The sequence below is a fragment of the Ammospiza caudacuta genome, chromosome 3 (genome assembly GCF_027887145.1).
Source record: "Ammospiza caudacuta isolate bAmmCau1 chromosome 3, bAmmCau1.pri, whole genome shotgun sequence".
NCBI classification, from domain to species: Eukaryota; Metazoa; Chordata; class Aves; order Passeriformes; family Passerellidae; genus Ammospiza; species Ammospiza caudacuta.
This window is the reverse complement of record NC_080595.1, coordinates 65,260,624-65,321,571: the sequence shown is the minus strand read 5'-3', so window position 1 is coordinate 65,321,571 and position 60,948 is coordinate 65,260,624. Positions and strand designations below refer to the sequence as shown.

The 60,948-nt window shown below is 41.2% G+C and overlaps 2 protein-coding genes across 3 annotated transcripts; both read left to right on the top strand.

Moving 5' to 3' along the window:
• The first annotated feature begins 1,019 nt into the window (after nt 1-1,019).
• Nucleotides 1,020-9,386, top strand: HINT3 (histidine triad nucleotide binding protein 3). Of its 2 annotated transcripts, XR_009274534.1 has the most exons (6): nt 1,020-1,216; nt 1,628-1,745; nt 3,071-3,140; nt 3,943-4,069; nt 6,261-6,721; nt 7,385-9,386. XR_009274534.1 is itself a non-coding variant. In XM_058801307.1 (5 exons), exons 1-5 carry the CDS (start codon nt 1,067-1,069, stop codon nt 6,306-6,308), a joined length of 513 nt encoding a protein of 170 aa, XP_058657290.1. In that variant the 5' UTR covers nt 1,020-1,066; the 3' UTR covers nt 6,309-9,386. The 2 variants fall into 2 exon arrangements, 1 of the variants encoding a protein (XP_058657290.1); XM_058801307.1 differs by having other exon boundaries at nt 6,261-9,386.
• A 6,781-nt stretch (nt 9,387-16,167) lies between these two features.
• On the top strand, nt 16,168-39,351 carry TRMT11 (tRNA methyltransferase 11 homolog). Its single transcript, XM_058802251.1, has 13 exons — nt 16,168-16,244; nt 17,639-17,704; nt 18,466-18,539; nt 19,755-19,836; nt 19,935-20,027; nt 21,054-21,188; nt 22,795-22,951; nt 27,499-27,579; nt 28,204-28,368; nt 29,706-29,778; nt 30,491-30,622; nt 33,804-33,924; nt 39,184-39,351. The coding sequence occupies exons 1-13, from the start codon at nt 16,170-16,172 to the stop codon at nt 39,313-39,315; spliced, it is 1,386 nt and encodes a 461-aa protein (XP_058658234.1). The 5' UTR covers nt 16,168-16,169; the 3' UTR covers nt 39,316-39,351.
• Nucleotides 39,352-60,948: the final 21,597 nt, after the last annotated feature.

The following is a 60,948-nucleotide window of genomic DNA, read 5'->3' as shown; positions in this document are numbered from 1 at the left end:
AGTCTTAATTTTTAATCTCATTACCTTTTAAAACGCTCTTTTCATCTGCGGGACAAGCACTTTGTGCCTTTTGAGCTGCATGAAGAATACATTTAAGTTGCAGGGTCAGTGATTCTGCAGCTCTAGTCTAATGAACAGTGCAAATGATTTAAAATGCAAACTATTAAGAAAACATTTTTAGAACTTGAAGGGTAACTACCAGTTACCCTTTATTAGCTTCAGAAGTAGTTGATAGTAGGAGGGTGGTGAGGCACTGGAATGGATTGCCCAGAGAAGCTGTGGATGCCCCATTCCAGGAAGTGTTCAAGGCCAGGCTGGATGGAGCCTTGAGCACCCTGGTCTAGTGGAAGGTGTTGCTGGAACAGGATGATCTTCAAGATCCTTTCCAACCCAAACCATTCTGTGATTTTATGAAATATCTTTGGCTGTCAATTAGCAAAGCTGTCATGCACAGGCAACAATTTCCGGGCTGTCAGCTTATGCAGTTAGAACTAACATCAGATTTTAGCCCTCACTGCTGGGAGTGTCAAAGAAAAAATGTAGACTCATTTGGAAAAATCTCTGGAATTCTATTAGTGACAAACTGCAACAGTGCTGAAATGGTGTTTTAAGATTATTTGTGCACATATAAAAATCCTAGTAACTTGAACTATAGGGGCAAAATGTCTAAATTTTTCTTGGATTGACCAATGAATTGCGGAACATAACTTTCTGGTGAGGAACGAGAAAGATCCAGCATCATAAGCACTTATTATCCTTTTTTCCGCCCTCTTTACTGCGTGCTTGATATTTTTTTTTTCCCCTGCGGCAATTTGACTTTTAAGAGTGCATTCACAGGGCTTTATTTCCCTAATTTTTTGTTGTTGTTGTTGGTTGGCTGGTTTGGTTTTTGGTTTCGTTTTCTTGTGAAAACCTCACGGGCAGCCCCAGTTCCGCTCGGCGTGTGTCCGGCGGGCGGAGCCGGGCGGTGCCAGCGGGGCTCCCGGGCCCGGGCGCTCCTCCTTCGGCGGGCGGAGCGCCGGCACCGGCAGCGGGAGGGGCCGGCAGCGGGACCGGGAGCGCGGCCATGGCCGGGCCTGAGGCCGCGGGTGCCGCCGCCGCCGCCGCTGAGGGTAGCGAAGCCGGGAATGGCGGCGGCGATGGCTACGACGGGAAGTGCGTGTTCTGCAGGATCGCCCGCCGGGAGGAGCCGGGCACGGCGCTGCTCCCTTGCGAGGTGCGTGAGGCGCCTCCTTCCCCGCCCTCCTTCCGCGCTCCCTCACGGGCCGGCCCCGGGATCGCGGCTGGGGCTGGGCGGGGGCGCGGCGGCTCTGAGGGCCCTCGGCGCCGGCATGGGCAATGCGGGGAAACATCGCTGGCACGGAAAGCACCTTAAAGCCTTCCGAAAGTGCTGGCCCAGCAGCCGGCAGCCTGAAAGCTGGCGCAGAGGAAGGCTGATTGCCGAAGGTCAGCAGCGGACGCGCACCGTGCCTGGAGGCTGCCTCCGAAACACCCTCAGCTTTCCTTGCTGGTCGCGTCAAATATGACATTTGATATCGCATCCATATGGGGGATGTAGACATTGTTACCTACTCTGTGCCAGTATCCTCGTCCTAATCAATTTTAAAACGTTTGCATCCTTTTCTAGGATGAAGACCTTGTTTGCTTTAGAGATATAAAACCTGGTGCTCCCCACCACTACCTGGTGGTGCCCGTGAAGCACATGGGAAACTGCAAAACACTGAAGACAGAGCACATACCTCTAGGTAAGGCTGCAAGTGTGTGCTTAACCTCAAGGAAAATCGTTTTTCACAGCCTGAAACAGGGGGTTGTCAAGTAAATTACAACTTCGGACACCATTTGTAAACGTGGAAATAGCTGATGTGAGTGAGTGTAGATAGGGACTTTCTGGGAACTTCTATGTGCTGGTCTAGAATGGCACTTTTTTTGTGCAGTTCTGGAAAAACATTGCAGTTTGCATGGAGTATAGATGCTTCTGCACTTTTTTGGAAGTACAGCTTTATTTTTAAAGCAATTATGTGCTGCTTCATTGCATTTTCTTAGATATGCATATGCAATTCTAAAAGCTTACAGAAGAATTTTATTATGTGTGTTCTGTATTTTACAAACACAGATAAGGAGGTCGGAGATTTTGGTGGGGTTAGGTTCGGGTTATACTTTCAGATAAGTGCTGCATTATTTGTCAGGAAAAAAGGGAATGACAGATGAAAAAGGGAGATGGTGTTTCAATTAGCTTTAAGAAAAAATTGAAAAAACAAAATTCTGAAATGTTGAAGCCATTATTTAATGTTGCTAGGCTTATTTTGTTTTTTTTTTTTTTCTCTTAAGAGGACATTGTCCTGCAGTTTGTTTCACAAGGTATGGCTAGCTAAGTGTGTTGAGTAACAGAAGAAATTGCAGCCATGAAGAAATTCCCCCTTAGGGAATGTATCACCACAGGTGATGCAAGAAAATAGTTTAAATAGCATTTTGCAAAGCTTGCATTGCTGTATTTCCCTTGTAAACATAGGGTGGTTTTCTCCAGAGAAAAAACTTCTGTATGTGTTTGGCTTCAAAGCAATTCCTCTAACTTCTGCTTTGATTTTTTTTATTTGAGTTACTACATTGTTCAGTGATAATGAAACTGTGTACTAGTAATAAGAAATACTGACAATTTAAGTTAAATTTATGTGCTGTCTCTAAAATGTACTCCAGACTTAACAGGTTCTGGAGATCAAAGTCCTGCAGCTGTGCAGAGATACAACACTGGAATTAGTGTAAAGTCATCATTCTGACCAGTCAGTACTTGTTGGGTTTTTTTAATAAGGGTGTGGTGATGGCATGGCTTTGGCCAAAGTCCTTACAAGAATATCCCACTGGAAAGCATTGCAGGTGTGGAAGTTGGTATCAGTGGCAGTTTTCAAGTAAATCATAGCACACACTCCCTTGATTGTCTTTTCTTTGACTAGGAGTACTTACAGTGTTTATATTTTGAAAAACCCATGTCTGTGATCTCAATGTAGGTTAGTCTCTTGAAGTTAATATTCTGAAGAATATATTTTTAAAATGAAATTTATTTGTGTTTTAATAGTGAAGAGAATGATGGAAGTGGGAAAAGCTGTTCTCCAGAACAATAATTTTAGTGACTTGAATGATGTAAGGTATGTAATAAAAACCTTCCATCTTTCTATTGATTGTGTATTTTACTTTTCAGGATGTTACTTTAAAGATGGTGGCAGAACCTGTACTGTGATCTATGGAAGAAGTCAGGTCTACCTTTCACTTACTGCATGAATTCTCAATTAAAATCTGCTGGCATTGAATAGAAACTTTTTTTTCTGATGAAGTTCTGGCACAAATTGGGTTCTGTCTCTGAGGTTCTTTATTGAACACATCTTGGAGTAGGGAGAGGACTTCAAACAACTTACCAAAGAGGCTGCTCTTTCATTATGTGCTGCAAATATGCTGTAAATCCTAGCTGCCAGAAGAGAGGTAAACTTTGGCTATTGAAGCAGGATATGACATTGTGTTTCAGTCATACCAGAATTCACTGGATTTTGGTGCTGGACCCTTCAGTTTAAGGCCCTTGATAGCTGAAATAAACTGTAGCATAATTTGAGCAGGGTAGAGAAACAGGCAGCTGGCTCTTCATGATGAAAATTGATAGTTGGCTTTCCAGCTCATAACTAGGCAGGATACATTTAAGATACTTTTAACTCCTTTTAAAAATGTTTCTTACATACAGAGATGTGAAGGAGAAGATGAATGAACTTTTGAAGAGCTTTTTGTGGTATAATGAAAGGGCATGTTTTTGTTCCTGCTTCTATGTACATCAAAAATGCAATGAGTTGTTAGTTCTGTGGATTATGGTAAATAACCTGCAATGAATTGCAGGTAAATCACTGCAATGAATTTGCTCCTGAATTAACACCACCACTATCTTGTGCTTCTCCTTTTCTGAAGAATGGGTTTTCACTGGCCACCGTTCTGCTCCATAGCCCACTTGCATCTGCACGTCCTGGCCCCAGCCAGCCAGCTGGGCTTCTTATCCAGGATCTACTACAGACTCAATTCCTACTGGTTTATCACGGTAAGTGTAAGGCAGGTGAGCTTTGCCACAGGTTTTCAGTTGGGAGCCATGTCTTTCTAACCTTCTAACAGTGTCCAAAAATTCTCTGACCAATTATTTTTGTGCTTGCTTTAATTCTCAGTTATGTACATTTTATATTAACTGAGAAAAAATAAAGGTTAAAAACTTAATGTTTATGCTTATAAACATTAAGGAATGGAGTGGAGGGGGATAGAATGTAAGAAAAGTAGTGCAGAAGGTAATCTCACCCCTGATGAGTTGCAGCTGTGCTAATCACCAAAGATTAGGAGCAGGCCTGCCCTTAACAGGCCACAGCTGTGTCCAGTGAGGATGAGTGCTATAAAAGAGTGGGTTAGCTGGTCAAGAAGGGAGCTGGAGTTTGTTGGCTGTGCAGTGAAGGAGTCAGTGCTGTGAGGATATGCCCATGAGAAATCAACAAGAAGCTATAGAACTTTTGCAATAAGATGACAACAGTGGAATGCTAATAACTAACAGCAAACAGTACAATGGTTCTGGATCTTGCCTGAGGCTGAGGCTCTGTGATGTGCTTCTGTGGACACTTTGTAAATATTTGGGTTTTAATATAAAGGACTGTATTCAAATGTGATGGATTGTTTTGCATATAACCTGGTTAATCCCATGTAGGTGAAAACAAATCCACCTAATGACTGCATTTATTACTTCATGTGGTTTTTCTCATCTTGTCATTTTTAGACTAAACCTAGTGCCTGCTTTGCAAAAACATTGTTGGTACTGATTTATGTCAGTAGAGATCAGCAATGAGACTGAACTGACACTGACTAAAGCACTTAGAAAATCTCTCTCTAGAGACCTAAACCTCACTCTCATTGCTTTGATGCAGCAAAGCACCTGTCCTTGCAAGGTAACTGTAGCACCCTAGTGTCATTGCACATCCCCACATCAAAGCTGCTAAAAAAGGTCTGTCTCATCTAAAGAGTATAGACAGTTTCTTACTTAAAGAGAAGAAACACAGCTTCTTTACAGTGGCACCTTGCTGGAGTTCACTCCTCGCTCAAAAGAAGCGGATGTGTCTGCTGTGTTATTGAGCATCTCAGAAATATTTGTCCCTGAAGTACATATAGCTGTGTAGTTTTACTGCTTAAGTCTGGTTATCCAGTGTGGCTGCACTTGGGTATTTTGCCCTGCTGTCAGGTTGAAAATGTTCTTGGGTTGGTGGTGGTTCTGGTTTGTTTTTTTTTTTTTCACGTTATAGTGTCCTGAATGTGATACTTGTTTAAGAATGCAAAACAGGATTCAGATAATATAATTTTCATTTGCTGCATACTTTATGTAGCTTTATTTTTAAATTAACTGCAGTAATTACTGAACTCTGTTGAGTTGCTCCTACCTGAAGTATCTGATTGCATTTTTATCATCTGCATTTAAAAAACTTGAGCTTTTCACCTTAATATAGTTCCTTTGGAGATTTTAATAAAGCCTCAAGCACTAGATCAAGTTAAAAGATGAATTCAATAGGACTGGCAAAAAAAGCAAAGACTGACAGTAAACTGATCAGTTTCAGAAGTGCCCCTGTTGGCCTCCACGTGCCCAGTCTGGCCTGCTTGTTGGCAGACTCCCTCCTGCCCTGAGCCTTCCTGCGGCTCTGTGAGCTGGTGCTGTTATGTGTATAAAGTACAGCTGTCCCAGTCCTGCCCATGATGCGTAAATAGCCATGTATGATGACAAAAGTCTCTGTTGGTGCAGTGATGTGACCAAACCATGAGGTAGTAACTCGTGACAGGAGCCACACACTTGAATGCCCTCTGTCCCTCAGCAGTGTTCATGGCTGGTGGTGCAGTGAGAGGTCGCAACACACAGTTCTGGAGTGGCTCACAGAGAATCCCAGCTCCCACCACTGGGTTGCTCCAAGCACTGCTGTCTTCTGAGGTTTCTGCAGTCACAGTGCTTTAACAGATCTGCTGTTCATTTGCTCAAACCTCCTCTGACGTCCACATTATGATCACCTCTTGAGTGTTTGTTGGAAACTGAGTCTGTTGTTGAAAGGAATTGTTGTATTATGCTTCTCCTATAGACTTAATCTGTAAAAGTGAAAAGCAAATTCTCTGTTAGTGTCACTGTTTTTGAAATGGAATTTTCAGTAAAATGAAGGCCCACAGTGGAGTTATGTGGGCCTTCATTTTTGTAATGCATTGCTTTCTCTCTTTCATAGGCTGAACAACTGATCGAGAGACTGCAGACTGAAAATGCTGCCAGCTGAAAGCTTGTGTTGTCAGCCAGTTTGGTCTTTGAGCTCTGATTTAAGGTTGCACAGTTTGATGTTGCCAATAATATCCCAGGATAAAAAAAGCTTTAGTTCCTTATGAGGAAATACACACAGAATTTGTAGCTGCTAACCTAATTCTTCCATTTGGATATGTCAATCTGTATACTTCCCTGGCAATAGCGCGATATATTTTAGTTAAAATTTTAATTTAATTTGTGTAGATCCATACATAATACACACATGCACACAGGCAGAGAACTCTTGCTAGTAAAAGGCAAAGTGTAGCAGCAGAATGTATTGCAACCAAGGCAGTGAGTTACAACTAACAGCATATGAATGGTACCAAACGGAGTATTTGCTGCAGAATCAAGCTTTCATTTTCAAGATGCATTGTTCTGGGACTGCAGGTAACATTTCAAGCATTTGTTCCCACCTGCATTTGTATGATATGTTACTTATGCCTAGTGATGGGAAGGTACATTGCTGAAAGTACAGTACTGACTTTCTGGTGCAAAACTACTTCAATGTTACCTGACTTGTTTGCATCACAGTGACACAGTAAACATGAATACAATATGTGCCCAATAGTTTATGTGTAAATAGACCTAATGATTTTTTCCCCTCTTATGTGCACAATATTTGAAATTACTATATGTTTACAAAGAATGTGAAGAGTTCAAAAGAATGGATTTAATATACTGCTCTTTTACATGGCAGTAGATAGAAAAGTCCAGAATTACTAATCTTATTTTCACTGCAAGTCCCTTGCAGATTACTAATGCCTTGGCCAAATTTGGATTCTAAATGAAGTCATAAGAGAAGCTGGTCTGAAATGCAGTGTGTGTGTGTGGCAGACTTACATAAGAGCAATGTGATTTGACTTTGGGATAGCAGGGACTCAGCCCAAAATTGGAACATGCCAAGTTGCTTAAGGAACCTGTTGAACATTTGCCTTTGCAGCATGACTCTAATCAGGAATGCTAGCACTTGTTTTTCAGTACCATAATAAGGCAGACTGTTTGGCAAGTGAAAACTCCAGAACACATGGAGTGGATTTTCTCTGTTCACAGAGCTTTTCTTGGTGCCGAGCTAACCAAGTGCCCTTGCCTGATGCATTCAGATGCAGCTGAGGTGAGAACATCTGTTGTACCTGCAAACTTCCCTGAACATAATAGTCTGTGTTTTCCATGGATCCAGCACCTGTTGCCTTAGTGATACAATGTGCTGTAATATTCTTACAGTACTTCAGAGTCCACACCCTTCTGAAGAACTGCATTTTTTCCTGGCAGAGTTTACGCATCTCTGTCTGTAAGATCTTCTTCCTAATGTCTTGTTATATGTATTAGTGGGCACTTGCATGTTATTTGCAGCCCTTTAGGGTTTTAATTTATTACATTTGGTAGGAAAAGTTTGACTTAAAGCCACTGAACTTTGACTGTGCAATAGATGAAGAGGTTTGAGCTGGCTCCTGACTTAGTGAAATACCTGTACATTAAGGACTTTTAAGAGTGAATATGTATGTGTTCTGATCTGCAATTGATTTATGTAACTGTACTGAACTGTGACATGTAATATTTAAAATATCAACATGAACTGTTGTCAAAAAGGATTAATAAATGCTAATCTTGGGATGATTTTCCAGTGCAATGGAATAGCTGACTGTGAGGGTTGACCCTAGATAGCTCTTTGCTCGCTCTTCATCCCTTAACCCAGTGGGGTGGCAGAACAGAAAGAACAAAATGAAAAAACTCATGGGTTGAGATAAAGATAGTTTAATATGTGAAAGAAAGAGGAAGAAAAAAGCAAAGGTAATCACTCATGACCTCCCATAGGCCAGCCAATAGCAACAGCCCCCACACCCCAAAAAATAGCCCTCTCTTCAGCTTTTATTCCAGACATTATTTGTCATGGAATATCCCTGCTGGCCAGTCTGTGTCAGGTGTGCAGGTTGTGCTCTCTCTAAGCTTTCTGCCCATTGAGGCAGGGGGCAGAGCAGGAGAAAGAACGCCCTGATACTGTCCATGCATCGCTCATGCACAGCAATCACCAGAACTGCTGTGTTACCAGCACTTCCAGTCACACCCAAACCTGGGATGCTCTGAAGGAAGTTACTCCATCCCAGCCAGAGTCTCTATCTTGCCAAATGTACATGAAACCACAAAGGCCAACTTTGATGTATATGAAATGTATATGAAACCACAAAGGCCAACTTTGATGTCTTAATTTTGGAGAATGACCCCACTAATGGCAAGACTGAAAAGGTAAAAATCTGGGTATAATGTCACTTCCAGAGTTTTGCTGATGAGAAAGATGGGGATATCCTGTGTTCCCTGACAGCAACAGACAGACATCTGAACAGCTGAAACAGCAAAGCGTTAAACAGAGGCACACTAATTACTGAGAGGAATTCTCAGCCTCTTGTTAGTGTTTTTCTGCACAGAGCTGTGTTCTGTTTTCCTTCTGCATTGACAAGCATTCTTCGACTCTGAAGATAATTGTTTTAATTAGGTGAAGAAATACTTTCTGAAAAACCTAATACTTCAATATGCTACTGAATTACTGGCTAGTCCCTGGAAGAGACAGTGGGCAGATCCTATTAACTCTGTCACTGTCTTCTATAGAAGCTTTTAGAAATTTTGAAACTTCCAAAATCATCTGTAGAGCTTTCTAAGGAGCAAAGATCAATAAGGAGCATGAACTCAGCAGCTCTTCCTCTCCAAAGAGCCTGAAGAAGCAAAGTTGTTTAGCCACTGCTGCTGGCTCTGTTCTTTGATCCAGTATTAGCAGTCTTGAGAAAAGCTGCTTTTTTGACCTCATGTTTAGGAATGACAAAGCTTTATTTGTACTGGTTTGCTCAATTGTCTTACATAAACTCCCAACCTAACACGAACCCAGGAAATAATGCTTTTGTGCTGAAAGGATGAAGCAGGTACACATAACATGCTGTTAAAAATAAAAAGAAGTTGTGGTTAAATTGGTAATAACACCTCAGACTATTCCAAAGTCTTTTTAAGTGTGAGTTGTAAATAAAAGTAGGAGAATGAGAGCAAACCAATGAAAATTGTATTTGAAATGTGAGAAACTTGTAAACAATTAAATGCTGCATAAAAACTCTTGTCATTTCAAACTAATGTGCAACATTTATTGAAATGGTGACAGTGCCTTCAGTGTTTAACAAAACGAACCACAGATAGTCTTGTATATGATATACAGTCCAAAACACATGCAGAGTTTACAGACTTCAGGTGGAAGGAGGGCAAAGACCACTGAGGTAATATGTCACAAAGTGAAGTTTAGGAGAGATTTAAACAGCTAAAAGATGCTTATTAGGGCAAGAACACCTTTTAAAAAGGTTGGGGTTTACTTTTAGTATTACTCCAAATCTATAATACTAAAACCCCTTACATGCTACAATTTTTGCAAAAACAATTTAATAAATTCTGTTCCCTTTACTCTAATGGGAGCCTGCTGAAAAAAACCAAGTTGCCATGTTGAAAAGTTTAAATTCCTATTTCATCTGTAGATGTTTATTTAATCACAGATGAAGCATAATTTTGTAGAACTTGTATCTGAACTGAGTCATGTGCATTAGATATAATACATTCATTACTAAACAGGCTTCAGGAGTAATTTTTTATTCTAGAGTGTACCAGTGGGCAAGCTGACCATTTCTATTATCTATCTTTTAGTCTTTTTTTGAAATGCTATTGCTGGAAGCACAAGACTGGATTTGTCAACCTGTGTGCTGAGCCAGTTTGGCAGCTCAGTGTTTATAATCATTGCATGGGCACACAGAAAGATGTCAGTCACGTTTTCCAGAATGCTCATCTAAAGCTGGCAGGTTGGCTCTGTAATTGTTTAAAAAAAAATCCCTCTATAAATAATAGTTTTGTTATATAGTAATCCTTGGTTCTATTAAAAATATAATAATAGAGCAAGCTTTTTTTAGTCGCTTACAAAGTAGGTAAGACCATGTCATTAAGGGTTTGCTCTGCTTCTGTTTTGATCAGAGGTGTACTTTAAAAGTGCTTGTAGATGTGCTCAAGCATCTACCACTTACATGGCAGTGACAGCCTAGACTGCTGATATTTAACTATTTGACCCAGCCTTAATTAAAAAGTAGTAAATTTATGTGAGCTGGACTTGCATCTTACGGTGCTCAGGCTACATACTGCCTCACGTGTGTGTCTTGCAATGAATTATTTGTACAATGTCCAGCAATGTGTTGTTTTTCCTTATCGCATCCCATTAATCAGCTGATGACACTTGAAGTGCCTGATGCTGCTTCCTGCAAGTTGTGAACTAACACTACAGCAGAACTGAGTTGATTTCAGAATTGTTAGAATTAAACAAAACTCATTCCACAGCTGCACTATAAAATGTTTAATTTGCGTTGAAATCTGAATGCATGTAAAGACTTCCTCTAATAGGAGCGGAAAAATGAGGTTGTGCTCATGTCATTTGGCAAGAAATGCTTTTTCAAAAAGAACATTTTAAGTATGTTAAGCTAACAAACTACATCTGCTTCTTTTTCAGCTGCAAGGTATAGATCTGTTTAGAAAGAAGCAGTAGGTTTGAAAGCTAAGGGAGCACACCAACAGTGCCTGGTGCAGCACATATTCCCCCTTTTCCAGTGTGTTAAAATTATGTGGTGGTTAAAATCCATTCTCTACCTGCATCTGACTACCCTGTTCCCCAGATATACTTATTTCAGCACATTAATTTGTTCCCTTTTTTTCCCTTTCTTTTCATTGTCCTTTCACTAGAAAAACAAAAAAGAAGGGAGGAAAATAATGAAATCTTCAGCCAAAGACTTAGTTTGGTGCAAATCCCCACTGGATGAAAACATCAAAACAAAACCCCATTCTTTTAGGCTTTTTGCAACAGAAGTTCTTTTATATAAATAGCATAAAATTACACATCACTTTTATCAAGTTCCTAATTTATATTAAATTTTAATATTCTTTTGAGGCAAGAACAGTATCTTACTTTAAAGACCCATCAAGTAGTGTAGTTACCACCACACAGAAGCTTCTATTTGCACTGCTAAAAAATATAACTTTAGATTTCTAATTATATAGTTTTATTGGTGGTAACTGTTGTAAATACAGCTCCTGATTATTTTTCATAGCACTATTACAACTATGTTATATAACCAATCCTTTATTTTTCTTTCTGAAGAGCTCACAACTGTGCTCTGAAAGCAGTTAAATGAGCTGTGGAACTGCTGCTATACTTTCATTTATGCATTTGGTACTACCGTATCTCTACTCTCCTCTTGTAAAAAACATTGCTACATTTTGGTGAAATAATAGGGTTTTTTTTTTCCTTATGAATGCACAGATGCCCAAATACAGAGTTTCTGCTGACTTTTGCATCTTTACATTGTGGCACCCTACCTTCTCTGAAGGGGTATAGCTGAATTCACCAAAACGGCTGCAGAGCTTTGTGGACTTCTTCTGAAGCATTAGAAGAACAGGAAAAAAATTGTGTGAGATAAAAAACAAAAAGAACAAGAGACACAGAAGGTTTGGAGAAGATATGACTATAAGATTAGACTGTTAAATACCACAACCAGTGCAGCTGTCCAAAATCCAAGCAAGATGCAACTAATTTAAGAACCATCAAGTATCCTTGCTGTGACATTTTTGTAAGCTTGGGAATTTCCATCTACTTCATGAAAATAACTTCCATTTATTCAGCTTAACCATGTGAGATTGAACCTAAAATTTTGCTATATATACCAGGCTCTTTGTTTGAAGAAGTATATGAATTCCCACAAGAGTTTTCAATTCCATGTTTCACAAATCCCATCCTCCCACACAGTATTTCACAACCTGCAGGAATCAGTGGTGTAGGATAGCCAGTTAGTAATCTATACTTTCAGTAACCTAAAAGCAGTAGGCCAGCACAGTCATTTAAAGAACTCTCATATACTTGCTAGTAGATGATAATAAGGACAATCTAATGTCAGCGTGATGGAGTAGCTCATAATCTGCAATTTCCATCCAAATCTCTGCCATTTTTACAAAAATATCCTTCTTGCCTATTTCCTCTCCTGCTTGTGTCCCAGTAGGTAGCTGAGTTGAAATTCTGTAACCAAAACCTGTGAAGATGGTATCTAGTTATGTTTTTCCAAATGGAACCGTGCAGCAAAGTTCATTCCAGGACAAAGCCTTATTGTAGTAAAGTGATGACCACATCATCATCTTTTCCTTGCCAAAGCATTTCACCTTCAAAGTGCACCAGACCGTGTTTTCTGGCTCTTAACAAGATTCCCACTACTTTATTGGAAATAGTCACGTATGTTTCAAACAGCTGCCCGAATGTCACTGTCACGTGTCCATCTTCTCCCACCTTTCCAGTTCTTCTGATGATCGAGCACAGCTCTTCTACTTCCCTACCCACGTGTGAGTGAGCATCTCTCCCTCTCTGCTCTGTCCGAGAGCCTTCCGGGGGTCTCCCGTAGGTGGGATCTCCTCTGTGAGTGTGTGCAGGTCCAGACGCAAGCCTGTCATCGCTGCTGAACGGATTCTTCCTCTGATACTCAATGTGATCCTCTGCCCAGGTCTGCCAACTTTTCCTCAGGTCACCCACTGCACTGGTAGCTTTAGCACTTTGCTCTTTTTCTCCTTCCATTTCTGAAAATGTTTTATGGCCCTTAAGCAGAAAGGGAATCAATGACTGGCTGTAACTGTGGTTCCTGTGTGCACTGTCAGCTGTGAAGGAAAAACAACAAATCAGCCTGATATTTTTTGGAAGAGTTTTGCCTGAGTGAGAGGCAAGGCTGCTGAAAAAGAGGCTAAATATCTGAAGATTTTAAGTCCACTCATAATTCTACAGCAATGAAGAAAGTAAAAGTGATTCAGGTGACATTCAGAAGTAATTTAAGAACACAGGGCAGTAAATTACGTTTACAAGATTACACGGTGCTCCACCGATCCCGCAGTTACCGAACAAACCCCGCAGCCTCCGTGCAACACACAGTGCAGTACTCACTCCTCTTGCAATGACGCCTTTCCAAGAACTTTATCCTGGTACCCGGCAGCCCCGCTGACTTCCCAAACAATCTGATGCAGTGCTGGCGGAGCCGCGGAGAGAGCAAACCATTCCCGAGCGGCAGCACCAACCCAGGCACAGGGGTGGGAAGCCGCTCTCCGCCTGAACGCTGAGTAAAGGTGGACGAATTCACGCCGTGTCGACAAGGTTCCCTCAGGCTGCGCTAGGTATAATGCACATAAAATATTATCTGGAGCCGAAACGCCAATACGCGGTGGGAGCAGGGGGATTTTCCTCATCAGGCACTGCAAGGAGAAGTAAAAGTGCAGTTAGCGAGCGCGTCTCTGTCCGCAACACCCTATTTAGCGCGGAAGACAAAGGCAGAATAGATTGTTCTCCCTTAAAAGGCCGTGCTGCACGGCCATGGCCGCCGGCGTCAGCCCGCGGGCAGGGCGGGGAGCAGCGAGCGCCTCTCCGCTCCCGGTGCGCGGCGGGCTGCCCGCCACCTGCGGCATTCCGTGCGCCTGCAGCACGGACCGGCTCTGCGGGACGTGGGCATCGGGTGAATTAGAGACAGGCTTTAAATCCCCACCGAGATCTGACTGTGCTACAGGCATGTCTTTACTGGGTCGTATCGTTCACCTGTCGGAATACGCAAGCCGGAGTTTCCAGGTAGCACATGAGTAGAGCTGATACTTCTACCGACATTTGAAGTTAAAACACAGGATCAGTGCTGGATTTCAACAGACAGAAACGCAAATTCTGAACAGTTTAACAGCTGAATTACAGATTCGGTATTTCTGTATTTTAAAACTATTGTTGTTTTAAAAGTAAGTTTTCATGGGCATTTGCCCACATGCATATGTTGGTGCTGTTGCGCGTGAACCCATGAGCAGGGACAGGACTCCTGAAATTCCCCAGCAGAACCTCCAGGTCAATCAAAAAACACTTGTGTTGCCTCTGGGTCTAGAGGAGTGCCTGAGGTGAGCACAGAGTGGCAACACAATCACCAGAGAAGCGAATTGGGAATAATAAGCAACAGCACACATGAAATAATGGCTTTTCATTCATGGTCTCTCACTTTTAAATTGAAACTCATGATTGTTGTATATTACCATTTTTTATTACATAATTTTTTGTGAGAGGAAGGTGGTTCATTCTAGCTTCCTGGATAAATTTCAAGTTGAGTAATTACACTTTGTGTATATAATATTCCCCTGAAGGCTGAAAAGTGTAAATTCTCTTTCTTTCCCTCCCTAGAAGAGTTAAGAGGTTTGTAATGTTTTTAAGATGACTCCCCACATCCACACTAACAAACTGCTTGATTCTCCTCGCTGACATTACAGGAATGTACGTTCTCTTTCTAAACACAGCATCTGAAAAGCATTTTGTTTTTATGTGAGGATCAAATACTCTGTAAATCTTAGTAATGTACATTCACTTTCAAACTAAGTAGAGCAACATGTATGCACTGCCAGAGATTATGCATGGATCCTCAAGTCAAAAGCAAGAAAAAACCCACGGCTTTTGTTAAAGTCTTCTGTAGGAAACAGTGAAAAATAGGTATTCACCTTGAGAGAACAGGCAGCAATGCTCCGAAGGTAAAGCAGTGCAGATAAAGTAAGCAAAAGCCAGTTTCAAAGAGATTAAGCTTAAAAATAATACCAACAACCCCTTCTAAGGAGTTTCTAAAATGGAAGCCATACAGCTAAGAAATTTAAAGTGAGACAGATTGGAAAAATAAAAGCAGACTTTTTCCACTAAAGCTCTCTCAGCAATTCCAAGATTTTATAAGCAATCTCAGGCTCACAGGGCTTGTCAGCAGTTCAGCAATGTGTTTATTGCTGGGTCGCAGCATTCAGCTACTGAGGTGAACAAGCCGGACCCACATCTAGCTCTTCCCTTTCTCTTCTAGGAAAGCTCACATTTAGGTGCCAGGTCGCTTTAGGTGGCTTTCTTGTCAATCATCAGGGATAAAGCTTCACAGTGACCTCAGTTTTGGTTACTGCAGGAAAGGATAACTGGAGAAGCTGCAGGATGAGATTATGGAGATGCATCAAGGAGCTGTCCCGTGCAGTGCTCACAGGTCATGAGCAAAATCTTACCTATCTAGAAAAAAACCCAAAAAAATGGAAAAAAAAAATCCAAACAAGCCCAACAACTTTAGCACATAAAACACAGAACATGAGTTCAGTGCTGAGCTGGCCTGGTCCTAATAAACAGCTTACCAAAATCTGGATAAGATGAACCTTTAGATCAACACAACAGCGAGACCAGTGAGTACGGGATTATAATTATTAAGACTAGATATTAAAACAAAAGATAACCCGCAAGACAAACCCCTTTTTGCCCCTCTGCCGGACTGTCACACCTCTCTCTGCCCCTTTCCTGGGAATGTGTTTCTCTACCTGCTGAGACACCCACGCCGCCGGCGCTGACCTCCTTCCCACGGAAAAAGGAATGCGACTCCTTTGGCGTCTGTTAATTCTTAATGTTATTTAATGCTCCAGATCCTTAAGTGTGGCCGGGAGAGGCCTCGGCGGGCCCCTGACAGTGAAACACCCCTGAGCGAGCGTGTCCCCAGTGTACACGGAGTTATTTATAAACCACACGCAGGCACTGCTGCGCTGACACGTGGCGTGCGTGATAAAGCACACCCAAAGTATAACTACCAGGAGGATGGGAAGGAGATGAACTGAGCACTGATTCCTGAAGAGTTCGCACAGCCCCGTGTCCCGCTCCGGGCGCTGCAGGGGCCGCGGGGGTCTCTCCGCCACACGCCCCTTCCCAGGCTCCTCCCGCCGCTCCCGCCCTTCCCTGCCGGCGGCGCATGCGGGAGGCGGGGGATGGCCGGACATGGCGCTGGCGGCCCCGGCGCTACGGCGCTATTTGCTGCTGCTGGCGCAGGAGCATCTCGAGTTCCGCCTGCCGGTGAGCGCTGCGCGGGACCGAGACCGGGACCGGGGCCGGAACCGGGACCGGGGCTGGGACTGCGACCGAGTGAGGCGCTCTTCTCCCCTCTCCTCCGGGGCGCCGGGCAGCGCGGGCCCGGGTGTGCCGGGGGAGCCGGACCCAGCCGGGGTCCCCTCTCTCCTGGAGAGCCGGGGCTCGCAGCGCACGGCGCCTCTTCCCGCGCCCCTGCCCGCGTCCGACCCCCAGGCTCCCTTTTCCCCCTCCTGCCCCAGGCTCATGGGGAGCCTCCGCGTGGTGGCTTTAAGGCAGCACTTTACTTGCCGCTCGCTTTTCCACAGCCTCTGGCGCTAGGAGAGGTTGCCAGCAGAGTACCCGGGGCTCCATGAGAGAAGCGGAAGCTGGGGTTACAAAAATGCTTTCAAGTCTTGGCTTTGGTGACTAATTTAGAAGTTTAAGTTATCCGTCAGCTCCCGGCAGCGTGCCCTGGGTGCAGGAGCGGCTGGAGCTGCTCTGGGCACATGCCAGGGCCTCTCTGCATGCTCTGCCCGGGCGCTGGTGGAGTCACCGCCCCTGCCGTGTGCAGGGGAAGACTCAGTGCCATGGTCCGCTTCACAGGGTGATGTTCCTTCGTCGATTGGACTGTCACATGTTACAAAATGTTTAACGTGTCTTGAAGTTTTTATTTTTCTTGTTGTCATTAAGGTTCTCTTTCCTATTTGCTTTGTGGGACTGGAACCTGAGTTCCATTCGCGATCATCCTAATTTTTCTTTAGGCCAGGTTGTCGGATGAAGTAAAAAGAAGATGGTACATGTGTAACACAGAACGTTTTTCTTTTTATCACCAAGGTTTGGTGACACTTGGTGATACAGCTGCTGAAGGAAGCAGAGCCATTTCTCCTTTCTTTTGGTGACTGCTCAGCTTGTTTGGTTTTGTGATGAGCAATGCAAGGAACTTGATTTTCAAAAACTTAATGGAACAAGCAGGGACAGATTTTTTTAGTCAGATGATCTGCTGATCCTGGCCGTGAGTCAGTGTTACTACTGAAATACCACTTTTATGTGAACTAGTCAGAAAAATATTTCAAGAAGAGAGTGGATAATATTGTGAGAGTGTAGGATTGAACAGTAAAGATTCTGATGAAGGAGAATATATGAAATGGTGGGGTTTAATTACTGAAATTTTCCTGACATTTGCCAATGAATTTTGAGAAAACCTTTTATAGCAGAGAGGTCTTAATGTTCAATTAATGAACAGTGCGTACAATCTGAATTTATTTGTGAATGTGTGCCCTATCCACCATCTTATTAGAATTAGAATTTATGTCATGCTGCTTCTTCTCTTTTCTCTTTTTTCCCTTTTCCTTTTCTTCTTTATAAGATTCTAAATCCTGGCCTTTATGTTTTCACTGTAGGAAATAACATCATTGCTCTCCCTTTGTGGCGGACAGTTCAGTGGTGAGCAGGAAATTCGTGTAAATGTAAGTGAGGACCAACTATTTTACTCGAGTGTGTGTATGGTCTGCAAGTATGTTCTTTGCAGTATTTTTGTTAATTGTAGGCATCTGAATAAATATTGAAGTTTCTTAGGAAATTCGGGAATCTTCCCAAAACTGACTTCTCAGTTTCAGTAAAGAGTCAGAACTCTTTACTGAAAGATGCACAAAACAGAACTCTTTAGTAAAAAGATGCACAAAATGCACCTCAGGTTGTCTTCAATTACCAGCAGGAAAGAAAGCAGTGCCACCTGCTGGGAGGCTCTCCTTGCTTTTTAGGAGAGCTAAACCCTGAGAACACTCAGCAGCAGTTTGGAGTTGGTGTTTGTCTCTAAATCAGTGAGACGCTGGAGGAGTGCAGTTAGGAAGCCATATGATTCAGGTCTCAGTGCTTGGCTAGAGAATGTTATTGAGATTTAGTTACTGCTAAACAGTAACAAGGTATTTCCAATCTTTAGTGGATGAATAATCAAGAGAAGAGCAAATAATATTTTACCAAGTCAGTTATGTTGGAAAAATTAAATACATAACAGAATTTCTCAGACATTCAAGCTGAGTAAACAGTTTTTTCTCAGATTAATTATTTTACCCCCACATTCTCTGTATGATTAAAGGTAACATGTATTTTTTATTAATTTTTTAAATCTTCTGTATGCGTGTTCTGTTTTTATAGAACAGAACTGTGTAGTTTTGTAATTCATGTGACATCCTAGGTATTTGCATGACTTACCTTCTCTTGATTGCAGTCTCCCTTTTGGATTCTCAATATTCCTTCGGAAGACATGGCAAGGGGACTAATGAAGCGGACCGTATGTGCAAAGTAAGAGATTAACAATGTTGTAAATAATAACACAAGCAGTGGAATTTTGTTCTAATATGGCAAATATAAATTTTGTATGGAGTCATAAAATAGTCTCCGATTCCCTCTAGAATTGAGAAGGTGCTACTGGAGCCTGTAGGACTCCTGTAGGACTGATTATGTAGCATCCCTGTCTGTCCTCTTTACTCAGTGTATGATCAATTCAGGGTCTCAAAATGGTGTTCTTCACTCCAGAGACAGCACTTGTAGTGTCACTCATGTTTTATGTGCCTTGTATAATGTTGAGTTAGTGGCTTTTTCTAAAATATGTATGGAATTGAAAGATAAAACCAGTGATTCATGGAAACTGACAATCGTGGAAGGGAAAGGTTGTGTCACCCTCCCTCATCTGAGTCTTCAGCCCTGACTGCTGCAGCAGAGTCCCTTCTAGGAAATTCAAGAGCACAAGGATATGCTGGAGAGTAATTGTTCCAGCTGGTAATTTTTAGAGGTGTCTGAATAGCATGCAGGTATTTCCAGTGAGGTGTGTGAGAGAGGCCTTGAAGTATGGTTCAGGATGAGAAGCAGCCTAGGTGTGTTATGTCCCTCTGACCATACTAAATTTGGGGTGCCTGTGCTGTGTTCTTCAGAGCTTGGTCTCCTCTGCAGAACGTTGCACAGTCCCTGTTAAGTGCTTGATGTCTAAGCTATTCAGTTTTACCTAGAATGACTTGGGCTCTCCACTCTTGCCTAAAGAGTGGAGCACTGCACTTCAAAAAGCAGCTGCAGGGAGCTCGGGGAGTAAAATGAGACCAAACAGCTTTCAGATGTTCTGCACACTGTGCACTCTCAGCTAATGTATACTAATTCTATGTACAAAGCATAACTAACCCATGGCTTATTTTTTCTGTCCTACTGCTGGTTGTGGGGAGATGTGTTAGTTTTAGAATAAGATCACTGGAGTACCTCCATTGCACTGCTAATCAATATGAAAGGCTTTGATGCTTTTGGTACATGTTACCAAACAAAGAAAAACATCAGTGAAATATCAGCCTGTAATTAAAAAGACTTGTTACAAACAAAAATTAAAACATTTATATAGAATTAAATGCCACACTTCAATACTCCATGAATTAAAGCCTAAATACATTGGCCAAGTAGGTTAAAAGGAATAAGTATCTGTAAGGCATTTTCCCTACTCTATGTGATTAACTTGCAAAAACTTTGTAATTTCAGGTCTATATTTGAACTGTGGGGCCATGGAAAATCTGCAGGGGAGCTCTATGCATCCTTGAAGAACTATCCAACAGACAAGATGGTATAAAAATAAAGAATCTGGATACTATGGTTCCTTAAGCCCAGTGAATAGCCCTGCATCTGTACTAATTAAATGTCTTTGCCTTTTATTTTTTTCAGCTTCCATATCTACAGTCAGACTCTACTTACAAAGTACACATTCATACATTTAATAAAACACTGACCCAAGCACAGAAAATAAAAAAAATTGATGTAAGTAGATGGTTAAGAAATCTTTGTTTCTTTTAATCTGTTCATGTTGTTCTTATTCCATGCTATCAGTATTATTATTATCAGTATTTAGGTTTCTTCAAGATCTTAAGGAAGTTTATGGCTTATGTCTTATCAGGTCTAAATGAGATTTTTGTGTCTGAATTAGCATTCTCTCAAAATTCACAGTTTTTTTTCTCCCCCTCTATAAACTGACTATTTAAGGCATATACAATGCCAAACAAATAGCACTAGGTGGAAATCTCTTCGGGAAACCGAAGCTTGCTGCTGAGAACTATAAGATTCAAATGGCCAGAGTTAGGTTCTAAATTTTTGGAAAATCTGTTACTTGAGCTCTTTATTAGAGTTTTGTTGTTGCGGAATGTGGAACAAGTGACTTCAGCTGCAAGCTGTGGATTGTGTGCTGATCTCCTGTTCTTATCTGTACTTGTGCTCTCCTCCTAACTATATCAGTATTTCATTTAGGACATTTTTCCAAATTACTGTTTATTTCTGCTCTTCCACATTCTATTTTGGCACCTGTTTATTCAATTTACTTCATTTAGAGAGACTGAAATTATCTGTATAAGTAGTAGCTATTTTTCCCTGTTTGTTCAGTTTTTGTGTATATGAAATAATGCTAAGTATGTAAACAATTGTAGCTGGACATCACTGAAATTTCACATCCTATTGTTCATCATAATTGTTGTTTCTATCACTTGAAAATTGCATAATTAATATGCACAGTTAATTTCCTTGGAAGTTGAATTCTGTTCAGATTATAAAAGGTATTGTGGTTCCCAATTTCTAAACCTTAATCATTTGAGATATTTTTGTTTAGAAGAAAGGCATTTCAAAAAACCAGTGGAAATTGAACTTTTAGTACTAATATACCATTTCTCACAAGTGAAATTGTGAGGGTTTTGCTGATTTTTTTGTTTGTTTGGTGTTTTTTCTTGAGGGGGAAGGTACCTATTTAAAAACAATTGACCCTGTTTATTTTTGACTCTGTTTTTCTTTATTGTATAGGCTCTTGAGTTTCTACCATTCAAAGGAAAAGTAAATTTAAAGAATCCAGAACACGTATTTTGGATTTTGGAGGATTATGGAATGAACCCAAATGATGTTCCAGAAGAGCCCATTCATCTGTATTTTGGTAGATGGGTGCGTGAGCATGTTTGCTTCAGTTCTTGCAAGCTTGTATTTTCAGGAGGGTGTACTTCAGTTTAAATGTAAAAGTGTTTTGACTTTAATAGAAGGAGAAAATACCATTGTCTGAATTTGTCATTGCATAATACTCTGAAGCAAATCTTGGAAGTTCTTACTGTGACTAGGAAAAAGTGGCTTTAATGAACAATTTAGAGGTGTAAAAAATGAAGTATCTGGAAACACACCTTTGTCTTGCCATCCCCTGAGAGGACTCAGCATAGCAGGGGTGGTGTGTTACATTTTTTTGGACCTGGCAGTAGCTGAAAGCCCCTGTTCCAAACATAGAAAGATGTACAGAACTGTAGATGGCTTGTGGCCCAGCTGAGTGGCATCAGCCTCACTGGAGCATTCTGTAAGTGCTTCAAGTGATCCTGGCAGGCACCTCCTTGGAAAGGTGCAGACTGATCCCTGAGGCTTTGGACATCAGTGAGTCCAGCCCACAGGCAGGCACCTGCCCGAGGGAGCACCAGCAGTGCAGAAGGAACCAAGTACAAAAACCATCTGTGGTCTTCACTACAAATGTTCTTGCCTGCTGGCCATATGCACTCTAAACCTGCTGCATTATTAGGACATCCTGAGGAAATTTGATCTGGTCTTTTATGTTTCTGTGAGGGAAAAGTGGTTCCTCAAAGGATATCTCCCAGTATGACACTAGCCACTGGTGGGAATATGTGCTTGCAGTGCCCTGGGTGGAGGGCAGCTGCAAGGAGGGAGAACCACTGCAGAGGTTGTGCAGCTTGTGTTACAGCCACTGTTAGAGATTCAAGCTATCTGTTAGGGCCTGTGAATATCCTCCATGCCTGTGATTGATGTGAGAGCACCCTGGGTTGTGGTAATGCTGCGAAACATTGCAACTGTTGTCCCATCTGTGCTGAATTCCTGAAGTGTTTAAAAATGAGCAAACCAACCTGAAGAAATAGGCAGGTGTATTTTGTTAACCCAGTAAGACTGATGCTGAGCGAGGTGGAGGGATAGTGTTGGATAGTGTTTGAATGTGTTTTGTTTCAGATTGCTTTGGTCTTCTCCAATGTACTTAGGAAGTGTGATGTAAAAATGCCAGCATTTGGTCTTTGTTTGCTTTTCCCTCAAATTCTCACCTGTCAATGCTATTCTAAATTTGGATTTTGAGTGGGACAGAAATGCCAGTGAAGAAGGAAATTCTGTCTGACTTTAGGCATCCCTGTGTGTGCATGCATGTCTTAACGTGCGTGTCTAGTCCTCATATTTCTGAAATCCTTTTAACTATGAGTTGCCAGGAATTGTTTTTCTGATGCTTAGAATAATAGCAAAGTTACTCTAATTATAATTTCTTATAAAGAATTTTCTCTCTAAAATGTTTGTACATTTTTAACCTCTGTCTTGAAGAATTTACCCTGGTGTTGAAGCAAGATATCTGTTGTTTGGAAAGAAGTCTGTCATATTTTCAGACATCAGAAAGCAAGGTGATGTGTTACGAAGTGAAGTTACCTGGTTTTGGATGGTGTCACTAAAGAAAGTGTGTCAGTGTGTCTGTTTATACCTTGTATCCAGGATCTGACAGAGGTTTTAAATGTTTCAACAGATTGCAGATGGCCAAAGAGAACTCATTGAATCCTACAGTGTAAAGAAGAGACACTTCATTGGAAATACAAGCATGGATGCCTGCCTCTCTTTCATCATGGCAAACCATGGGAGAGTAAAACCCAATGACATCGTATATGATCCATTTGTTGGAACAGGTATATATATAATTTTTTTTTTTAGCTGGTGGGAAGAACTGGAATATTGTGTTAGTGCTTGCACTACTCTTTTACGTAGTGTCATGAGCATCAGATATTTGAGATGATACCAAAGGCAAAATGGTGTTTATAAAATTATGGTTTGTTAACCTGAAAGGGATTTTGGAGGAAGGAGACCAAATTCCAAAGATGTAAACAGTTTATTTTGCGCTTTTAAAAGGTCTGTCTTCATTGTTGGGTTTTATACCACGTGGCCTAAGCACCAATCTGTGTGTTTCATGGACTGCTTAAGATCAAAGTGACCAGGAATTGGAATTTGGCTAAGCACTTTCTGCAGTCACTTTTGGGACATTAAGAAGCAGCATTTTAGAGCTGGCTCTTTAGGGGAGTGCTGAGGGCATTTCTGGTCATACAACACAACATAGCAGTAGTGAGGTCATGGCAGCATTCCATGAGGAACACTTGGTTGTACACAGCCTGTGTTCAGGATATTATTGCTCACACAAGGTACCCCTTCCCCAGCTGAGCTTTCCTTATCTTAGCCAGGAGGGGGAGCTTTTACTCCACATATTGCTGTGCATGGCACTGAAGTACTTTTTGCCTCAGGGAAACTCAGCTGTATGTGAAATAGCTGATTTAGTGTGTCAGCTTGTGCCGTATAATTATAGCAGAGTATATTGTGTTAAGCTACCTAGAGTAGTTTCTTCCAAAATGTAGCAAAGGCTGTGTTTCTGTCCTAGATTCCTAGAATCAAATTGTAGAGTATCCTGAGTTAAAGAGAACCCATAAGGATCATCAGAGTTCAACTCCTGGCCCTGCACAGAGCCATCCCCAAGAGTCGCACCATGTGCCTGAGAGCATTGTCTAAATGTTTCTTGAACTCTGTCAGGCTGTGACCACTTCCCTTGGCAGCCTGCTCCAGTGCCCAGCCACCTCTGGGTATTTTTTAATATCCAACCTAAAACTTTCCAGACACAGCTTCAGGCCATTCCCTTGGGTCCTGTCACTGGTCACCACAGGGAAGAGATCAGTGCCTTCCCCTCCTCTTTCCCCAGCAAGGAGGCTGTAAATTGTACTGTGGTCTCCCCTCAGTCTCTCCTTCTCCAGGCTGAACAGACCAAGTGACCTCAGCTGCTCCCCATAAATCTTCCCCTCAAGGCCCTCATCTTCTTTGTTGCTCTCCTGTGGACACTCTCTAATAATTTCATCTCTTTTTTTGTATTGTGGCACCCAGAACTACCCCCAGCGCTCGAGGTGAGGCCATCCCAGCTTACAGCAGAGCAGGACAATCCCCTCCCTTGCCCAGCTGCAATGCTGTGCCTGATGCCCCCAAGACAGGGTTGGCCCTCCTGGCTGCCAGGGCACTGCTGGCTCATGTTCAACTTGCTAAACTTTAGTCAAGGTGACCACATGTGAAATGCATAAATTTAAAAATACTTATATTAATGGGAAGATTGAGAAAAATCTCTGCAGAGAAGTTAGGGACAGAGAAGACTACACTGGTAGGATAAATTCTTATTAGTATGTGTCTTCTCTGTGCCATAGAAAAAGAGCATGCATATGATATTTTCAGAAACAGAAGTGTTTGGTGAACTCTGTGTTTTTATCTTAAATTTTATTCTTATAGGTCCTGATTTTTTTAATGCATAATATCATCTTAGGAGATTTTCTCCTCTTTGTTGTGCTTGTCCTTTGAAAGGTTCAGGAAATCCCTCTATTTACTAGCAGTTGGTTTCATTTTGGCATCTGTGGCTTTTTGTCTTATAAAATCTGCTAACTTAAATCACAAAATAAAGTCTCTGAGAGCATTCTTTCTCTTGGGAGTGAAAATTGAAGAAAAAAATGAAGGGTAAAGACAGAAGAAGAAAAATCACATAAAAATGATAGGAAGCTATGGAAATTCAGGATAAATGTTGTGTTTCAGTTTGAAAGCTAACATACACAAAATCCTCCCCAAATTGCCTAGTAGATTAAATTATAATTTAATTTTAATTTTTATTTTTTGTTAGACATTTGTTATATAAAGGGTAGAGATGCCGGAGATACTGGGTGGCATGCCATTTGTCAGTAGAGTGTATTTATGACTAAATAACAGTGGCTTTTGCACTTACTTCTTTTGAGTAAACCCCAGGAATTTTGGTTGTCTCTTCAGAAGATTTTGAGCTTGTCAGTACTACAGTGCCTTGTCACTGGAGTTTCTGGGAAGTGGTTTGGAGTTGAGAGTGATGCAGTCATTTTGAGCTGATGGGTTTAGAAAAATATATATTCAGGATCTGAGGAGCATTTTGAAGAACTGCAGTTCAGATTTCTTTATTAGTGCAGCTTTGTTATCTGTCTGTGTTTCTGCCTGTTTTTTTACACTGATAAAGTGAAGAGTAAACCAGTAATAAACCAATAGAAGACCAAACCAAAATGGCCTTGCAAAATGGTTCTTGCTAGTTGCAAACAAACTGGTTTTTGCTGCATGAGCCAAACCATAAGTCTTTCACGTTAGTATAAGAATGGACAATTGGCAGTTTTCCTTGGAATATAAAGTGCTCTTTGAGCAGGCTGGCTTTTAGAAGACTTGATTCCCCTTTTTATTATCAAGCAGAATTGGAGTGGCCAAGACTGTGTTTTTAACTTCCATCCACGTTTAGATATTCTTTCCTCAGTGTTGGGCAGAAGGAAGCCTGGAAGCTTCTAGAAGAATAAATCAGGTCTTTTACCTGACTGTTTTGTGCTTCCTCCTAGACAATCAGTTCAGGTTATCTCATTAATCTCGTTGATTGTTCTTTTGGAAGATATTTGTGATACTGCATAGTTGTAAATGACAGGATGTTTTTCTTTGACATCCTGGAGGACCAGACCTCGTCTGTGCTGAAGAGGTGGAGAATAGTGTGTGGTAGAAGGGCATGGAGCTCTGTGCCATCATCATTCTGCTACAGGTCACCAGGGACAGAGTGATTCCCTGATTAACCCTTTCATATACTGTTCAAAGGGCTGGCCATGTAAGAGTATGTAAGTATCTGTGCACCTTCTGTGTGAACACAATTGAACTAGTACAAGCTGCAATTTATTAAAAGCTGTAAATTCAGGATTTCCAAGCTTCTTTTTTTTTTTTGCCTGTAATTAAAAATATTCTTAGATGGGCAAAGGACTCTCTTCTTACTTTTTTTGTAGGACTGGGTGGTATGCCATACTTGGGGTCAGGGCTAGCTAAATTTGTCTTGACCCTCTGGATGTACTGCCCATCTGTTCTGAGGGATTGCAGCCAAGAAGGGAAATGGGTGATTCCTTTGGGGTGAGTAACCTTGTTTTTCCCTGATCCATTTCATGAGAAAAAGCAGAGGAATATTAAAAGTTTTTTTTGTTCTTCCTCACCTTTGGTTTTGGTAGAGTTCATTACCATATGGTGCAGAATTTTCTGGTGCACACAGGGCACATTAGGGATTTGCTGGTGCTCAGGACAGTGCAGCCACCTGGGATGCCTCTTTCCATGCTCCTGGTGAATTGGAGAACTGGTGTCACCCCCTCAGCCAGCTTGCACATTGTCAGCCCTTCATCCTGCAGCAGTCATCCCCTTTATTTAGCAGGACTGTTGACATCAGTGGGGTTCGCAGCCTTGTTCTCAGTTCTGTTCTGTTCTAAACCATTCTGGTAGCCACAAAGTTTCTTAATTAATAAAGACTTGACCACACAGGTATCTGTCCATCTCCTGCAGTCTGTCCGTTGTTTCATTGGAAGCTGTTAAAGAGTTAATGGCATTTATTCTTTTCTGTGAGCTGTTCAACTGTTGTCAATTTCAAGGGGAAATCACACTTTTGGTATGGTGTTCTTTTCTTTTTTAATTAGGGAGGCCTGTTGCAATTGCAGTAATTAAAAAAACTGGTTTTATTACAAAATAAGTGCTACTGACAAAGCAGGCAGCCTACTCACAGACAAATGATATGTGTGTAGTTTTCACACTTGAAAACTATTGCAGAAATGTTTTTGATATTTATGTTTACAGTGGAGATATTTACATTTGTAAGGCTCTTGACCATTGTTTCTTACAATATGGCAATAGCCACCTTACAGAAGTTTGATTTTTGGACACGGTTAAAGAAACTGACTTTGAGAACAGACACAGTAGAACTGCCATTTGTTTGGTGATGATTTTTCCAATTGTTTGACAACAGTTTGAAATTCTGCTCCTTGCAAAGTAGAATCAAAAGTTTTGGTTCATGTAATGATTAAAGGATCTTACTGCTTAAAATACAGAAAGCCATAAACAAAACTCCTGAACAATCTCCAGAGATGAGGAGTGACATAGGGCACAGCAAGATAAGGAAAATCATCTAGAGCAGACAAAGGACTTAGTGTTATTATGTCTGATATAATTACATAGTGATTCTAACTGGTTGATAGTTCTACTTCTTTTTTTGGTGTTTGTTTTGGGTGTTTTTCTTTTCCTTGGGTCTAGTATGCTGCTGTTGTAGGCTCCTGAAGTTCCTGAGGAAAAAATCCTAATGCAGGTGACATTTATGACAGAAGTTTATATTTTGCCTTTTTTCTTCCCTGTCTAGGTGGCCTTCTGATCTCCTCAGCACATTTTGGGGCATATGTGTGTGGTACTGATATAGATTACAACACAATCCATGGATTAGGTATGTTACATATTTTGAAGCCACTGAAATCTTACCCCCTGTAATTTAAGAAGACTGATAGTAGCAGATGATGCTTAGTGGATTTTAAAGCAGCATTAATCTTTGCAGGATTTATTTGGTCATGCTTAGTTTTTATTCACCAATTTACATGTATGCTAGTTAAAATATTATCTTACTTTTAAGCTGAAAATATTTTTGAAAAAGAATAATGAAGACCAAAACAAAGTTCCAAATAATCATTACCACAGCTGTGTGCTCTTTTAACCCCTGATGTGGGAAGCTCTCTAAAACCTAAGCCAGGAGCCCTCATCTCACTGTTCTCTGCAAATATGCAAATTATATTTGACCTAGTGGGCAGGGTTGTGACTGGTGGATGGAGAGAGCATCTTGCAAACCAACATTTTTGTAAATGTATTCTTTGGCACTCTGTGCAGATGGTGCAGCAGAAATTTTCTCTTGTATTTTCAATTTTCATTACTACTTGTGAAGTTTTGACAGGTTTTTTGGGTGACATTTGATTATTTTCCTTTAATTTAAATGGTAGAGTATATGAAAGCTCTTCTTATATAATAGTTTCTTGAGTATGCTTTTTTTTTACCCTTTCCATTCCCCTTCCCCTCCCAGGCAAGGCAAGCAGAAAAAACCAGAAATGGAGAGGGCCAGATGAAAATATCAGAGCAAACCTCCGACAGTATGGTTTAGAGAAATACTACCTCGATGCGCTGGTTGCTGATTTTTCAAGGCCAGTATGGAGAACAGGGATGTTGTTTGATGCAATCATTACAGACCGTGAGTTTGTTACTGCCTTTCCTTGCCCAATAACAGTGACTGAAACATTACTGCCTGTGTACACTGATGAAATGCCTGGGCCAGTGCTCAGGTCTGCAGCTTCCATGTTGCTGAAGATGATTGTCGAGAGCAGCACTGTGGAAATTGGATCTGCATTTGATGTCTCTGCATTTATTTTAAGGATAGTTATTAATGTGTAACAAAGCTGACAATAACACTTTCTCCCATGGAGAGCATGTTATGTTCACCAGCAGAAATAAATGTGGCTGAAAATCATCCTTTGAAGAAGTCTCTTTCAGTAAAAGCATCACATTATTGATGCATAGAGACTTCTTACCAGAGTGGTCTGTGTTGCTGTTGGCAGCACATTGGAGTCTACCATGCATCTCTGATGGACTTTGAGAGACTTGTGTTAATGCTTCATGTAATGCTTCCAAAGAGAAATTTTAATGTGTTTCCAATACACTTAGCTACTGGAAGCAGGAGCAGTTTGAAAGGATCCTCTGCTCTTTTAGAAACCTATTTACTGAACACTATTTGTCTTGTAAGAGGGAAAAGAAACTAAGGGGATAAAGCAAGACCTTGATACAGCAATTTCTGATCTCAAGTGCTGGATTTTACAATGACACACTCATATTAATTAGGAATAGGAAGTGTGACTTTTCTTTGTGGGTTGCTTGCTAGTTTTTATTTGACCTGTTCAACAGCAAGACAGTGTAGAATATTAACATGGACTTAGAACTGAGTGTGAAACCATTTCTAAAACTTCTGCAGTGGTTACATTGGTGCTTCTGTGATGCTGAAACAAGTCTCACAAATTAACATACAAGTAACTGCGTTATGCTATTAGAAATGTGCAAAAAACATATGAGAAAAAACCTTCTCTGGTTCTTATGTGTGAGAATTACCCTTTGTGTAATGTTGCTGGGAAGAAATTCTGATATACTTAATTTCATTTTAGAAAAGGTTAGTTAAGTGCTATAGGGGACATATTCATGTCTGTCAAACAAAAAAGGATGGGATTATTTATCACATGTTGGAAATCTAAGGAATATCTTTTAAGAAACAACACATCATTGTCCTGTGTCATCCAGCAGTCCCTTACAGCTGAAGGGATTTCTTTGAAACAGTTTTAAAATAACTTTTTGGAGCAAGAAGCACTCAACAATCGTGAAGAACTTTCCCTTACTGACTTACTTCATAAAAGCTTTTCATTTTTTTGACCTTGCATAAGCCACAGTTTGTGCACTGTTGTGTCTGGTGTAATTGTGTAATTGTGTGTTATTTGGACAAAGTGTGAGGTTCTCATCTCTGCATTTTGCTTGTGCTTTGTCTAGCACCATATGGTATCAGAGAAGCTCCTCGCAGGATGGGATCACAAAAGGAAACAGTTAAATCAGTTGAAAGAAGGTAGGGAAGCTGTCTTGTCTGCTGTAGAATATAAATATCTTAATGGAAACCCAATTGCAGCTTTAGAATGTTTGTTACTTCTTGGTTGGCTGTCAGAAGTTAAAGAATGGTAGCAATTATTATTAAAGAGGAAAAACCCTTTTTGTTCTGTTTGCAAAACCATTCTGTCACTTCCTGAAACCTTCTTGGTTGTGTTTTCCCTTGTTCCTTGTATGTGTTCAGATTTTGACTCCTATTCCTCACCTCTTTGAGCCACCATTAGCATGTATTTCCAGAAAAGTTCTCTTTGATCCCTGCAGGCTGCGAACTTACTCCAAAATGGAGTACCTGTAATTTTACCTTTAACTTTTTTCTTCTGCATTTTCTCCTGCTCATTGCTTTTCAGAGATGTCCCATGGCTTCTCCACTGCCTGGCCTTCCTTGCCTACTGCCTTAATTTCCTTTAGAAAGATTCTGTGCAAAATAACTATTGCCAGCATACCTGTGGTGCTTTAGATTCGTCTTTAGTACATGTGGAAGTCAAAGAGACAGGGAGGAACTTGTGAAGTTGTATTCCTCATAGTAGAAGTTGTACTCCTGCATTGTCTTAGGTAGCTTTGCAAAGCTCAGAAAGTGCTTTTGTGGCTTAGTGCATTTTTTTAAAATTACTATTATTAAAAATGTAATTTTTACCTGTGCTCTGTTTGCTTACACTTGTATGTTTTTTGTTCAGCACAGAAAATCACTTCTTTGTTTCATCCAGTTACCATCTAAGTGACATCTTTTTTGACCTCTTGAAGTTTGGGGCAGAACATCTGGTGATGGGAGGAAGATTGGTTTACTGGCTGCCCATATACAGGCCTGAGTATGTACTGTTGAATTCTGCTGTGTTGTTTGTCAGAAGGGATGCTGCATTCTCTCTGTGCTTTCCTCTGGAACATAGTATATCTGGAGCTTCCATAGTACCAGCACTTAAGGGAAATGCCCAGACTTTGTATTTTAAAACTTTTTATGAGGGAGGCCACATTTTGTAACAGAGCTTTTGAATGGAGATAGTTCCTGACTGTTACCAAGCAGAAAATGCCTTTGCATATCATTGTAAATGCATGTCATGTGGGTTGAGATGTAAGCTTAAAAAGTTAGACTTTCAAGGTGCAGATAGACTTCTAAGACAGTAGGCTGGTATTAGTGTGTGTTTCTGCTAAAGTAGTTGATAGAGGTGTGTAAAAATCATCCTTGATTCTTTGGGGTTTGGCACTACTGATTTAGCTTTCTTGTGAGAAATAGAAGTGAAATGACCAAGAGATGGCAGTGAGAGGCAGGAACATCCGAGAGCAGCCCTGTTAGGGACGAGAGAGGCCAGCAGAGACTGCAGGATCTGTCTGCTCAGGAGTGCAGCCTGGGATCGGAGCTGAGTGCGTAAGGAAAACCAGCTGTTCACATGCCTTATTTCAGCATCTCCTAGATTCGGTTTGAGGGGGGTTTTTGTTCTGTTTTTGTAAAGATTTTTTTACTGTAAAGTTAGGAGTTGATGTACAGTAGCTGTTTCAAGGGGTCTTCCAGATACAGATGTGCTCTGAAGGCAGTTTCTACAGCGTCTTATATTTCTATGTACAGTCCAACTGTACTGTTATATAAAGTGGTGGTTGTCCCTAGTTTCACTTGCATATGTCTTGGGGTAGTCCTATATATCTCATGCTGTTTTGCCAATTTGGAAATCAAAAGGAGCCATTTCTGTTGCATGCTTCTGTAACAGGAGAGTGCATTTAGTAATTTGTATTTTTTAGTAAATGATAAAATTGATATTTTAGGCCTTTTTTCTCATAAGACAATTCAGAGACAAAGCAATGAATGCCATTCATAGTATTATAGCAGATTTTCATGTCAATAAAATCTCTTTGGAATTACTGAATTTATTTTATTCATCAAGATAACAGTATTTTTCTTTCTGCTCATTGAACTTTTGTAAAAGCATACTTCCTCACTACAGCAGTGTAAAGTGTTTCACTTCAGATAACTTGGGAACTGCATATTTGGGATCAGCTTTAGTTGCTGTTTTGGGGAGGTCTAGTTGAGATGACTTTTTAAAAGTGAATTTGTACATCGTACTATGACTTGAAATACTAAAGTTGCTAAAATTAGCATAGAATAGTAGGATAGTCACTTTATTTTCAGCTGTAATAATGAACATGGGGCATTAAAGCAATTAAGTGGGGAGAAGAGATTTTTTACTAACATGTTGCATTATCAAATATCCCTTGGCAACACCTGCCTTGAGTTTCATTATTTTAGATCTTTGTATATTACCTTAACAGACATCCAATCCAATAGTTTCAGCTTTAATTTGAAATCATTGCTTCTGTATTTCTTATTTGACATGTTTCTGAGTTTTACGTGAAAGAATGTAGAAATACATTCATTAATGCTAACAGAAAAGGCTTTTTAACAAAGTGATAGTGATCTCTCCCTCTTCAAGATAGCATCTCACTCCAGAGTTTACTCTTTCAGTCAGACATTGAAATCATTGTTGAGTCCAAATTCTTCTAATTCCATTAAAGTCAGCCTCCTGTATGATTATTGAGAGGAACTTTTTAAATATTGTGGCCAGGTGCCTACCTTTGTAAAAGAAAGACCATTTGGTGGTACTGGAATCATCAAAAGTCTTGTGTAATAGAAAAAGCAGTTGAGAATTAATTTCATTCTTCTTTGCTAAAGCATGTTCTGACTTCATCTAGCTGAAGCAGATACTTGTTTCTACATGAGAAATGACTGAAAAGTAGTTTTGTGGTCTGGAAATTTTGGAGGAAAGCAAAGAGGCAGTATTGTTTGGGTTTTTTTCTTATTTGCATATCTGTATTTGGGATTGAGTTACTTGTTTAACAGCTCTGTGTTATCTTAAGAAATGCCAAGTTTTGCGCCAGCACCTAGACAGATCCTATTTTAATCCAGACCAACACCTTTGCTTTCATTCAGAAAATCCACCTCTTTACAGGAAAAATGTCAATCTCCTTTGTACTTTTAAAATTCAAGTCATAGATGCTAAGTTGTTTGGTTCTGTTTCAGTGTCTGACTTCTGTTAACCCCCAAACACTGGAAAATCATAGGAGTAGGTGTTTTGTACAAAATCATACCTAACAATATCAGAACCCATTTTCTGTGTTATCTTTTCATAACTATTACATGAAAGCCTATTACAAAATCTAGGAATAAATGGCTGATCTATGTTTCAGTATATAGGAAGGCTATCTCATATTTATCATACTAGCTAGGTTAATACTTCTTGCTGCTCTAGTCCCCTGCAAAGTTCTTAAATCTTTAAATTTCTCTTTCAGCATTTGGAGAAATAGAAGGATTGAAGGCAATTTAGAGAAAGCACTTTCTATGTAGAAACTAGTGTGTTTAGGAGGTGGGGCATTTAAAACACTGTAACTCTTGCTTCTGTAGATAGTAGCAACGTTGGTTTATAATTAATTCCTATCTAATGTTAAATGATGGTGGATTTTTTTTTGCCATTAGAAAAAGTAATTACAATGAGATAAATTTGTAATACCAAATTTTGAAGTTCAGGAATGTTACTGTCTAATAAGAGCTGGCTTAATAAGATTTGAAATTGAATCGCTGTGATCTCCTTTTAGGGAGCCAGAGTAAAGTCTCTCTCAACTTCATATATGTTGACTGTGGAAAATATCTTTAAAATCACAGCTCTAAGTTGTTGTTCCTGGTTGGCTGAGGTACTTTGTACTTGAAATTATACAGGCAGGACCAGATGTACATACATTAACCTAATTTAAATACATGCAGAAAATGGGGAGAGTGTCTCTTTACTGTGGGGTTTTAATTTATTCTACACACTGCATGTCAAGATGATTGGAATATATGATGTCAAAACTCTGAAACAGCAATATCTGAATTTATTTAATCAGGTTAAAGTGCATAACAACTTTCAACTGTGAACCTTTTTTTGAAGTGTCTGTAATAATTTTGTTTCAGATGCAGGTCTTTCCACTTCATGAGCCTACAGCACTAAGAATGATTATTTCTTCCAGATACACAGAAGAGATCATTCCCCGCCATCCGTGCCTGAAACTTATTAGCAACTGCGAGCAGCTGCTTTCCAGCCACACATCAAGGCGCCTCATAACCATGGAAAAGGTGAAAGAATTCAAGGTAAGCCTGAGTTCTTGATCATATCGTGTAAAATAGTAGCTGTTGTGTTCGTGACAAGTTCGTGCTATTCAGCATTTGATCCTTGTTTCTGTCACACTTTGTTTTTTATGATCAGAGTTAGAGCTTTTGTAAAATTGAGCAGTGATTTAAGGGACTGTTCTGGTTTTGGTTTCTTCTTTTTTATTCTCAGTTTTTTGGTAAACTCTTCATCCTGAAAAAGTCCCTTGATAGTGTGAAAAAGATCTTTGAACTTACGGTTACTTGTAAATCCCATCCACAGAGACTTTGCCTTAATGCCTAAGTTTTCATTGATTGCAAAGTGTGTCTCAATGCCCAAGTAAATACTAAATATCTTTGTGGGTCTTGCAGTACAGGTAGACCTTATTTAATTCTGCTACTTCATCTTTAGAGTGGTACATTTTATTCTTTGGAATAATATTGAAATTGTGACAAGTACAGTAAAGCGCACTGGATCTTTTTCTGTTTTTGTTTTGTGACACACTAAGTGCCTCTCCTGAGACATTGGGACCAGGGAATATGGCATTCAGATCTCCTTTCCATTCTTGCTACTTCTTTCTCTTAATACTGTTAAAAGAAATGCTAAACACATGTGAGGCAAATTCTTAATGAAAATGCACGCAGTGAGAAAGTGTTTTCAGTGCACTGCTTGTCAGCTGGAAGAGCTGTTTCAGATGGCAGGAGATGCAGTCAGGCTGCTGTGTCTGTGTGGTGCTTGCACTGCTGACAGAGGGGTTCAGTGCTGCCTTCATAATGCTCGTGGTGACTGCAGTTCTCAAGCAACACCTGAACTTCTCTAAACACTCTGTGTGGAGCTCAGCCTCGGAGCTGCCAACTTCACCAGTAGCAAACCAGCAGGGTAGATGATGAAAGTTTCTGACATGTGCGTCTCAGGGTGTTCAGGGAGGTTTTTGACAGCAGTTTTATTGCTACCAGTGCTGTAGGGTAGCATATTTTAACCTAAAAAATATATCAGCCCTTCTGCAAGCAGACTTGCGTCATTTGTTACTCTCCTCTCATGCATCACCTGTTCTTCAGTTCATGGATTGGCAGGTTCATGTCTGGAAGTGCTTAGCTCTGAGCACCTGAGACTAGCTGGCAGGCTTACTGCTTAGATAAGATTGTGCAAGTGCTTACATTCAGTATTCCAGATGTGTGTTAGATAATTTAAAGATACCAGAACCCATGTGTTGTTTCTGATGATGCAAAACTTGTCTAGAGAACAAAATTCATATTGAATCCTTAGCCAGTGCCTGCTTGGTTTAGGACCTTGTTTTGGTGTCTAGGATTTCCCCACGCCAGTGTCCCTTACCTGGAACATGTTTTTTCCTCTATTAATATCCTGAGCAACCTTTGAATTGGATATTTCTTGCCAGATAGGACCATAAAATTCAGTAGTTATACTTTTGCCTGCTTTTCTTTTTCCTAAGTGAAGGAGTGAATTTTTATGGATATACCTAACATTTATGTTTCCAGACAGTTCCTGTCTGCATTACTAAGCTGGTTTGTAACAGGCCCTCAGTTGCTTTTTAATTCAGCTTAGTGCAGGGCTTGCAAATGGATGAGAAATGTTATAAATCATGTTACTGTTACTATGCAGATCTTCGGTTTCCCCACTGTCTGCCACCAATAAGGAATTGCAGATTTCACAGCAAATTTTGATTTCACTATTAACACTTTAAGTAAACTCTTAACTGGAGATGAATTCAGTCAATTGTTGAAATTGGTGGTGCAGTTTGATTGGAATGGTTTGTAATAAAAAGAAGATCAAAGTGAAGGCAAAAAGTGAGTATGTATAGGTGAAGTATTGATCTATCATAAGCATGAAGATCATTTGTTCTATTAAAAACCTCATAAACCTGGTATATAACTTACTGTCATGTAAGCATCCAGTCTGTTCTTTTTAAGTTAATAGTGAAATTGTGCCAACTGGAAAAGATTTCTTCCTGAACTCAGTGTTGATATGAATATGCGCTTCCAGCATGTGCACAATATGAGCAGAAGACTTTTTGGTTTTTTTAATTACCATTTTAGACAACTTTTGCCACTGTTCCCCCAGCACAGCATTGACCCCAAAATGCACACTCCCCTGCTGCATCCCCCATGGCACAGCTGCACACTGTCACCCCAAAACTCAGCTTGGGTGAGGCAGGGGCAGCTGCAGCCTCAGCCCAGAGCCCTGTGTTCCTCCCTCCCTGTGAGGCATCCCACTTTTTTAATGCCAAGAGAGATGCCTAGAAATGATGTAGTAAGATGTAACAGAAAACTTGACTGAAGGACAAACTCTGAGCATATGATTGTCCAGCGAGGGACTGTGAAGCACCAGGCACACCAGGCACACACCCCTGCTGAGTGGGTCAAGCATTTCCATGTCATGTGGTCACTCCAGAGTTGTTACCGGTGTAGAATTTTTCCTGCTGAATTTAGCAGTGTTTGTTCTGGGTGTATGACCCTGCTGTCTCTGGTTTGGTAACTGCTCCTTTTTGTTTATAGCTGTATAACATTAGCACAAGTGGTTTCTATAGCTACTGTCCAGCACCAGATGTGGAGTGGTAGGAAACAGTGATAAGGTTAGGAAGACTTTTTTTAAAAACAAAAACTAAATGTGGGTAATTACCTTGAAGCTGGACTGGGACATGCTAGATGAATAAGAATCTTTAGAAAGTCACTTAATATTTCCCAAGATTTAAAGAAAAACATTTTCTTGTTATCATTCAGCATCCCCTTCTCTTCTGTCTCTTCATTATTTATTAGAGATCTCTAAAACCTATTTTAATGTTGTCTTTAAAACAAATAAATTGTTAAGGGGGGTTTTTTAACAAGTTATTTTCTCTGTAGAGTTAAATGAAGCCTATCCCTGGTGTTCAGATTGTACCCATTCAGCTCCTTGATACACAGCAGTGTAAGTTAGAATTTGTTTGAAAGTCCTTAGTCTCTGAAATCCAAAAATTTCAGTTACTCTGATCAGTCCTCACACTGCCTTTAGAATTCCTTTGACTAGTAAATCTCAGTAGTGACTGGTATCCCCAGGTAGTTCAGGATTTCTTATTTTCTTTTCCCTTTTTTAAGCAGCAATTCCCATTCTTGTTGGTGTTTGTTTGTTTGTGTTTTTTTGGTTTTTAAAGCAATTGCCATATTTATGGTAGGGAATGGAACCTCTTAGACTGGAATTATTGTGATGTGGGCCAGGAACTTCCTTTGTAATCTCTCCTATGAAATTCATGCCTGACTGCAGATCTCTCATTTAATGAGCAGTGTTTGCAGAGCTCCTGTTGAGGCCTGGATTTTTGAGATGAGATTCTGCTGTGGAGTGGTGCACCAAACCTGTTTCCATCTGGTGCATGCGGATGCCTCTGTTACACCTGTGCTCTGCTTGAAGTTTGTTCTTCTACACAGCACATCCTCTCTTTGCCCTAACCAGCTTGGTGGTGGAGGAAAGGGCATTTACTCCTTCATCCCTTCCCCAAGAATCGGCATTTTGTTTCCTATAGAATCAAGATGAATGCTGTACACATGCATGACCTCTTAGAGGTTGTGGGGATTCGTTTTTATCTTAAGAGTATCTTTGATCTATGTATCATTATTCATTAGGGTCAAATATCCCATCCATTTCTCAAAATAAGTGAATTACATAGCATTCTTGTTAAAGCATCCCAACGATATAAAAACGTATGTTTATGTCAAAGAAGGATTTCTGACCTGGAATTTCAAGACAAAAGTGCTCTTTTTCCAAGAGTGGCTGGAGAAATGGATATAGGCTGGCTGTGAGAGGAGTGTGTCTTAAATCCTTCTTATTTCCTGTCTTTCTATAGTAATTTTGTAATTTTCGTTTTTTTCACAAACCTGTTAAAAGCCTGTTGTTTATCAGCCTGAAAACAGTCATGGAGACAGCAGTCTCTCACAGGTGACCAAAAGACAATAGATGATACTGTGCCTGCATTGGGTTTCCTGAAATAATTTTCTCCTGCTATTTTCCAACAGTGCAGTATTTAAATAGAGCTGCTGCTGGTGGTGGTGTACATGCTTTACATAATAGATATCTACATGGCACTGAACATTTAGCAAGTTAATTTAAGCTGGTGTCACATTCCTGATATCTGCTTTTGTAGCAGGTGAGACCTTCTTTGAAGCAATATCTCGTTGTGTCCAGAAGAGGGCCCTTCTACATGCACACGAGAGTCTTGCTTTGTTGAAAAACCTTTTCTTTCACTCCCTTAGAATGCTGATCTCCGTAGGTGAAAACCTGGAGAAGGCTACAAAAGAGCTGAAGGGAGAGATTGTCCTCTTGGATCCTGTGCATCCTTGCATTTTAGTACTCTTGTAATATGAAAATATTGACTAAAATCTACTTCCATGTTTCTACTGATGCTAAAACATTCTGCAGTAACTTTATTTTTGAATGTGAACAAATAACTAAACGTTTTAAGGTAGTGAACCAATGTCGGTGTTACTGCATTGGTTAAAAACCTGAGAAGAAACACATAGCCGAATAGAGGCTTGGTTCTGTTGTGTGTTTGTTTTTATTTTCTCCTTGTGCTGTTCAGTTGTTCTGTGTGAGGCTCCTTCTCACTGTTCCTTCCTGCTTTTGAGTATAATGAGAAACTGACATCACCCAGAAGCATTAAACTGTTTTTAGAAGTTGCCATCAGTTTTCTTTAACACTCAGATTAAAGTTTGATGTAATGTTTATCTTAGAGCGTTGCTAATGTTAGCTGACAAGTATCTTAATTGTATAAAGCCATAGTACATGATGAACTAAACCTTTGTATATACAGTGGGCCAATTTTCTAAACTGTGTTTTTGGCTGGTGTCAAATAGGTATTATATGTGGGGATTTACTGTGTCAACTTTAACTTTCAGAAATACATGAATGTTGCACAGAAAAAAAAAATCTCTGAATGTGCTTCAGTAACTGTAGGAACTCATTTTACCATTTGTGTTCCTCTTCTGTTTGTGCCTGCCTTCCTCAGACCTCTGACTGACTGAATTCTCCTGAAAATATTTTTTCTGGAAAGTGACCTGTGTGGTGCATGGTACCTGTGCTCATTTGGTTGTGTCAAGGTGGGATTCTGGTGATGTCAGCTGAGACATTTTCAGTGACTTAAGTGTGTGCTGGTGAACTGTAAAACAAAAACCTAACTGCCTCATAGTTTGAAAAAGTCTGGTTTTCAGCGTTTTTTTTTCAATACATGCTGAACACACTACCCTCAAGTCTAATATTTGTCTTCTGGTGCCATGCAGGATCAAGATGAGAACTCTTACTTGTTGGATGGCCAGTATATGCCCTACAGGGGACACAATTCTTTCCGTGAGAAGTATTTCAGTGGTGTGACAAAGAGGATTGCCAAGGAAGAAAAGGACAATCAGAAGTAAAATATTATATAAACAGCTTAAAGAATGAGAAAAGAATGAAGACCGTGTTTCTTTGTAAGGACATCTGGATATGAACATTCATTTGGATGCTTCAGAAAAATAAGTAACTGCTTTTAATTTTAAAACAAGATGAAACCCGCAACCCAGGTTGGGAGCAGTTCTTTTTAATTAGCTTTGTTTATAGCAGATTTTATTGTACAAGTTTTTTGAGTCTTATTTAATTTATATTTGTACTTTCAAGTACTAATGATGATTGACTAAAACCATTATTATTGTTCTTTCACCATTAACGTTTACAAGAAAGTAGTAGTATTATTTAGCTTCTTAAACTCTGAACATCTGGCTGTTTTAAAAACACGTGGTGGTGATCAGGGATTGCTGATTAAGAAGATCATTTTCATTTGTTTTGTTTTTCTTTGTAAATGGTGTACAATAAACCAAGGTTGGCGTGAGGTTTTTTTAATTCTTGCATGCAGTAATTGCTCATATCAATTCCACTTGCACTGGCTGAGGTTGCAAGTGTTTAAAACAAACAACAAACACAAAGAAACTGGGCTCATGCACACCCCACAAAAAGAAAAGCCTCTGTGACCTGACAAACTTTGGAAGGCCTATGAAACCCTGTGAAGCCTGTCCACATCTGAAGCTCATCTGTACCTTGGATTTGCTTTTGCATTCCTAAACCTTGACTCTTGGTAATGCCAACTGTCTTCAATTTTTGGTTCAGAAATCGATAGTTAAACCAGTAACAACAACAGCATAAAATCAGTAATGGTTCCCTAATGGTATTAAGTCTAATCAAATCTTTGAAACCAAGGCTGTATTTGTTAAAGGGCAGACTTTGCTGAATCCACACCACGTCCATCATGGAAATACCTCATTTGAAAACCACTAAGCCCTTTAATTCAGGATGTTAATGGCTCTGCTCAGTTTGGTGGTCAGATATGGTCACGTATCTTGGTCTGCGTTCACCAAGCAGGGCCCTGGTGCACGCATCTGCGCTGCAGCCAGAGCAGCCCGGCTTCTCGGTTTGCTGCAGGTCGCTGACTGTGGTCATGTTAGTGTCTGTGTAGACCATAATTTTTAAGTGCCTCTCCAAGGAAGGCACAGGTCATTGTGTGTATCTGATTGAGTTCATTAACTCAATTTGCTCTTCTGTGTATTGTGGTCCTCAACTGCTCAAAGCTTGCAAACTCAGTGACAACTTAGTCTGGCCTTCTGGCTCTAATCTGTGGTGTGTTAAAAAGTTCTCAAATAGTGATTTATTTTCTGTGTTTCCATTATAAATCACTTTGTCCTGACACTTTTAACGTCAGCCATATAATAGTCATTCTGGACTCAACTTGGAGCAAGATCAAAGCTCAAAAAATTTTTCAAATCAGAATTTGAATTGATCATTTTCAAATATTACATCAAAAACGTACTGCTTCTGAAAACCTGTCTGCATTTCAGCATTACAATTTAGCATTCATCTTCTATTACTTAACAAATTAGTTTCCCTTCTTCATAGGCAAGGAGTTTTTCTGGATGTATTTATTATGCACTTAAAATTCCATTTTTGTGAAAGTTACCTTACACATGATCTAAGTGGCTGTACTAGAGGTAAGGTAGTGGCAAATCTGGCTCTGCCTGTTCAATGAAAATGATTTAGTTTATTTCTCCTTTGCCTGGTCCAACTTCTAGTCTCTTAAGCAATGGTGGTGTGGCCTTTGTTTAGCAGTCCATACATACCAGCTCTGTCATTACTGAGGGATACTGTTTTGAACAGAAACTGTATTTGGGGTACTGCATCAACATTGGCTAATCGGAAATCATTTAGAATTGAAATCAGATGTTCAGTCTCTGCTGATCCCCAACTTTAAAGCTGACATTTGGAAATGTTCCTCATCTTTAAATTTCTCCTTGCTTAGTGTGCGCGCTCCAGCCTGTCGTGCGTGCAGACTTCCAGAACCCAGGGGTTTACAGATCCAGAGCTGTGACACAGTCCTGGCGCTCTCCCGGCCAGCTGGCCTATCCTTTCGGCAGCGTTTGGCCATCGGTGGCCGCGGCTCCTGGCACTTCCTTTCGCTCTGCTTCCATCCAGTCTCTTTCCATGAGGTTCCAGTTTCCTGTCCCTGGCCAGGAGATGCAATTCATGAGCCTGTGCTGAACTCATGCCGTTGTCATTCTCTCCTTTGGGGTGGTTTGTGCCATTTTCCAGTTTTTAGAAATAAATGTTATTTTTGGAGTGCTTTGTTGTGCTGCGGCAAATTGGATGGAGGGAGGAGCTGAAAACGGCTGCGAGGTCATATGGGCAGAAGCTGTCTCTGGCTATGGAGAGCAATTTGTTGAGGCAGCAAAACAAAGAGCTCCCTCTTTTTACAGGATCCCTTTACCTGGTGGTGGTGTTCTGACTGCAAGCCTACCACATATCTGTGGGAAGAAGAAGGGGAAAATAGTGGAGATAGATTTTCTGTGCATTTACTGTGTACCTTACTTGCCATCTCTCTCTAATACTTTTTATAATTAGTGGCCAATTTGACTGAGTTGGTTTCATGAAGTCTTACAGATAACAGAGCTACATTTTTGTTGAAATAGGCAGAGGGAGTGAAGAAGACAATCTCTTCCAAGGAAAAGGCTGTAATACGAGTTCAACTCTCATTAAACATCAGAGAACCCACATGGAAACAAGACCTGGACAAAAGCTCTAACCAATTCTTTTTGTTTCTGCTGCTACAACCAGTGCTGGCGTTGCTGCTTCTTGATCTTCTCATTAAAATAAAGAGACACAAGTAAAAGCATACAAAAAAGCTTTTTTAGTAGGAACACAAGGGCCTTGGCTGAACTTCCCACTTCTACTCAAGCTACGAGGCAAACTCACAGAAACTCAGTAGCTTTTCCTTATCACTGAGTCAGGCAGATGTGTTAGCTTGGTGAACTTCTCAAGGATAGTGCAGCTCTCCCTGTAAACCATCCTAAGAAACTGGTGTCTGTTAATGGGAGGACATCAGGGTCTCTTCCAGTAGAGAGATGATGTCCCCACACTGGACATGGGCTTTCCAACAGCAACTCTCTATCGTTGGTTTTGGTGGGCCCTTTATTCCTCTCTGCCTGTTCTAGAGGCCTGGAAGGCTGTGGTGGGAGTCCTTAACAGTTCAGCATATCTTTCTGTTAGACAAGCTCTCAGTGTTGTGACTTAACAAGGTCATGGGTGTTCATATGCACCACAGCTGCCAGAAGGCAGGCAGGTTTTTGTGAGTTCTCAGTCAAGGCTTACCTGTCCAAAATTACTGAAAAATGGTGCTAGGAAGATATACCACGGGCCTTCAGGCTGCTTTGATATTGCTTAAATGTAGCAATGTTATAGTGAGGAAATGCCTTAATAATTCTGAATCTTTGCTTTTCTTCTAGCTCTGCTTTTTAAGATTTCTTCTTAATGTTTTTTTCCATGTCTCCAGGACTATTCCACAACTTTAAGGTCATCAGCCAGAGAAGGGTATCACAGAGTGGTGACCCTGTGACTTTGCACTGTCTTCTGGCCACAGGTTTTCCACAGACAAAAATGTACATTTAGAGCAGGGAAGAGGCACGGGGGTGATACACAGTGGTTGCAGGTTTCCCTGTTGGACAAGAAGAGCTCTGGGATTATTTGGAGGTGTTTCAGCTGCTGGCTCAGCTCCCATCACCACCATATTTCTCTTTTCTGACTCTCCACCCCTTCATAGAAGCTGGGAAGAAAAATTTAATATGTTCTTTCTTTGCTGTTTAGTTTGGTTTGCAGTTTAAACTGAGCTCCAGAGTTGAACAAGGCTGTCTTTTCAGTCTGGAAACTTCTTCCTAAAAAAAATAGAGTTGTGGGTACCCAGGAGAATGAAAAAACTGGTATTCCTCTCCACCTTTCTTTTTTGTTTGATATTTGCAGAAAACCCTATTTCTTTAACCTTATTCTCTCCTGTAATTGATTTTGGTAATCAATTTAAAATTTCAAAATGCAAAATATATCTTACCTGCTCCTGTGTTACCCTTTTAATATATTTCTCTGGTGTTCTCTTACTGGCTCAGTGGGCTGTAAAAATCTGTTTGGGTATGTATCCTCACAGCTGTTTTCATTACAGTTCTCTGTCCTGGATGCTGTTATTTTGTACACTGTATTTTGCCTTTTGTACTGCCTCTCACCAGTTCCAGCTTTCCCGAGCCAAGGAGATGAAAGCTCTCTGTTAGCTAAAACACCTGATCAGACCCCAGGTCTTGGAGGGTGGACATTCTGCCTGGCTGCACTGAGGGCACTGGACTTCAAGACAGGTTTGCCAAGTAAGATCTTTTTTAACTCTTGTAGATAGCATAAAGTGAGGTGGGTAGCTGAAAGGTAAAGTCCATTGTCAGGAGGAAAATCTCAGTGTCTTTGCTGCTGCTTTTGGGATATTGGCTGACTGTGCACCCAGGAGGTGCTTCAGAGGCTGCTGAAAACCCACAGCAAAGCCTTGGCACAGGGGATCCACTGAGTGTGTCAGGCTTGACATGGAGTACTTTGAGTAGCAAAGCAGGATCAGGATATTTTGCTTCATTTTAAACTCCCCAAAAGTTAAATTTTTTAAAATTCAGTTTTTAGTTGCTGGAGAAATATGATTTTGTACAATGACATATTAATGATCATCTGGGATTCTAATCTAAATTTTTGTTGCCTTACATGAAAGAGGTGAAAATAAAAAAATCTAGACCTGTTCAAAACAGCATAGTATCACTGTGGTATTTCTTTCCGAAAGAAAATGTTATTTGAAGTTTTTTTTTTCCACTAAAAATGCCAGTTGATGTATAAATTCTGTTTTAAAATTTGTTCTTCGTGGATTCATTCTAATAAATACTTCAGTAATAAAGTGCAAAATAACAGGTTATGTTATTATATGTAATAGGATAAGTAGTTAACTATAATCAAATACATACCTCCAAAAATTCTCATCTCTATAAGGAGATACCATTGGCAAAGTAGTCATAGTTAATTGCAATATTTCCTTCTCTGGAGTCTGTCCCAGAAGATGGGATTTCTCTGACTGATGCCTAGGGATGGATGTCAGTGCCATGACTGGACAGCCCTGAATGTCTTAGCTTTATCCTGAGACCAATATGAAAGGTTTCCACTAAACACTGAGAATTATGCTGTGTATTTTGGAGGCAAAACTAACCCTTTTTCTGTCTTTTCTTCTATAGAAGAGCACTAGGGGAAATGCAAGTGGGTAACTGCAGTACAGAATAAATTCAGTTATGAAAGTTCTTAACTAATAGGCAAGGTTCCTTAAATACTGTGATTTTTGGCTACACATGAAACACAGCTATGTGGAGAAAATCCTTTGAGTAGTCGGATCTATTACAGAATCACAGAATATGCTGAGTTGGAAGGGACCCATCAGGATCATCAAGTGCACCTCCTGGCCCTGCACATAACATCCCCAAAAATCACACCGTGTGCCTGAGAGCATTGTTCAGATGCTTCTTGAGCTCTGTCAGGCTTGGTGCTGTGACCACTTCCCTGGGGAGCCTGTTCCAGTGCCCAAACACCCTCTGGGGGAAGAACATTTTCTTGATACCCAACCTAAAGCTCCCCCACCTCAGCCTCATGGTGTTTCCTTGAGCCCTGTCACAGGTCGCCAGAGTGAAGAGATCAGTGCTTGCCCCTCTTCCCCTCACAAGAATGTTGAAGACCACAATGAGGTCTCTCCTCAGTCACTTCCAGGCTGAAAAGACCCAAATGACCTCAGCTGCTCCTCATAAAGCTTCCCTTCCAGACCCTTCACCTTCCTCATGGCCCTCCTTTGGACACTCTTTAATATCTTTGTTACGTTGTGGTGCCCAAAACAGCATGCAGGGTTCACGGTGAGGTTGCCCCAGTGCAGAGCAGAGCAGGACAATCCCCTCCCTTGCCCAGCTGCAATGCTGTGCCTGATGCCCCCCAGGACATGGTTAGCCCTCCTGGCTGCCAGGGCTCTGCTGGCTTGTGTTCAACTCTTTTGACCAGGAACCCCCAGATCCCTTTTCACAATACTGCTTTCCAGCATCTCATTCCCCAGTCCAGCTCCTCACCTTTACATACAGGCAGCCTTGAGTTGTTCATGGTTGTCTTCTTTGTGTGACTGTATGGGTGGGATGATGCCTCTGTGGTCACAATGTGCCTTTATAAATCAGGTTTGTTTTGAGGCAGTTGGCTTAAAGCTTTGAGATCTGCGATCAGGAGTGCTGGGCAGGTGCAGTGGGTTTATTGCAATTACAGCTGTGAAAGAGACTAAGATAACCAGAATCATGAGCAGCACCATAGCACATATGCTTCTGTCCTGAAGGGAACCTTGTGTCTTTTTAATAGACAGACCCATAGCAATTTAGAAGCATTTTGGGAAGTTCCTACTCTCTCTTCAAAATCCATATGTGGCAGAGTACTTGTGTGCCCTTGCTTGAGCCTCATTCCTTAACACAGCACTCCCTGGATAAATGAGATTACATGAGAAAATGAACTGGTTTGCTGAAGCAGTACTTGTCAGAGTCAGCATTTGCAAAATGTCATGTTTTAGTCTCCACAGCTTGAAGCAGGAAATGTCACAGAAGTGTGTGTGCACCTCTGGTCCTGTCCCTGCTGGGGAGCTGGTCCCAGGCAGTGGGGACATGCTGGTGCTTGCTGGGTGAGCACACACAAGCCCCAGGCACCACCTGTGCTTGTGCTGCCTCCTGCTCTGGTGTTCCCCCTGACAAGCTGCAGGCTGAACTCGTTAAACTACTGCTGTTTGCTACAAGGAATGACCTGCCAAAAATCTGAACAGCCCTGTGCCACTGGGGCCAGGGGAGCCGGCCCTCCCCGCTCACCCCCAGCTGCCCTGCCTCTTTACAAAGCAAAGAAATTAATTCTATAATAATCCTAGAATGGCATTTTTAGCCTTATGTAAAAATGTCAAGGAAAACAAAGATAAGGATTATTTCTTAATTAAATACGGATTTTATTTTGATTTTTGTTTTTACTCTAAAAGCAAACCAAAACAAGTTTCTGCCAAGAGCTGTTACAGCCCACCCCCTTCCTATTTTTTTTAAATTGTATTTTTATATGCCTGGCAGAATTAATGATGAAAATCTTTCCAGCTGTGACTTTGCCAGAATCCCTTTCTGAAGCTCCTACTAATTTGGATTAAAACTGGATGGATGAAAGCCTCAAACAGCAAATCCTGGCAGTAGATTTGCTGAGGCCCCACAGCATATAGTTCTCCAACTGTTCTTATCTTCTGAGGAAAAAAAAAAAAAAGAAAAGAAAAAAAAGGAAACATAATTTTGTAATTACAGAATTGTTAGTATTCTCCCTGCTTTTCACCTCTCTGGGCTGGGACGCAGGGTCCCACTACTTCAGCCGCCTGCTGGGTGGTGGGACAGACAGGACAGACCCCTGGCTTTTGCAGGGCAAGGTTTTAATTGCAGAATGGTGGAATTTTTAAACACTATCTTGTACCAGCTACACTAAATGTTTACAACCTGGATTTTAGAGGGATATAACAATTCAGAATGGAAATGGTGGGTGTGCAAGCCTCTCATTGCAAGGATGTGAAACCACCAAGCTTCCTGAGCCCCGGCTGCTGGGTGTTCACCTCACTTGCTTCATTCTAGCAGCGTTGGCGCCGCCTTGTCTTACTGTCCAGGCTTCCTGGAGCCAGCAGCTGCAAGCTTTCCTACTGCCACAGACAATTAAATTAATTTCTTCAAATTGGACAAATCGATCTCTGGCACATCGCCCATGTTCCTGCTCCTCTTCCCTCTCGCCAGGAGAGTCTTCTGGAAACTTGTGAGTTTACTAAACCCTCGCTCATGAGTTCCTCCCTTCGTGGCCATGCTGAGGCCAAGAAAAGACATTGCTCTGAACATGGGCAGTGCTGTGGGATGCTGACAGCCTCTTCCCATGGCCTTGCCACAGACCGTCCTCTTCACCAGCACAGCCCCTCCAGGTGTGAGGCTGCGGCTCACAAAGGCACCTGAAAGCTACTTGTGAGCACGTTGTCTTAGATCCCAGTGCTTCCTGGAGGGGATGGCAGGAGCTCCTTGCTGCAGGTGCTCCAAGCACCTTGCTGGCCTGCCTGGAGTGCCTCCTGCCTGGAGAAGGAACATGAATATTACCGGTTATACTCATGGCATAGTCTGTTAATCATTAGGAACAATAGCAACTTTCCCCACTTGCAATTTCTGGCAAATCTAAAGATTGTGAAGGAGGTGCAAATTCTAAAGCATTATGGGAGATAGTGTAGACACAGCAGCATCTACTGTCTCCAGGCTGTGCCTGCTGCCATGGAAAGACACGTTCTTCTGTGGGAGATGTACCCTTTCCACTAATTTCCAGTGGGCCAAGGGCTTTGTTTTTATGGGGTGTCCTCCTGCTGTTTTACTCCATCACTGTTCAGCAAGTGTGAGCTTGAGAGGCTGTCTTCAGCTGCTTTGAGCTTTTCTTTCCCTCTCAGGATGCCTTGAGTGAGTCTCAAGGTAGAGTGTAGTTTCAAGGCGCCTTGTCCACACCTAGTCTTTCATGTCAATGCCATATCTCAAGCAGTTGTGTTAGTGTCCTTGTAGTCAGTGGACAGGGCACTTGTCCATCTGCTCTTCTGGAGCTCTTGCTTGTGCTCATCTCAGACTTGCTCATTTAGGAGCTACTCTAGTTAGTAATGTCTGGTTTTACTGAACTTTGTTTACAGTGAGGCCAGTTAATTCACCTTCATTTCGTCCATGCATATAAGCCCCTGCTTCTGTGATGCTGGATAAGAATATTTATGAAATAGTTCTGCCCTCTTAATTTTCATCTACTTTGTCCATCCAAAAATGAACCAATTTGGTTTTTATATACAAGAAAAAACAGTAATTCAAGAAACACCCAGGAGAGCAAACACCCAAAGATCAAAATCTCTCTTGCTCTCTTGGCAGACACAGAAGTTATTTCCTTTTGTCCTTTTGTCCATCTTATCGGGTTTGTGGCTCATGATTTCTGTGAGTTGCTGACTGCTTCTCCTTTTATTGTGGGTTATCTAAATATTTGTGCAGCTAATTTTATTTCCCCTTTCACTAGATTGTTACTTTATATGTATGATGCTTTGGGGAGCTGATGGGTAAGATACGAATCCTGCTTGGAGTACTGGATTGCACTTCATGAAAGGTTCTGCAGATGAGTTATTGCTCCTCAGCAAGTCCTCACCCTGTGGTTTCACAAGCATGGATACTAATGTGACAGTGCAGTGCTGCTGAAAGGAGTGGGGTTTGTGCCTTTTCCCTATTCCCCGGTCCTGGCTTTTCTCACCCTCTCCTCAGCAGAGCGACCCACACTTACACTGACTGTGATTCTTACTGGAACATTTCTTGTGCCAGTTCAGCCTACTAAGCCAGGATAAAACTGGCTATTTTGCTGAAATAGATTATCCCAAGGGAGTGAATTTCCACTTTCTGAGGTGAGCTCTTGGATCAGCTTGTTGTGGTCATGAAGCTGTGATCTCTGTCACATCACTCCTAAACCTCAGGCTGACTGTGGAGGCTGTGAAGCTCTTTGCTGAATTGCCCAAGGACCTCGTGGCAGAAGCAAATTATAGTCTTTTGTGTGACAGAGACCAAGGCTTCATGACCACCATGAGCTGATCCAACAGCTCACCTCAGAAGAAGGAAATTCAGGCCATGCCTGTGAGAAAAGGGATGATACACTGAACTGAGAAGGATTGCCTTTGGGGGTTGTTTATTCACTTGAGACCTAATGCTTTATTACATTTTTCCCTGAAGTGAAGAGCTATATCGTGGGTGCTGAAAGCTTTCTTTCCTTCTTGTGATCCAGAGGCAAGGTGTGCCAGAGTTAATACAGAGGAGCCATGAGGATCAGTAGTGGAGCTACAAATGGTCCATGGGATTTACCACCTTGGGATGGCATAAAGAGATTTGCAGCCCCGCAGCATTTGTAGTCTCTCTTCAGATTTTTTAAGATGTAGAGAAGTCCAACCACAGTATGTGCCACAGAGCAAAAATTACCTTTTTTGTGTGTGTGATTATGGATATTTATTTATTCAGTGCTCTCTTTTAAAATACCTCCTAATTACTACTTCTCTTTTCCTTTCAAAATCTCTCCAAGCTGATATGGCTTATAGTAGTTTCCAACACTGTGAAAGTGGCCCTTTTGGAACACAATATTTTTCTGCTTTGGTCTTTGTCCTATTTGGAATTGCATCTCAGTGGCTACTGATTTTTATTGAGAAATCAGTCCTTTCCTCTCAGTCTGTCAGCTGAGAGTTGTCCTGGCTTTCCTTTCATTTGGATGCTGCAACGTATTATTAACCCAAGCATTTCAAGGGCATGCCTGGGTAGTTGGTGTGAGGATGTGCTGGGCTGTTGGTTTTTCTCTCTCTGTGGTTTGGTCAGACAGTCCTTGTCTGTGTGGGTATGGTCTGGGTAGCAGGACAGAAGCCAGACTGAAGACTGAGATCACTGACTGGTTAATCCCACCCTGAATAACGTGAGGGAGCAGCAGGGTTGTGTAGCAGGTTAAGTCAGTTACCCACCAAACAGCAGCACACAGAGGAGTTTTGGGAGGTGCCATGTGGGGATATTTTTACTAGATATGCTGAGACGATGAAGTGGTGCAAGAGTGACAGAGCAGCAGCTGTGACTGCAGTGGGTAACCCAGAGTTTATATCCTGCCTGAAGCAGGAAGGTGGTTTCTGTGTGTGAAATGCAAGAACATGTTCATCTCTGGGCTAGGGGACATCTTCTTGTGTGGGACATTTGCCTTCAGGAAGGCAGGGTTAGGATTCTTTGCTGTGGCCCTTCCTTCTGCAAATTATGTCAGAACTCCTTATCCTGCAATGTTTCCAAACACAGAGCTTACAAAGTTACTTTATGTATTTTTGTAAACCACAAGTTCTCAGGACCTCAAGATAAGAAAAAAAACATTGATTTGTTCAAGCAGGTCTAGAGGAAGCCACAAATATGATTAGAGAGTTGGAGCACCTCTCCTAGGATGACAAACTGAGAGTTGAGGTTGTTCAGCATGGAGAAGGGGAGGCTCCAGAGAGACCTTCTGGCAGCCTTACAGTACTTAAAGGGGAACCACAGTAAAGATAAAGAGGGATTATTTATCAGGGGCTGTAGTGATAGGAAAAGGAGTAACAGTTTTAAACTGAAAGAGGGTAGGTTTAGGTTAGATATTAGGGAGAAATTCTTCTCTGTAAGATTGTTGAGGCACTGAAACAGCTTTCCCAGAGAAGCTGTGGATGCCCCATCCCTGGAAGTGTTGAAGCCAGATTGGATGCGCCTGAGCCCTGAGGAACCTGATCTAGTGGAAGGTGTCCCTGCCTGTGGCAGGGGAGTTGGAAAGAGATGATCTTTAAGGCCTCTATGCTCCTATGGTTTCATAATTTGAGTGCCTTACATTCTTGAATGCATTTGTCCTGAGAAGATCCATATGAAATAGACATTATTCCAGTTTTAGAAAAGTGACTTGCCGAAGGCCATACATGATGTCATGAAAATGAACATCTCCCAAGTCTCAGGTTAGCTCCCAAACCACTCCACCAGCTTTTCTTCTAGGGCTGATCACAACCAGCTCACAAATCTGTACATCCACTGGGATTTTTTTCTGTGCTAGGAGATCAGGGAAGCAAAATGTTCTGGATCTGTAAATCCCAACCTGGATCTATCTGTGAAACTAGTAATTTTATAGGTTCTGTTGTAGCATTTAATATTTTTGTGCTTGTAGGCACTATTTACATTAATTTGCTTTCTAACCAGAAGGAACCAATGATCCATAGGACTGTACTAAAAATACATGAAGTAAAGAATTATTTTAAAATAAGTGAGGAAATTAATGCTGAAACACGAAGTAATTGTCCTCAATATGTTGAACATTCCCTTGAACAAAACTTCCTCTTACCATGAGAAACAATGCAAGTGAATTTGTCAATTACTCTTAAATTTTTCTAGACAATTAGTACAATCTTCAAGTAAAATTTCAAAGGCTGTAATCTGCACAGTTGGTTTCATTCACTCTGGCTTGTCAATTGTAAGAAAGCTACTCTTTATTTTATACTAAACTAGAGCAAACAGATCAAGACCTAGGAAACTGAGAAAATCAATCCTTTATTGTAGCAGTTATCTTCAAAGCTTGTCTGAAAGATTTCTTCCACAAAAGCTCCATCTGTGTTAGGATTTACAAAGTAAAAAATGAATGTCTGTGATTGCTAACATCAAGAAAGACTGATTTGTCTATGGAGTGTTGCTAGTCTGTGAGCACTGATGGTGCTGGGACTAAAACACACTCAGATTTTCATTAAAGCTGGACTTGTTGCTTATCCTCCACATCTAAACCAAGTGTCTGCCTTATTTAAATCAGCATTGGGCTGAGATAGTACGAGAAGCACAAGAATAACATTTAAGACAGCTTTCTGCTATTAATGGCAAATCTTCATGGGAGTCATATGAGAGCGGAGATGTCATTTAAAACTTACTGTTCTTCCATGTCACCTTCAGGCACATTTTGCCAGATCTGAAATCTATAGCAGTGTTGACACTATTCTCTCACTCCAGAGAGAATAGACCATTCAATCCTCCTCCATCACTCAGCAGAGCTGTGACAAGGTGAAGAGAAAAACATCACAACATTTCAGAGAGGCTGTCTTAGCCTTCTTCACAGGATGCAGCACATCAGCGCAAAGAAGAGGACGGTGTGGTGAGGTACCTCCAGCACATGCCCAGAAGATTATTTTCAAAGTTTTATGTTTGTTCTTCCAGAAATGAATTCCCATTCTATGATGACAGATATTTTCAGTCTTAAAGGTAAGAAACCAGACTATCAGATTACTGGCTACCAGATATGGATAACTGATCGTGTTGGCTGTTCCAGCAGCTTCTGATTGTATGTCTGTGCTTAACTCTGCCTTTCTAGCCTTTAATGCTACAGATGGATACTGGACTACTGTTCCTAAATGAAGTTGGAATAATAGACTCTAGAGATGGAAAAATACCTAATGGTCCATTTTCCTATAGCTGCCAAATAGACTTTATTAAAAAAAAAACACAGGCAAATATCTTTCATGGCAATATTTTACCATTAAATATTACACCCTCTTTATAGTCTGAGTGGAGAAAAGGAGACTTAACAGCTCCTTGGCTTAAGGCTTTGACAGTCTGTAAGCTTGATACCCAGGAGTCTTCTGGTACCATTCACCTTTTGCTTTGCAGATTTGGAGCACCTGGGAAATTGGATAAGGCAGTTTGTAGTGTTCAACTAATGTGCTGTGCTAATATAGAAGTCCTGAAAAAGGAGGTGGAGGACGTTTGTTGAATCACAAATGTGAAGCACCCAGTCCCACAAGTTGCTTTGTTTCTAACAAAGCACAAGGACTGTACCTTTGCAAGAGTCCCTGCTGCTGCTGTAGGATGTGTTTTTCAGCCACAATGGCTGGGTGTGCTTCACTTGGACTCACAGCTGCTCTAAGTGGGGCAAAGGGGGTGCCTTTCTTCAAAATGATCCCCATCTGCTGACTGTCCTACTGCACACATAACTGCACTGCAGTTTTTGAGTTTCCTCAGAACTGATCTCAATATGTGACTCTATAAACCAGGAGTTCCAGCATTCAAAGACATGCATGTTTGTATGTTTTGGTAAATCTGGACTCTACAGAAGTAACTAAAATACCTCATTTAGGTTATTGAACCTCTAATGGGAAAAAATGCCCTGCAGACACTGCAATGGTTTAATTGGAATTCAATTTCTTGTACTCTTTCAGGCTTTTAAAGAAAATATCAAAGAATGAACTGTAAAGCCAGATGTATATCTCCAGAGAGTTAAATAGTTCGGTTTCCAGTGACATGCTTTAATTCTCCTCCCACTTGGTAATTTTACATTGACGCAAGTTCTTTGGATAAGAAAGGGCAACTGACCCCTCTAAAATTATTCTTCTTACATTGAGTTGGAAACAGTGAGATCTCACAAAATATGTAATCTTGTTAATTATGAGTGTATCTGCATTAATGTCTCGGAGGTGAGCCAGAGGAAGACTTCAGTCTATGCAGTTTTACACGTGCTTAGGTGCTTAGCCAGGTTTAGGAATTATTATAGATACAGAATTACTGATGACCAAGCTTTTCCACTCCTTTCCCCATTTTTTCCCCACTCCTTTCCCCACATTGTTACTTAGATTTCAGTTAGTTCAGAGACTCACTGCTACATTAATGTTTGCCTGAAAAAAAAATCAAACCACACCAAAACCCAACCTCAATAAGCTCCACACCAAAGTCTGGATTTTGGTTCTGAATGTCTTTAATTTGGACAGTCCTTGTGAGAAGAGGATCCTGCTGCAGATGGTTTTGAGGCAGTGTACCAGCAGCCACTGTCAGGTCTCCTCTAAGCACTGCCCAGATGGGCTGACAGAGGGAAAGGGGATCTGTGCCCAGCTGCCTCAGGCCACCACAGACCCCCATTCTCCTGAAGTCCCCTTCTCCCCTGTGTAGTGGGAAGTCAGCTGCTTTATTTTGCGCTGTTGATACCTCTTCTGTCAGAGCAGAACATTGTGCCTTGTGGAGCAGGGCTTGGAAGGACCAAAGTGTGCCATGTCCTTGTCTCTGAAGGTGTCAGTAAAACCACTCAGCCCTCAGCAGGAACACAGCAGCCAGTCTCTTGGGCTGGTGACCTGAGTTCTCCTGCTGGTCTCAGTTCTGGGAGCACACTGGGGTTATCCAGTCAAGTAAATGGTTAGGGCCTCTATGTATAATGTGCAACACAGCAGTAAGGTGGGGTAGGGATTTAAACCTAAAGGAAATAGCATCTCTTTATATGAATTGGAAGGGAGTTTGAAATGCCAAGGTCTCGTTCTGGTTTCTTTGTGGGTTCACCTTCCTTTTTTACTATTCATTTCTTATGACAGAATGAAGTTTATTGAGACCTATTATTTTACTGATTCCTGCCCCAGAAGCAGAAACTCAGGATGAGGTAGGATCTATGCCAGCCTCAGTTTCTTTTCTCTTCTCCAGCAGTTGTCATCTGATTATTAACAGCCTTGAAATGCATACAATAGGATATATATTGGAGAAAAAGATACAAAATATGGTTTCTACTAATGAAACCATATAATAATAATGATCAACTTATATATATTTATTATGGAAACCATGATCTTTCCTGTTATCATTGGTTTAAAATATGACTAATTGTTTGGAGAGACCAGCAGTTTAGTTGGATGGCTGGCTAAATACTGTAAGTTGTTTAAGAGTGAAATAGTTGATTCTGATGATAAAAATATGCTCAAATATTATTACAGTTGTGTGTTTGCATGAAAACCGAGGGGAAAGGTTCAGGGGGTTTTTTTTGTTTCTTTTTCTGGCTGAGTTCTTGGTTTTCTTGGCCAACAAAATTGTTCCATGTCAATCTGATTTGCAAAGAAATTGTTCAATAGAGACCTGTAAGAGCTTACTAGAGCTGTTGGGGTATTTTTGAACTCAGTGATGTTTTGTTAGAGACAGAGGACAGAAATTGCTTTTATACAAGGGTCTAACTAATAGAATGAACCTATACTTGTTATTAATTCTATGTGTAAGAGAAGAAATTGGGAAACGGTGAAATAAAAAGTCATTCATATACATTCAGCTCCATTTCTGTTGTAACAAGGATCTTGGGAGAGGTTGATCTGTCTGGTTTAAGGTTCTATTTTTCCCTTCTTAATATAACTTTGAAAATCATATGGCAGAGAACAGGGGGGTTTGTAATATTATATGTCTTTGAATATTTTGAAAAAGGGTAGTATTTCTCAGCCTTTCTTTATTGAAGAATAATATGGTCTTATAAAATCTATGAACCTTTCTGTTTCCCTCTCTTTATTTGATAAAATGGTCAGCAATAAGTTAGAAAGTCTTTGGGAATAGAGTTAATCACTTAGCAAAATCCTGGCTTAATCTTGTAATCAGAAAATTTGATTGTATGTGTTGATAATAAAAATGTCTTTATGCCAGCCAATAGGCCCTGCCAACACATAAAAACTGGTAGCTGAGTGACTGGCTCCTGCTGTTCTCTCCAGCAGGTGGTGATGCTTCTCAGCAAGCCACTTAGAAACTGTGGGTTTGCTTGAAACAAGGTGTAATCATTTTACCAGCCACCTCCTGGCATTGTAGAAACCCTGGTGCTCTGTGGGCCTTCAGCCGAGAAGCAGAGATGAAAGTGAGCAGAGCTCTGGCCTCTCACTTTTCTTGGTTTTCTCTTCTTTGAAAAGTTTCTGCTTTTGAGCTTCAGCTGGACAAAGTGGGGATGCATTTGTGTTGCTTCTGTACCAGGAATTGGGAAGCAAGTCCTTTGTTTCCCAAAGAAAGAGAGGAGAACAATTCTAGAGCAGGAGAACAATCTTCTTTCCTGTATTTTGCTTGGGAAGATGATATGCCTGAGCCTTGGAAAAAGGATGAGGAATCTTCAACAAGAGTTTTGAGAAGCATTTAGTATGCTGTTGTCCTCAGGCCATGGGGCCAGCTGCAGAAACTGAAGATATGCAGATTAACTCATTCTGCAAACCAAAGACTTTCAGACTGCCTATAGTAGAACTCCAAGGGTCTTTTTCAGCTGATGGCAGCAGTACCACTCACATAGCTCCCCGTGTAAACTAGAAATCAGAGTTTCTAGAGCTGTGTTCAGAGATCATGTGTTAGTCATACACAGGCTTTATCCAGTCTTTAGCTGCCTCAATGAAATTATCTACTTTCTGTGACTATTCCTATTGAAAAATGAAGTCTAAGTTGTTGCCTCTAGTGTGCTGTAGACCTAGAAGTAGAACTGGAGCTTTGAATGTGCATTTCTACCTATGTCCTGAACATAAGAAGAGCCAAGTCCTGCAACTGAAGTTTACTGCTGTCTCAGTGTCTTAGTGAGTTAAAAAGGAGGCATTACAGTAGCCTACTATTTGGAGTCTGGCACTCTGAGAATACTCATCATCTCTTAATCTGTCCCTGGGTCTGGTTATAATTTGCATCTTGAGCAATCATATTGCATTCTGCATTTGCATTTGTGTTTTCTTTTTCTATTGTTAAACCTGTTTTCATCTTACACGTTTTCCATTCTTCTGCAGCCCATAGCCAGTGATAGATGACAAGGTTCAAATGCAGAAGGTCCATTACATCACCCAGTGTCCCTCTCTAAAAGCACAGGACTATTGTTTCTGTGGTCTATTTGCTATTGTTTGGTCCATCCAATTGCTAAATAGGTCCTGTGTATTCGACAAAGTTTTGCCACCAATAATACCCCACATACCCTTAATTATAACAAGGGAGTAGTCTGGGGTGCTTTTGAGGGGTGAGAGGTGGTCTCCTATGGTCAGAAAAATTGTCTATTTTTTGAGTCCTTTTACTCAGACCAGCTTGGGTACATTGTTCTGAAGCACATTCCATTAACTGGTAAGTCAGACTACATCAGCAGCACTGAGTCCTGCTTGTCTCAATCCTTACCTCTAGAATACCTGGCTGAAAACGGGGTGGCTATTGGCATTCATCCTCATTAACTCAAAGGTTGTTTTGTTTGTTTCCTGCCTGCATGTTTACAGTCATTCTGGGCAAAGAGGTTTGCAGTTTGCTTCCCTGTGGTTTCAAATTGCAGTGGTTTATCTAACAGGGAAGCCTGTCCTAAGGAGCTAGATAAGACGCTAATGAAAATTATTTGCCTGCAGAAGGAAGGGTTCACAGGCAGTCCCAGAGAGAGAAATCTGCTGGATCTGAGACTGGGAGTGATGCCATATTGAAAATGAGTTAGTGCACATTTATCTTAAATTTTAAAAAATCTGTAATACAAGCCTAAGCATATATAATTCATGTCAGTTCCAAAATGTTGCGGGTTTTTTGTTTTATTTTGGTTTGGTTTTTTTGTTTTGGTTTTTTTTCATGAGGTTAGACTGTCAAGATTATTCTTAATTGGACAGTAAGAAGTATATTTTAATGATTTTAAAGCAGATTTCTCTAGTGCCTGAAGGTCTGCATACCAACCAAAATCAGTGGAGAGGTTGCCTGCAAGCAGTATACAGCTGTCATAATTATAATATTACCCAAATAGATTCTGCTCATGCAGAAGCATTTTACTCTTAGCTGCATAAAATTGCATACATAGTCTCTGGGATAGTTGTTCCTTGGATATATCAGCTGGTTTCACATGAATATTACTCTTATACACTTAATATGTGGGCATAAAGAGAAGGTTGATTTCTGACAGAGTTCTGATACAAAAGAAATATACAGCTGCACTTTTCTTCCCTAGGAGAGCAGAGTCTTCATTCATAAGGTTGCAAACATAAAGGAATATAACAAGAATCTGTCTGTCAGTCTCCCATGCCTAATACAGGGGTGAGAAAATCCTGACAGAGAGCCGGCTATGAAACTTCCTCATTGAGCTTTCACAAAGTTTATCTAGATCTGCACATTTCCTGTGGATAATGCAGGCAGCTGTGTGACTGGTGTGTTAGTGTCAGATGGGTGCATGTCTCGGGGCACCTAAGTCCTGATTTCTAGGCAGGCTTGAAAGGCCAAGCTGTCCACCTCAGCTTCTGTCTGTTGTCATGCTTATGGCAGCTGCAGCCGCTCTTTTCAGAGCCCCACACCTTCCCCCAGCACAGCTGTTTGCTGGCCCGCACACTCATCCTCAGCCTGGCCTTGCTCCTCCTTGCACAGCTGCTGGGGGACACAGAGGCTGGGGTGAGCTGCTTTGGTGTGAGTGCTTGTGCAGCAGCCACCACCAAATCCTTGCTGCACATCAGGCAGCACGGGGGTTTGAAGCAGGTTTTTCTTCTCTGTTAAGAGTGACCTCGCTACTGAGATACTGGATGCAATGGGAGGTGAAGAAAAAAGGAAAGATTCTTTCTGTGACAAAGACTCAACTGGGCTTGAACTCTTTTCCTTCAGGGGAGATTCAGGCTGAGCAGCGAGATATTTTTGCTGTCTGTGGCTGTGGTCCCATTCTGTTCTTCTGTGGTTTCTCCAGGGCAGTGTGAATAACTTCATACTCAGTGTGCTGGTTTCTAGGAATACTCTTCTAAGGCACCTAATTCTCCCTGGGAATTGTATCTCAACTCTCTAATTCTTGGCCGAGGAGTCTGCTAGGCAACAGGAAATCTGCAAATTAAAACATTGCAACATCTAAGTCCCTGGCTCTATCCCAGCTTTGCTGGAGGACCAGTTTTCATCTGTTTGCCTATGAAAAAATATACTCAGATGTATATAATTTCTCTTGCATCATTTAAATGATTCCTCATGTTTCCCACTGGCTATTATTTTTATTACCCACATGCAGTCACTTTGCTGCTTATTTTATTCATTGTAATGCAGACAGTAGCACTCTTGTTGCTTGATCCCCTAAAATGTGTGGTGAAGGTCCCACATTAGCAAAAGCTGCTTGAAGTTAAGTGGGTGTAGCCCTCCAGCTTCTGTTATTTTGTGGTAGGAGCTGGACCAACTCATTTACTCAAGGGAGAGATGGACTGTCCATCCTGATTTACTGGGCTGGACAGCTTCTCCTGTTCCCTAGTCTTTTCCTTATAAAGATATTGGGAGGGACTGTGCCCTGAGTCACTTGCTGTCAGCAATCAATATGATGCTAGTCATCTTCACATCTTCTCCCATTTACTGATCACTCCAGGGTCATCTCTTTATTACTCTGAGAAATATTTCTCTTCCTTTGCCCACAACAGAAGCCCACAGCTCACTAAAAGCAACACTAATCTGGTGTTAGGAGGGAGCTTTGCTGCTAGCTGCATACTCTTTGAGAAGACCGAGTAATCCATGGTTCCATGGCCAGAGCCAATAAATTGAAATATTTTTTCCTAGGGATAGTTTTTAGTGTGGCCAGAAGTGTGTGTGCCCTCTCCTATTATTTGGTATCTCTGTCCTTCCATAACAGTATGACACTCAGGATTAAACAAGATTTTCTTTCAGATGACATGTGGGCAGAAATATGAGAGGGAATCACTGATATTCTTTCTTGTTTTCTGATGTTGACACCATAACCCACATTGCTCTGGGGATCTTTCATCAGCCTTCCACACCTGCATTTTTAAAAATCTTACCAAAAAATCACTGTTGATGTGCAGGATTTCTTGGCAATATACTATTGAAACCCTGGAGTGGGGAGCAGAGCACCTCTGCCTGAAGGTGTTTGGTCATCTGCTACACACAGAATCAGTATTCAAACACTGGCTAACTGCCTCAGTTCTTACCACTGATGGTAAAGCAAGGCACACCCTGAAGGACTGAGAAGGTATTTTATGGAATCACAGAATGGTTTGGGTTGAAAGGGACCCTAAAGATCCTCTAGTGCCATCTCTCCTGCCATGGGCAGGGACGTCTTTCACTAGTCCAGGTTGTCAAAGCTGCATTCAACCCGCCCTAAACACTTTCAGAGATGGGGCATTCACAGCTTCTCTGGACAACCTGTTCCAGTGTCTCACCACATTCAAGGTAAATAATTTCTTTCCCATATCAAATCTAAACCTACCCTCTTTCAGTTCCAGCTCTGCCTGCATACCTTCTTGCCTGCTTAGTCTGTGGGACACATAGTTTGAACACACACACCTTTACCAGGGAGAAGCAGGGCTGATTAAGCCATCTTGTAGGAAAAAAGGGATTAGAAAGCTTTGTGATTGTGGACTGCAGTCTCCCCATTGCAGCTGTCATCCTCGGGCTCAAGGATTTAGTTATCATGTTCAGAGAAAGCAGTGGAAGAGGCAAGGCTGTCTCTCCAGGTTGCAAGACCTCTCTGGTGACCATGGAGATGTAGTTCCCACTCTGCTGTTGGGTCAAATCTTTAAAACAAAGGCAGGAACCCACTTCTCCCTCTCCCAGGTGACTGTCACAAATACTTCTTTAGTTCACATAATGCAAGTATATGAGGGAATTCCCTACAGAATGGAGGGAACGCCCTGTTTTGGTGAGGTAGGATGTGGGAAGGGAGGAGACACTGAACTGAAAGTTCAATATCTTGCAAGAGGAAGGGGATCATACCTGCTTATGCTAAAAATATATGCAGCCCATTCATACACAGTGTGACAGTGCAAAGCTGGACCTCTGGTCTGGGAGACAGATAAATTCTGGATTTAGAAGGACTTGTCCTGAGCCACAGAAATAAAAGCTTGTTTACAGTGCACATGGTAAGATTTACTGAGCATTGTCACTATTAATAGCATGAACCTATGTAAGATTTTACTCTTCTCTAGATGACAGTTCCCTGGCCCAGGCTGAGAGCCCTGGACTGTCTTCAAGGACTCTGTTATGGATAACATCTTAACAGCATTGCTTCAGATGATTTCTGATTACAGCTCTCTCTTTGTTCCTTCCCAGTTTTCTTTTCCCAAGTCTGCTCATTTCCACTGTGCTTTCCCCTGTTCCTCTGGCTGTTTGGCTGCCAGATTTCTAGTCTGAGTGTGTTCTGCCCTGTAATGTAAGCACTGCACCCAGGGCCAGCCATGAGATCCCAAAGAAAGGCACATGTTGGGTTCCCACTTGGGTGGCACCACCAGCATTCCCAAGGGGAAAGGGAGCTGCTGCCTCTCCAGGCCAAGAGGGGAAAGTCTGGCCCTGTATTTGTGTACCAGAGCTGCAGGCTCCTGGCCACTGTCACTGAGTGTTGAGTCAACCAGGGGAGCTTTACAATACACATTGGCA

Coding starts and splice junctions, on each gene's coding strand:
- TRMT11 (XM_058802251.1), top strand. CDS start 16,170: ATGGCGCTGGCGGCCCCGGCGCTACGGCGCTATTTGCTGCTGCTGGCG. Junction 22,952..27,498: donor TGATCCATTTGTTGGAACAG/GTATATATATAA, acceptor TTCCCTGTCTAG/GTGGCCTTCTGATCTCCTCA. Junction 27,580..28,203: donor CAACACAATCCATGGATTAG/GTATGTTACATA, acceptor TTCCCCTCCCAG/GCAAGGCAAGCAGAAAAAAC.
- HINT3 (XM_058801307.1), top strand. CDS start 1,067: ATGGCCGGGCCTGAGGCCGCGGGTGCCGCCGCCGCCGCCGCTGAGGGT. Junction 1,746..3,070: donor GACAGAGCACATACCTCTAG/GTAAGGCTGCAA, acceptor GTGTTTTAATAG/TGAAGAGAATGATGGAAGTG. Junction 3,141..3,942: donor AGTGACTTGAATGATGTAAG/GTATGTAATAAA, acceptor CCTTTTCTGAAG/AATGGGTTTTCACTGGCCAC.